This window comes from Liolophura sinensis, chromosome 6, assembly GCF_032854445.1.
Source record: "Liolophura sinensis isolate JHLJ2023 chromosome 6, CUHK_Ljap_v2, whole genome shotgun sequence".
NCBI lineage: Eukaryota > Metazoa > Mollusca > Polyplacophora > Chitonida > Chitonidae > Liolophura > Liolophura sinensis.
Window position 1 is genome coordinate 12,012,013 of NC_088300.1, and position 60,948 is coordinate 12,072,960.

The 60,948-nt window shown below is 37.9% G+C and overlaps 1 long non-coding RNA gene across 1 annotated transcript; it reads right to left on the reverse strand.

Annotated features, from left to right (window-relative positions):
- Positions 1-3,380: 3,380 nt before the first annotated feature.
- On the reverse strand, positions 3,381-56,566 carry LOC135468868 (uncharacterized). Its single transcript, XR_010444263.1, has 3 exons — positions 56,423-56,566; positions 55,216-55,685; positions 3,381-5,137 (listed from the first exon to the last, which is right to left on the reverse strand). It is a non-coding gene; the product is annotated as an uncharacterized LOC135468868 (long non-coding RNA).
- Between the last annotated feature and the right edge of the window lie 4,382 nt (positions 56,567-60,948).

Genomic DNA, 60,948 nt, shown 5'->3' on the forward strand with positions numbered 1-60,948 from the left:
CTGTTGCTGTTCGGTTCAAATAATTTTGGTTTTGATGTGTATGGAATGACTTAGGTCGATTCTTTCCTTGTCTTATCCCCTTCTATATGACGGTCAGCTTTTTTAGGTGTTTTAAAATCGTGGTGTAAGGCCAGATTTTACCGGTAACTTGTGACCATTTGCCATTTATCACACTTAAGTTGCTGCTCTGGTTTTACTCCCTGTGCTATACGTCTTTTATTATATTGAGTTTTCTAACGGTTTAATTCGTTTCGTTACTTCGGAATACATGCATCATTTTTGTATTGTCACGCTCTTTCCAGCAATCATACTCTTTGTGGAAATTCTGAGATATGCCAACACTCGATGCATTAAGATCATTTAGTTTTTATAACTGAGTGATGTCTTTCCAATATCACCGAAAAATTCATCCCAAAATCTAACCCCATCACAAAAGTGAGAATCCCTGAGTAAGAAAGGTGTGAACTGAAAACTTTTACACATTAGTCATGTAACTGATTCGGTGATGATTTTGCAATATTCCCCAATTTCTGCTGATGGATATGCTCTGCATCAGTCATTAGTTATATAGCATGGGTGACTTTATCTACCACAGATTTGTCAGCCGATGTATGTTAAGTATTGTCATATTGCAACTTTTTACGTATCTTCTGGGGGAAAACGTCATCTTTAGCTCAGCACCAGTAATTCTGGTTCACGTGGAAGTTTTTGAAACAGTCAAAACGGAACGTCAATTAACTGTAACTGATACTGTCCCCTTAGTAGAGTATATTGGGCCTACATTTCACTCTTTGCGCAATAATGTTTGAAAAAGCCCTTATTCAAATTGAACACTGCGTATTATGTATTGAATCATGGAGAATGTTAATTGAAATTTATATAACAAATTTATATATTAATTCAAGTAACACAAATCGCTTATTGTGTTAACGAACACCCTCAGTGAGCGATGGTGGAAGTTGAAGGCTTATTTCAGAACTTATCCATACACGCACTGTACAGATGGACTAAAGTGCTCAATTTAAAACAACAGAATAACTGCTTGTAACGTATGATGTAGGCCTACAAGTTCAGTGCTGTCTTAGTGGAATACCATGCTGACGGCACCAGACACGAAACCAGACAAACTACCAGACACGACACCGAACGGACCAGCACTTGTTCGATTCTATGATCTTATGTAGGTCCTACAATTCAGGTCAAAACTTACAACGTACGACCATTTCTCAAAATTATGGTACATGGAACTATGCTGTATTATGTATCAGATTGTAAAGCTTACAACTGGAGACATACGACTTAAATCATGTTTATGATATGAAACGATGCCCTGACATGCCCTGACATGCTCAGAGTACTGTTGCAGTAACTGTGCCAGCGCATTTCGGAGGGGTTCACTGGATAAAAAATGAGTCTTATTTCGAAAAAACCTGTCATGTAATTTGATTTCCTGAGCTGTGTGATTTACAACTTTGAAACTGTGCCCCTGAGAGCTGTTATAACCCTATTTTCCCTTAAAAGAATAATGGCCCATTTTGCATCGTCAACAATTTCCTATGTTGTGTTCCTTTTTTAAATATTTCCAAAATTTCGCACGTTCATCCTTTTTCTCACGACATTTATATTCTCTTATGTATTCGGAATATTGGCGATTTTGACGATCATAACAACTGGTAAAGTCAAACCCTGGAATCGGTAGATTGGAAATTAACTGATTAACTGTCGCTATTTTAAAGCTTTGTGATCATTAATTGTCTGTACAATCAAGGGCTAGACTATGTTGTTGTCAAAATACCCTTTCATATCTTTTATGACAAGTATGACAGGCGCCTGTAAAGTTTACTGTCATGAAGCATTTTTGCGCCGTGTTTTGTTTCATTAAAGTCAAATATATTATCAACCACCAAAACATGTCTTCTGAAGCATACAACTTTGGCAGAAATTATGATCAAAAATCATAAAGGGAATTTACAAGAGTATAAACAAAATGCCTTGGCAGTTCTAATCTGAGCTCACAGACTGTGGAGTACTGCACTTATATTTTTCTTAAATTCAAAACTCTGAGTACATGTAACCAGTTGATGTGTCCATGATTAAAAGTTTCTGCAATTATATCTTATAGCGTAGATCGGAATTATCCATATATATACAGCGCTGTGGTATATTAAAGTATATGAATACACTAAATTATTCATTCCTCTGTGAATAGGTAATTAACAAAATCAAAAGTGTTGATATCCCTCTCGTCATGTAATGTGGTATATTTTCATCAACATTAAATGTTCACATAAAATGCTCCATCTAGGGATGCCATCAATTTTATCTTTTGATTTTACAATTTTGTGCAGCATCTATGTAAACTATGGGGGCTGTCCAGGAACGGCCATAGTGTGCAACATCTGTATAAATTTTGGTGACTGTCCAGGAACTTTATGTAGTTCACTGTATGTAATTTCATAAGGCAATCTATATGATGGAATTTGCATTTGACTACAGAAGGCCTGTTATTAAGGTGTGTTACTGGCAATCATGTCTCTTTGACGTAATGCTCTTTCCAATTTCACACAAATGCGTGAGATTTCAAAAAGCGTAGCTGAAGTCATTCTAAAGCCAAGATTGACTCATATTCTGCGGGGATAAGGTGACGTTTGAAACATCAAAGCATTGGGCTTACAAAGGCTTTCAAAAAATTGTGAAGAGGACTAGTTGTAGAGTTAAGAAACAATGGACAGCTTAAACTCCTTAGTGAGTGACATGGGCATATGGTATGAATTCTAGAAGTTGCCATACATGAGTATTTTGGTATATTATTTTTTGTACACGTTTGTCGTCTGTCCCTCCCTCTCTTGCTGAAAATTATTAAAGAGATTTCAATGAGATCAGAGTTAATACTTCTTTAGGACCCATGTTTTGACATCTGGTCACACACAACCGGTGAGGTAGTAAAGGCAGTGTGATAAATGGTACATCTTCTCCGGTACACACAACTGGTGAAGTAGTAACAGCAGTGTGATAACTAGTACATCTGGTCACACACAACCGATGACATAACCTCATTGTGATAACTGATAAATCTGGTTACATAAACCGCTGTAAATAATAAAGAAAGTGTGATAATATCAATAAAGTGTATGTAAGTTAAGCAAAAGTAATCGTTACTTATAAAAGTTATGGTAGCAAAATTCTCTTCTGGGGAATAACAGTTGTTCCAGCAATTTGTGAGTGTTGGTGTGATTTTGTAATTTGTAACGTACAAATACAGCCACATTAGCACATGTTACTTGTACCTGAAGTTGCTTTCATCTTGTTTTTATGCATATTTATTACACTCTTTCTTACTTAAATCACTAATTTAATAACACATGATTCTATTTGCCTTAATAGAATATACATTCCATGCCACTTTTATACTGAAATCAGAACAATTTTTAACCTGAACCATTGTATATAAACATGTCAACTGTATTCAAAACAAACACTGAAATAAATAAATAAGGTGTAGATACAAAAACAGTTCATATAATAGAAGCATGGTATCGAATGTAAATCCACGTACACAAGGGTAATTGGAAATAAATAATGTGATGACATTGCCCTGAGAAAAGTACATTCTGTCTCTATGCTCAACACATTTTGTTTTCTTGTTTACCTGTCAGCACGTGCTTGAAGTAGTTACTCCATATTTTTCAGTATATAATTCAGTGTTAATTTCTATATGTTGTATACTTAATGGTGGGGAAGTACGCCAGTAACTCGCCAAATGTCGGTTGTTTGCCCCAAGCATTCCGTTTTCCTCCACACTTAATTCTTACCACCAATCGTATAAGTGGTAATTTTTGAATGTGGGTTTAAACAACAATCTAATTAAATCAAGTGAAAACTTTTAATGTGATTGCAGAACACACATATAAAATGTCTGGTAATTTTCTTATACCACCGATGTTACAAATGATTCACCATGGCTTCTGCAATTAATAACTATATATATATGTATATGCAATAAATATGTTCTGTACGGTGAAATTCTTTGAAAATATAACACAAACAACTAAATTTTGGAACAAGGTCTGCGTGGAAATCTATAATAATATGAAAGAGAAGCGTGTCGAAGGGAAATACAAAACCTGACGTGTCATTTGAAATTATGATATGCATTATAAAATTCATCCTGGCAATGTATACGGGCTTTATTATATTAAACGTTCAACACACAAGTCAAGGCTAATGTTTTGTTCTTCACAGAGCCAGGTCGAATTTTTCCAAACAACAGAGATATTGGTGTGACTGCGTACAGAGTGTGGCGCCATTTTGAATTGCCAAACCTTGTGGGAAAGGAAGCTATGGATCTGTGACTCTCGCTCTCAAAGAGAGGTGTAGAAAAGTTTAGCACTTCCTGAGTACGACGGCTAAAGTTGATTACCATTATCTAACATAATCGACTTGATTGGTTTCGAAACGTTGAACAATTTAATGTTATTTCCTGCGAAATCGATGAAGTTTGACCTAGTGGGACAGGCACGGACTACTTTCGGCACATAAATTATGTAAATGAGTACCCTGGCGCGTGCTAACACCCACGCACGCCAGCCCGGGCATATTGATCCGCCAGAAGCCCTTCCCGCCCATCATTCAGCGGCTCGCGCTAACATCAATGATGCTGCCCTCACAACGTGTAGCCATGACGACAGACCGCAGAAAACTAACCATTAATTGCTAACAGACACCTTTGGTTGCTGAAGCCTGTGCCCACCGGACGACATGTTAACCGCTGATACAGAAATTAGAGCCTTTCTCTTCAAAAGGACACTGCCCAAACTGCCACAGTATTTCGTTCAGTTCATTTTTAAACTGTTCCACTTTTGTCAGTTTTTAAACATCAGTTGTACAGTACAATGGTACCAGCACACTACTCGCAGACCGTGTGAAAAAAGGCTTTGATTTTCTTGGAAAGGCAGACTGACAATTAATTCCAGATCAATCGCGACGCCAGACGGAACATACGGATTCTACCTCTGCAAAGCTTCCCCAAGTTTGTTCCCGTACACGATAGGGATATTGTACACCCGAGAAAGCAGGTAGATCTCGCATTTCACCACAGGGGCACAAGTCTGGCCAAACCCATCACCGGATGTCACACCTGAAATATACAATAATCACTGTTTACAAAGGGAACAGAGAGAAAGCCACAGGAAACATGTTAACAAAATGTTAACTCACCTTAACAAAATGTGAGTGAATAATTCGCTATTACGTTAGATTTTCTTCCTGCCGCAAGTGTTAAGAAAATCACAATTCAATTTATACATATTTATGTATTCCTGACATTGGCTATCTCGGGATTTTGTAACTAAATCGAATGCAACGTACACGTTTTTAATTCCAAAAGTCCATTCAGTATATGGATTACAAGCAAAAATTACGTTCATTGACAAAAACAGGTATACTCCATTCACTTATAGTCAAGCAAAACCACCACACATATAAATGTACAAGTTTCTTTTCTATGAAAAGAGTACAAATTGTTCATATTTAACAAATATTTAATAATGATCTGTACAAACATGTTTGTACAAATATAGCACTTGAATAAGTCTAAATACGATTCATTTATTTATTTGATTGTTGTTTGACGCTATACTCGAGAATGTTTCACTTCCCGATGGCAGTTTTATGAGTGAAAGAAACCGCCGAGTGTTTGGGATAACCCTCCGAACTTCGGCAAGTTATTGACGAACCGTCTTCACATGTGCAGATTCTAAGGGTCTTTTCAAATCATACTTATCTTATAATTATCTGACATATGCAGCTTTTAGGGAGAATTCGAATTTTTTTCTAAATTTTAGCTCACATATACTCCCAAAAAGATCTATTAAATTTAAGTCTGAAAGTCTGATGTCTGAGTGAAGCCAGACTGTGTGTTCTGCTATTGCATCAGGTTATTCTGCTATTGCATCAGATTATTCTGTTATTGCATCAGATTATTCTGTTATTGCATCAGATTATTATGTTATTGCATCAGATTATTCTGTTATTGCTGCAGATTATTCTGTCGATGCATCATATTATTCCGTTAAATACATCTCACCTAAATTCTGTTAATTCAAAATGAAGGTTGTATTAGACTAACCAAATATTGTGTTGAATATGAATATTGTTATTACAACAGAAAACATTCTGGCATTTTCAAATTATCAGATTATTTTTCAGTGTATTAAACGGTAAAATTACTCGCAATTCTACCCATATTCGCTCCAGGTAGCATTTTATGACATTTCCGATGCGTTGTTTGCGAATATACAGCCACCCGTGTAAAACACAAATGCATCAAGAACCAAAAGTACGTCTGTGAGGTGGTAGGTGTTCAATACACGTGATACTAACTGAATTATGACGTGACCTGCAGCTCTTTGATACGCTCACAGAGAAACTATTACACTTCAACACGTTATCGGAATGTTATATACAATTTTATCGATTTTACTGTACTATAACAAATCATAAGATGATCTCATAACATAATACAAATAATCTGAATATTGCATATCATTTTGCTTTATGCTTTATCACATAATAATAATTTTTATCTCTCCCTTTGCGCGAGGGAGAAAAAAAAGTATTGTTATTAAACAAAATAATCAAGATAACATTGCAGTCGCGATCAACTGCATGGTTATATTATGAGAGGCGTTTCCAAATACTTTCCAGATTTTTTTTATTTCAAAAATAAAGTAAAGGCTTATATTATACAGAAAAAACTGTTCAGGAAGATAAGTCCATTTCATGTTTTAAGCATTTTATTCTGGTATACATACCGAGGAAAGAAAATACAAAACTTTTAATGATGATCACGATTTCTGGTGTGTTTGAAAATCTCAAAAGTCTGAAAGGTGAAATTTCAAATCAGGTTTATCCGTAAAAAAATTTTAAAGTCTCAATGCTTGTCCTTTTGTTTCTTAATCTCGAACTGTAATTAAAAAAATAAATGCTTGGTTTCAAGTGTATATGTTACAATTTTTACACTGCAAATACAACAATTCTGCGATAAAACACTAATACTGTTTCAAAAACATGGATGACTTGCCTGTATATATCCAGTATGAGACCTCTATCTTAAACACTTATAGAAATATTTGCTTTTTTGAAATGTATGTGCATTCAAAATTTCGTTTGTATTCATATATAACAATCTCGGTTGCGAAGTGACATATTGCTACCACCGTAACATTTAACAAAACCCATTTAATTGTTTTTTATATCTATACAGTAAGTACAAGGCATAACAGCAGGGGCATATATAGGAACAACTACATGTATACAGTAAGTACAAGGCATGCCAACAGATGCATATATAGGAACGACTACATGCATACACTAAGTACACCGGCATACCAGAAGGAGTATGTATAGGAACAAATACATATATACAGCAAGTACATCGGCATACCAGCAGGAGCATATATAGGAACAACTGTGTTTGTACCAAAAATAATAATCAGCCTTCTGAGTTCATAACATTAGCACACAAAAGTTAAGTGCAATCTGTCGTTCGCTCGTCATAGTACAAGATATTAAACAAAATAAAAATAAGGCATGCCAATTCTCAGGTGACAAAATAAAGACATAGCCGTTCTTAAACAGCATGGTAGCCAGAACAAACGAGAAAAATTCAGGTAAGAGTTTCGTATCGGGATTAAAATAGGATTTCATTCTTTTGCACGGATATCTGAAAGACACAAATAACTTTCACGAGGTAATTCGTATTTGTATGTATTGAATTTTTTGAATGATTTGTACCTATACTTTCCAATTCTTATGCAGTTTTTTTTATTCAAGACAATGTTTTTAAACGAAACATGCATTTCATCCGTGCGACGATTAATTCATTTAGAATGTACTGTAATATACGTAAATAACAAATTGAAACATCCCCTGTCGACTATGAAAGATGGGAATTCAAGGCCAAGGCAGCAAATACTCAGAGCTGGAGCGGTACTATCAAGCTATTCTTAAGCAGCCGTAACAAATACGAAAAAGAAAAAAAAAACGCATTCCATTTTCTCCTTGCAAATATAGTACACGGAAAATAACGGCCATTTTGAGCCGACATGCCATGATAAGACTTAATTTTAGAGATTTTTTTTAAATCCAGTGGCTTGCAAGCATAGAAAGAGACGGAAAAAGCAAGGGACTGTTATTTCTTTCTTGCACGGACCATGCGACTATTCACTGAGTGACACGTGATATGTTTGTCACAGTTTGACGTGTGTTTGTTGTGTTCAGTGAGCTTTAAGTGCATTATTTAACTTTCAGAAAATTCTCAGAATCTCAGAGAGTATTTTTAAAAAGTTCAGGAACATCTACCGATGTTCTCCATTTCCACTGATTACCTTCACAAAGTGGAGATAGGACAGGGGAAAGCGAGCTAACAGCATTGATACTATAGTCTGTTTCTTTTAGCGAGTCGACCGTATTCACCTGTCTGGAAAATAAGTCAAAACTACCAAAACTGCCTTTAGTCAGTGACACGTAACAACACAAGCCCTACACATGGATATGTTGAAAGTTCATATTCTTGCAAACAAAATGAATATAGAAGACTTTTTCTGATTCATAATGTTCAACTGTATTAACTCGGTTATTTTAAAAAACAAGGGCATGCTGGATACTGGGCGAAGCTCAGCCTGTTTTGACGGAGGGCGACACCAGTTACGTAAACTGCCATCGATTTTACTGTAAACCCTGTTTCTCACATTGCCATGTTGTTTGAAATTGTTTACACGTTTTAGTATAGCATAACCTTAATAAATAAAGTTTATTTAATCTCTTGTAGTATATGAACTCATGGTGGTATGGGTTTAGAGTTGGATGTTAAAAAGCTGGTATAAAAAGAACAATGCAGTCTACTGGCGGAGTGTAGGCTGTGTTACTGCAAAGAGTTTGTTCTAACCGCTTGTTGGTGCACCATTGTAAAACGAATCACTCTCCGCGCCATTGTCCAGCATGTCACTTGCTTTTGAATAACTGTGACGTCACCACAGGCAATGAATTCTTGCCGTCAAAACCAAGCTATTGTGAATTTTAAAAAAATCTAACTGCGTTTTCTTTTTCATAATACGGACATCCAACATGTCAGTGTGTTAAGCTTCCGGTGTTACGTGTCACTAAGGAAAGGCAAGTTGAGCAGAGAGTATGACCGATTTTGCATATAGCTGAGTATGGGCGACTGGTTAAAATAAACAGGCCATAACACTTTTGCGAGGACAACCCCCTGCTCGGATTGGAGTAGAATTAGTAGAGTACATCCAACGAATGACACGAGGCCACACATGATTCAATATTTTCTTTTTATTTACAAAGGAATTCTTGAAAATGCTTTAAATAAAGTTAAAACATTGAATTATGTATCGCCTTGCCCAATTTATTGGAGGTACTGTAGAAATTGTGCTCCAACCCGGGGATATCGTCATGAAAGTATTGATATCAATACGGTTAGCTCGTTTCGCCTGTACTTTCCCCGATACTCAACATTTTGTTATTACTCCCGAATCACTCAGCAGTAAAGTCCACTTAATTGGTTAGTTTATCGAAGATCTGTTGCAATGATGGCCCACAATCTGGTTTCTGAGAATTCACGCATCGTGGAGAATGCAAGTAGAAAAACGATTTTGATCCCTTTTGATTTTCAGGGGAAAATGAATTCCTAGGGCGTCCTTTGAAAGCTTGAGAGATTTTTCAAAGTTCATGATTTCATTTCATAAATCATCTCTCTCCACGATTATAGGCAGCTAGAGAAAAACAGTATTGAACAGAGGCCGAAACTCGCCTGAATCACTAGAGTGCGCCTTGTCGGTCGAAAATGCGCACGCGAAAGCTTGCGCACGAGGAGTCTTGCGCAAATGAAAGCCAAATTTCATTTGGTTACGTGAGTGTTGCTATCAGGGGTGATACAGCGATGATAATGAATGACACATAATGAACATAACTATGACGCCATGTGATCAGGTTGCCTCTAAAGCGAAGGCTTCAAAAGCTGTACTTCAAAACAGAGACAGGACAAGCCATCCACTGCACAGTTAATATCATTATCTCACAGTGTTCTGTCTGTTGCCACAGAGTATAAGGGAAGGGGCCAAGCATTGATCACCCTGGTGTCTGTATCTTGTAGCATTTAGGGTGTCATGTCTGGTGTCTACGGCCTGATGTTTCAATGAGGCCGTTCAGTTACAAGGAGACACCCTCAAGATATGAAGGAAAAAATGCTTGCGATGAGAAAAAAAGGTTAGGCTTGAATTATCCATAGGATTGAACGACGTCAATCAATCTAGACGTCAAAACAGATATTCGTATATAACAGACGTAAAGCAAAATGGACGATCCGGGTCAATAATCGCCAGTTTTCAAAACAATGTTCAACACAAACCACCGAAGAACCAAGAATGTACACCAAATAAGAAATTAAGAAGAATTCACGAAAAGACCAGTCAACATTTTTCAGCGATACGTACAGACACAAGGAAGACAAGTAGATCACACTACACCCTTAAGTTGTGTCATGAATTGTGTCACACTTTCTGTATCGCAAATCTTAGAGGTACTGCTGTAACACAACTGAGAACAATATACTCAGACAGTGAATTTGGGATATTCTGTGTTTATGGGTAAAAATTCCTATATTAGTATATGATTTTATATCGTATAAGACTTATATAAAGTGATGTCCAGATAGTACCAGGCTAATGATTGCCGTTTACATACAGTCACACAACATCGGATGAGAATTATTTCAAGTCATCATTAAGAAGCCAACTGAATTAGTATTAAACGTGTTTCGGATTTAATTACAGTATAAGAGGGTTGGAGACATGACTGAGTGCAAGATCATAACCATTCATCACGTGCATTAACATATTCCTTTAATTTGTTTTATCGGTGCTTAATGCCGTACACAAGGATATTACATTTATACGACGGCGGGATGTTTCACGTATATAACGGCGGGATGTCTCACTTAGACGACGGCGAGATGTTTCACTTATACGACGGCGGGATGTTTCACTTATACGACGGCGGGATGTTTCACTTATATAACGGCGGGATATTTCATTTATATAACGGTGAGATTTTTCACTTATACGACTGCGAGATGTTTCACTTATACGACGGCGGGATATTTCACTTATACGACGGCGAGATGTTTCACTTATACCACCGCGGGATATTTCACTTATATAACGGCGGGATATTTCATTTATATAACGGTGAGATTTTTCACTTATACGACTGCGAGATGTTTCACTTATACAACGACGGAATGTTTCACGACGGCGTGTTTTTATGACGGCGGGATATATCACTTATACGACGACGGAATGTTTCACTTATACGACGGCGTTACGTTTCACTTACACGACGGCGGGATCTCATGACTCCTCGTCGTCATATGACTGAAAAATTGTTTGGTACGACGTTAAGCCCCAAGCACACCCCAAGTTAAACCCAACACACACACACACACACACACACACACACACACACACACACACACACACACACACACACACACACACACACACACACACACACATATACACATACGGCGGGCATATTTTTGGGTACCTGACAAATGTCCTGACTGAAAGCCGCAGCCGGGACAGCGACAGCCCCAGAACGGTCTTCAACACCTGTTTCAACAATGTTATCATTAAGAAGACTGCCCTATCATCACCACGGCTATCACCTTAATCAAAGATCATCAGCTCCACCAGTCAATTTTTCATCATGACCACTTCTCAATATCAAAATTGCAACCACCTCAATGTATCTATAAAACCATCATCATGAAGAGGTTCCCATTATCAACGCTCCAATCATCTTCACGAGTGATCATAACTCCTGCCTTGTCTTGTAGTTAAAGCTGGTGGAGTAACTGTACAGTCTTGTAATAGAAAGTTGTGGCTAAATAGTCGTCTTGTAATTGAAAATGTTGACGTAATAGTCAAGTCTTATATTTGTAACTCTTGTCCATCGTTATATTTGATTTTTTTTTTATCTCACAGCGACCGCATTGGTGAGAGGCTTCTGGGTCACTACGCTGCGCTAACCAGCTAACCGACTGAGTCGTTATATTTGAAACAGATGGCGAAATAATTATGTCCTGTACTCAAACGGTGTAATAATCCAGCCTTATATTTCAAACCGGTGCTGTAATAATCCAGCCTTATATTTCAAACCGGTGCTGTAATAGTCCAGCCTTATATTTCAAACTGGTGCTGTGATAATCCAGCCTTATATTTCAAACCGGTGCTATAATAGTCCAGCTTTGTATTTGTAACTGGTGTTGTTATAGTTCAGCCTTGTATTTGAAACTGCCGCGTAAATGACCCAGTCGTTTATTTGATGCGTACATCATCAAATAAAAGGTCAATAATCTATGATATTTAACGAAGACAGAGAAGTGCAGTCTCTATTCATATATTGCGAAAAGCTCTATGCATATGGAACAGTAGGCGAATTATTTAAATCACAGTTCAGACCATCAAACCGGCAAACAATATCCAAATGTCGATATATTCAGGAGAATTTTATTGAGACATTACCAAACGTAGTATGCATGTAGAAGAAACTTGCGTAGTATATCTGTCCCATGGATGGCCAAATTTCAGAGGTACGATAAATGGGCAGACACAGAGAGCAGTACACGCTGAATAAACGCGCTAAATATTTATGGACAGGTCTAACCCTCTGTCCACTTTCCAATATCAAGGCGCCTCCAGCATCAAAACAAAAACCAACGGTCGAACTCAACAATGGCGGCCTTAAAAGCGACAGTAAAGTAGATTACATGAAAAAAGCGGACTCGACCGTGCAGGGAGTGGATGGAGGTTGTTAGTTTGGCTCTGGTCACATGTGAGATTTCTGTGAGAGTTCTCCCTAGAGAGGGAGCCCTCGCCTGTGGAGGTAAGGCAGTATGGATTCTGGGTGTCGTGGGCGGGAGAGAGGTCTTCTACTCACCTATACCCCGTGAATACATCTAAGGGTAGTACGTCGCTATTCGGGGCTTATCTCTGCAGCTGGGTGGGTAATGGTGCGAGGGGAGACCTACAAAATATTCGTTCACTTAAGGCCATCCTCCTAACCTCTTTCCTTACCCCTACAACGTTGTGATAAATGCCCCCGCTCCCCTCACCTTTGGCCTTCTCGGCCGATGGATGAAGTATACTTTGAGTCAGAAAATTCACTGACCAGCAACTGAAAGAGCACGAAGCGGGGGAAGACATAATTTTACACAACACACAACCAGCGCTCAACACAAGAACCTTCTAGAACGCCCCAAAATTAGCCGCGTGCGTGGCTATAAAAAGGATAACACTTTTTTTGTTGTCTTTCATGATAGTGGTTCTGCCAAATTCCTGTCGATTTATTGTCCACAGATCATCGCCCACGCTTAGGGAATGCAGTTTTAATAAATCGACTCGCAATGGCGTATACGGCCAACCCAAATATTGCTGTATAATGTAGAATAACTTATTCCTGAGCCTTACCCAAACATTTATATACCAGGATCGACAGCTCCAAAGGCACGGAATATCTGGAACCACAATTCAAGGAGGTGTACGTAATGTCCATACACATTAAAGGTACATGGTAAATCCTTAAATCTGTACATCTTTACGTCACTTACTCCAAAACGCCTTTGTATTCTTTCAGCTTTTGCCACTTTGAGGGTTAATATTTTTGGCTGGGAAAGTACCAATTTTATAGGCACTTAGTATCAACGCAGATTCTACTGGTCAATGTGCTCACGACATCAATTAAACTTTGCGTCGAAGTTTGATGACTTAGAGAAATACAAGTCCAACAGACCCTCATAGTGAGAAGGGTATTTACCATTTGGTACATGTGTACAATATCAACTAACTCTACATGAGGGCTCATGAATTTGAATTCATAGATTGTGGGATTAGAAAGTCGTTGCGGACAATATACCGTTTATCAATAGTTTGGCAGTGGCCTTATATAGATGATGGTTTGTCAGGTACTTTGTTTGTCAGGTACTTTGTTTGTCAGGTACTTTGTTTGTCAGGTACTTTGTTTGTCAGGTACTTTGTCAGTTATTCTGTTTGCCAGGAACTTTGTTTGTCAGGTACTTTGCTTGTCAGGTGTTTTGTTTGTCAGGTGTTTTGTTTGTCTGGTGCTTTGCTTGTCAGGTTCTTTGCCAGGTACTTTGTCAGGTACTTTGTCAGGTACTTTGTTTGTCAGGTGCTTTGTTTGTCAGGTACTTTGTTTGCCAGGTACTTTGCCACGTACTTTGTCAGGTACTTTGTCAGGTACTTTGTTTGTCAGGTACTTTGTTTGTCAGGTACTTTGTTTGCCAGGTATTTTATATGTCAAGTATTTTGTTTGTCAGGTACTTTGTTTGTCAGGTACCTTGTTTGTCAGGTACTTTGTTTGTCGGGTACTTTGTTTGTCAGGTACTTTATTTGTCAGGTATTTTGATTGCCAGATATTTTGTTTGTGAGTTATTTTGTTTGTCAGGTATTTTCTATGTCAGTTACTTTCTTTGCCAGGTACTTTGTTTGTTCAGGTACTTTGTCAGGTATTTTGTTTGTCAGGTTCTTTATTTGTCAAGTATTTTGTTTGTCAGGTACTTTGTTTGTGAGGTACTTTGTCAGGTACTTTGTTTGTCGGGTACCTTGTTCGTCAGGTACTTTTTTGTCAGGTATTTTGTTTGTCATTTACTTTATTTGTCAGGTATTTTGTTTCTCAGGTACTTTGTTTGTGAGTTATTTTGTTTGCCAGGTATTTTGTTTGCCAGGTACTTTGTTTGTCAGGTACTTTGCTTGTCAGGTATTTTGTTTGTTAGGTAATTTGCTTGTCATGTACTTAATTTATCAGGTACTTTGTTTGTCAGGTGCATTACTTGTCAGGTACTTTGTCAGGTACTTTGTCAGGTACTTGTCAAGTACTTTGTTTGCCATTTACTTTGTTTGTCAGGTACTTTATTTATCAAGTATTTTGTTGGTCAGGTATTTTGTTTGTTAGTTATTTTGTTTGTCAAGTATTTTGTTTGTCAGGTACTTTGTTTGTGAGGTACTTTGTCATGTACTTTGTTTGTCGGGTACCTTGTTCGTCAGGTACTTTTTTTGTCAGGTATTTTGTTTGTCATTTACGTTATTTGTCAGGTATTTTGTTTGCCAGGTACTTTGTTTGTTAGGTACTTTGTTTGTCAGTTATTTTGTTTGTCAGGTATTTTGTTTGTGAGGTACTTTGCTTGTCGGGAACTTTGTTTGTCAGGTACTTTGTCAGGTACTTTGTTTGCCAGGTACTTTGCTTGTCAGGTACTTTGTTTGTCAGTTATTTTGTTAGTCAGGTATTTTGTTTGTCAGGTACTTTGCTTGTCGGGGATTTTGTTTGTCAGGTACTTTGTCAGGTGCTTTGTTTGTCAGCTACCTTGTTTGTCAGTTATTTTGTTGGTCAGGTACTTTGTTTGCCAGGTACTTTGTTTGCCAGGTACATTGTCAGTTATTTTGTTGGTCAAGTACTTTGTTTGCCAGGTGCTTTGTTTATCAGGTACTTTGTCAGGTACTTTGCTTGTCACGTACTTTGTTTGTCAGGTACTTTGTTTGTCAGGTACTTTGTCATTTATTTTCTTTGTCAGGTACTTTGTTTGTCACTTACTTTGTCAGCCGGGAGCTGACATCGTGGAGTTAATATGTGAAACCCTTGTGTATATATTTTATGGTTAAGGTATGGAATTTTATTACAGAGGAAAAAAGCAAAATGTACAGTTCGGGGTGAGTGGCAATTTGACTTAACAATATCTTCACAAATATAAGGCGTAATGCAAAAGCGTGGTGTTGGCACACATACATTAGCAAAAAGCTTAAGTCTACGACATTTAAATGGATTAAATTGTATGTAGTAAGATCATTGCGACTATACTTTTGAGGGATGTAGCAAACAGTACCAACTGTTTACCGGGTCAGGCTATACGTGTAACGGGAGCTATACCTTTTTGAAGGAGGTCACTCAATTAAAACAGAAAAAGCTGCTGGACCCTGTTTAACAAAACCGTTTTGCTAATCCCCTAGGACACGGTGGCATCCCGAAGGCTTTTTCATTATAGACATTACTAACAAATAAATGCTGCTTTAAAAAGCTCCGTGGGGCCACCGTGGCAGTTGGTTAGCGCGCTAGCGCAGCGTAATGACCCAGAGGCCTCTCACTAATGCGGTCGCTGTGAGTTCAAGTCCAGCTCATGCTGGCTTCCTCTCCGGCCGTACGTGGGAAGGTCTGCCACAACCTGCGGAGGGTCGTGGGTTCTCTCCGGGCACTGCCCGGTTTCCTCCCACCAAAATGCCGGCCGCTGTCGAATAAGTGAATATTCTTGAGTACGGCTTAAAACACCAATCAAATAAATAAATAAATAAATAAATAAATAAAGAGCTACTTATTCCACAAGAGGAGTTAGATGTAGATGAACTCCATTAATGACTTAAAGCATAGACTTTCGTGTTATCATATATTACGAAATGCTGTCTACAAATGATTTGTAGAATGTTTGTCAGCATGTTGCTTTATGTCCGTGGCACTGACAATCACTGAATTTGTCAAAAATTCTTGAGAATGGATTTGAACAGCAACAAAGGTGGCGCTTTTTTACAAAACTCGTAAAAAAGGTAAAAGAAACACATGCACCCATGTTGTATCTGTCAATGCTGCAGAATCGTTTAAAAGGTTTTCCTTTGGGAAATTTTCGCCTCTACTACGCATCACCGCTATCATCTAATGGCCCAAACTTCCATCCATATCGGCGAATAACTATTTCAGTAAAGTTGCTGAAAGACACACGAAGAAACGCTGACAAAAATGTGACCTAGTCGGCGACGGTAATATATACATACAAATGGCCGCTAAAATCAACTGAACAAAACAGGGTATGAATTATTTATAAAAAATAAATAAATGAATTATTTCTCTGACTGATGATTCACCTGATATAGACGGATATAAAAGTCATATCCAGTATACTACAATTACTTCCCCTATACCCCAACATAGAAAACAACATTGTTTTTTGTTAGAGTAGTAGGCTAACCACTTAACCTCTGCGTGTCTGTATTAATATGTTGTAGCATATGGCGTGGGCAGATTGGCCACTCTCTCATACCAAGATTGATCTAAGAATAGATACATCCCCTGACACCGTGGGAAAAATTCCACCCTTGATTCACAATACATGAGTGGAAAGATAATTCGAGAAAGTGCGTGTAGGGGGAGGGGATAGTGGGTTAAAGTAGAAGATGGAAATACGGAGAAAGCGCCAGTAGGGGGAGGGGATAGTTGGTTAAAGTAGAAGATGGAAATATGTTCACAAATGAAACGTATGCTGTGATGTCAAAATATGGCGTCGTCTGCAATATGAGCTCATCAGTGGCATAGATATGATGTATATAAGTCACCAGTATATCTGATGATTAAACATAGAAGCATAAAAATTAAAAATGTATATGTATAATGATGATTTATCCATGTACACTTCTGTAAAGGGCACAGTTCATTTGAAACAGCGGGGAAAAAAGCCAAATTCTACATTGTATTAACTACAATTGAACATATTTTTGATGTTGCTGATTAAGTCAACTGCGTCAAACTGCAAAGGAAAATAAATAAATAAATAAATAATTTAAGCTTTCATAAGCTACACATAAGTTAAACCGGAACATATGATCGAAATGATGTAAACACTGCAGACAGCGAAACAGCACCTTAATGCTTCTGAAAAGCTTAAGATCCAAATAGTTGGCAAGAAAATTGTCAGAAACGTTTTATTAGGAAAAGATCAGTCACCTCTGTTACTCGTAAAAGTTAAATGCGAAGGATAGCACAATATTATTGACAAATATAAGATGTCACAAGCTGGGCTATATAGCGAAAAGAAATAGCACTACCTATCCTGATTAATACAACACATAACAGTTTACCATTCTATATCAACCCGATGGTTTTCGGTGAAACTAAACGATGCCTTATTCGAAAGAGAACTGCAAACTATATTCAAACTTTTATTTTCATTATTTATGATCTTCTTTTGACTGAATAAAATTTAGTGAAACGTTTGATTTCTAGAATGTGGGACCTAGGATCACTTGGTTCCACGACTACTTTCATCCGATACGCGGTATTTAATGTAAAAACAATATGTCTACGCGTACATCAGTACATCATGCAGTAAACTTCAACAGAATTTCTTTCAAAGGTGTAAAATAGAAGTAGAAATCTCGATGGTTCCGATACAGTTTTCAGTAGTCTATCGAATGAGGAAGCATTTTTTCTTTGTTTTTTCTTTGGGGTTTACATTAAATTGTATCAACGAGAGATGTCTTTTTCAACATGCCTTGTGTGACAAAATATAAGTTTAAACCATAATAACAATGCCACACGAGAATGGAACAACAGCTTTTGAATCAATAACTCCTATCCTACCATAAAGTCTTAAATATAAATTTCAAACATTTTTCATTTTTTTTATACATGTACACAGCACCTGCATGTGAGTTTAGCATCATTGACTACGCTTGCAACGCATTTGAGAATAAATTACGAGAAGTTAATTTCAGAAAATAAAATGACTGTAGTCAAGATAGCAGGATATTTTTCCATCAGCATATATGTCCTTTAAATTAATTCAAATTTTCCTTACAGCACCTTTACCATGATCATAATTAAACTCCTCTTTGACATTTCGACTATTTATTTGATAGTTTTTGAAGAATTGTTCTTTCAAATAATTTAACTGAGTAGTCAAACTATCATGAAACTATTTGAAAAGAAGATTTTTTAATTTAATTGCTTTTATCGTGTGAAAGAAAACCACATTGACTCAGGTGCTGTGGTGAAATGTAAGTGATGGAAAGCAAAAGGTAGACGACATTATGCAGAGATGTTCTATTCCAACGCGATATAGTTCACGATTTCATTGTTACCTACAAAGAAAAAAAAATAGTACAACCGCCACGTCGGCGTTTACCTTGATAATGTGAAGGTGGCTGGTATTGTCGTGGAAATAGGCCCTTCAGTTGGAAGCAAGCAATACATGGAAGAATAAAGATATTAACAATGAGGAATCATATACATGTATGGCGAAGGTGTGGAGTGACTCTACACTAAACGTTAATATAGGTTATATGTTTTCAAATCAGGGCCCAAGGGAAAACGGTTTTAAGACTGATCAGGTTAATCGGTACAACTACGTACTAAGTGAAACACACGCAAACACAGAATTCTCTCGAACCCTAGAACTACTGCAAATACACGAAATCTTACTCCGCCATGAGCATGGAAATGAGATCAGTTGTTCAAGAACAAAACAATGTCGCACCTGATAAAAAAGTCAAGCAGGTAACGTATGTCTTTATACAATGGAGAGAATATGTGCAAATGAATAAAGATGAAGAACGCAATCCTAACTTTCTAAATTACCATAGAAAATCAAGAAATCAAGAAAACCAACCGTTACTATATCCATTCTAACAACTGAATATATCCACAAATATGTGGTGATGTGTTCACTAAGTTTGTAAAATACATCTGACAAGTATGATTTCCAGAGTCAACAAGGTCGTTTTTAACAAGTTAATGAGTCTAAATTTATAGTTCAAAGTGAGAGGAGTTCTAGGCTACAATTTTTCAACCAATCCTACCTATAAGCGACAAGAAAACGTTGATTCTCAGCGATATCAACAAATCGTTAACGAAATACAAGACTATACAGATTGGACCCAGGTTACTTTTGGCGCAAGAGGTTCCCCATTTGTTGTTGAAAACCAGTGATCTCATTACTTATCTACGTGTTACTTCGCTAATAAGGTCTTGGAAGTATAACGCAGGCAACAAGACCTCGTCTTCGAAACGAATTTTCACACAAAAATCAGCCAGTGCATGCAAAACTCATTCCAACTCTTAGCCAGCCCGGGATCACATTTATCACGTGGTCTCATGCATAAAGTAATAATCGACCATTTGTTGATCATTGTATGTTAAATCAGATCAAATAAGTTCTCATAGAGCAACAGCCGGGTCAGTCCGATTCTCAATCAGTCAGTCATTATACTGAAAATTTGTGCACACTAGTCCTTGCATATATAGTTTGTTGTTTGAAACATTCCGTCTCTCGCCTCAGGCTGTCCAAGAGAGTATTTACAAGGGCGATCACTTCCGGTGCAACCTGTGATAAATGTCCGTCTAGCAAGGTGCTGTGTGATTGGGGTACGGGGACTAGCTGGTACTTATAGAAATCAGGTAGTCCTTAAGTCAAAACCTGCTCTCGTCGACATTACAGATAGACCTATAATGCTGTAAATCTAGGTCAGCATTTGGAAATAAATGTGGCAAATAAGGGAATGTTGAAGTGCCATCGCTCTTGTGTATATCTTCTGGAAATGTGGATCTATAAAATCGTGTTTGCTGTAAACAAAGATAGGTTTCTTATGTGGTATTTCTGTCCCAACTCTTACTACCCTGGACTGGGTAGGGACTTTGAAGACGCCGTCTGCGATAAGCTGTATACGACACTTCACTCACCGCTCCTGGGTTCAGAATGTAATTGGCCCAAGTGGACAGGTTCTGTTTCACTGGGTCACTCGCTTCTCGTCTAGCTACCTGCAATTAGAACCATCTAACATAACTGGACTGGCTTAACGTCTCGTCTTTGATCTGGCATTCTCTTGTAATGCTTCATTTTTATTGCGTCTATTTTCATGTATCCCGATTACCCGATTTTTCACTCGAAATTTCACGATTCACTATTCCATCAATTTGCCAAAGAAGAAGTGTATGCAGCCAGCAGTTCAAGTTGAATACAAATCTCTTATTTAAACAAGAGTTTTGCATGTATGGTGTTTGACTTAGCACATATGACCCTGCATGAAACGCATCAAATGTACTATTTAATTTCACAGAAAAACGTATTTATTGATAATAAATTAACAAAGATAAAACAACCCAAAGAGGGACTTGTTAAGCCGTGGAGATTATCTCAGTTTTCAAGAATCTGAAAATTTTGATCGATTTAAGATTTCAACCATGATAAGGTAGATTGCTTTTATTGTGATATTCTTTAGCGTCATCTAGCGGCGGAAAATGATATAACTGCTCATGACAAATTGGAATACGAAAGTAAGATATTTTGAGTGGTAAAACTTGACAGATAATTCCGGTCAAATATACCTTTCATGTACCAAATATACCTCTACTCTGTTTGAACTGTTTTTTTTTCCTCCAAATTAAAGCAGTATAGATACAGATTATTTCAAGACTTTGGTACAGATACAGATTTTATATCGGTCTGGTATTTCTTTGCAACTGACTCAGACGCTCACAAATGTATTAACTTTCATGAGAAACACAATGTGATATAAATGATCTGTAAAATTTTCTCTATCGAATGTGCATGTCCCTTCATTTTTAAATTCAAAAACAATCCTCGAATCAAGCAACGTGAAACTTTCCTCGTGAATACAGAAACACACCTCCCCCAAACTTCGAGGAAGGAGAAATGTTGGAAGTGAAAATCTCAAATAATCATCATCGAAAAACAAAGAACGAATCTAACGTTGTGATTTTTGCTGGGAGAGGTTGATTCCAAAATGACATCATGAACTTCTCAGTTGGAAAAGGTGTACAGAAGAATTCATTTTTAGATGAAATGGCATTCAAGAAAACTTTCACCATGACTTTCTGTGTCTATTTTAGGATCTATAGTTGGATGTCTAAAATCAGTTCAAACACTAAATTTTGCCCATTTTCGCCCGAAGTCGCCACTGTTCACACTAAGGGAGACATCGCGTACTGTGCAGTATACACTTTCGGTCATTTACGAGTGGTATCAATTAAGCAATCAGCATCAGGGTAATGAGAGACAACACAGGCGTCATATATTTACAAAGATAAATCTCCTGACGAAGTTTTGTGACAGGTGGAGTTCCACAAGGAATGACGTCAGTCAGAGCAAGAACGTCCCTGAGGTGAAGTCAGGCAAATTCACCAGAAATGACATTGCAGGGTGTAAAGAAACGCCCCTGAGGTGAAGTCAGGCAAATTCACCAGAAATGACAGGGCAGTGTTTAAAAGAACGCCCCTAAGATGAAGTCAGGCAAATTCACAAGAAATAACATCAAAGAGATTGAAAGACTTCCCCCCCCCCCCCCACCTTCCTGAGGTGAAGAAGAGGTGGAATTTGAAAGAAATTGAAAGAACTTAGTCACGCAGCACTTAGACGTTGTTGATAGATGACGTAGTGTGCTGTCATATGATGTGTAAGAACAAGGCAAAAATAGGAAAAATGACAACCAATTTCTTTCCGCACGACCATCCCATACTCTAAAAACAGTTTTGGTACACTATGTGCCTGATCCTAAGTTTAGGAAACAAGAAATTTTTTTCAAAATTACCTCTGAAGCCTTTCCGAGACCGGATATGGTGGATTTAGTCAAATACCACAATTGTCAAACCAGAAAAATAGAAATCATAAGATTCTGTATGGACATTTTCGCTCGTGACGTCACAGGGTGTGAAAGAAACTACTGCCTGACGCCCCTGAGGTGAAGTCATGCTATCGCACCATAAGCATGACTTCACTGACGAGAAAATTCTTCTTAAGACGGCCAGTCTATGAGAATGATCCGTTGTCATGAAAACCAGCTTAGACAGCATGGAGATAATCTAGAGAAGAAAGTCCAAGGTTATTATGTAGGAACTGTTATGAGACAGATGTCAATGGTCGAGGCCTAACTAACAATGAACTTGTGCCTTCTTTTTAAGGCGGCCAAAACAAATGTTACAAGATGGAACACATACAGAAACAGACAAGGCATGACAGTTTCAAAAATTACACAACAAGATCAGAACAGAAAAGGTAAATACGCCTTTCAACAATAAAACTCATAGTTTTCCTCATGAACTAATAATCAATGTGAAATTGTCCACATTTTTCATAAATACCGAGAAGAGTTTATCTTTTCCTTTTAAAACAGCACTTGATTTCTTCCGATTCAGAAGTAATCACAATCCTAAAAGTGGCAAAATTCCTTGTGAATCATTTTTATGATTTTTTAAATAATATTATACGATAATAAAATGAATATGGACTGTAAGTAGGGGCCAGATCAACCATCAACCATCACTTTGCGTTCTTGAATGTATCACCACTACGGCAAATAAAGAAAATATGAATCTGTGGATCATTTTATATTAAATGTTCAACTTCTAAATGTTTTACCGATACAACACAAAATGCCAGCATTAATTATACAGGAGCCGATCAACCATAAAATATTCGTTCGTGACGGATTTATCAACACGTCAAGTGATGCAAATACGACCTACAGAGGAGCGGAGCAACCATCAAATCTTCGTTCGTGAAGGATTTACTAGTACAGGAAATAATACAAATATGAATTGTTCAGTCCCCCCAAAAATAAAACATTTCTGTCCATGGGTGGTTTTCCAGTGTACGCGGCATGCATAATAAATCAAATATAAATTTAACAGAGACGGACCAACCGTCTACTAGTGTATTCGTGGCTGTCCATATTTGTAGAAGATCCTGAGACGGCGTAAAGGTTCCAAACAGACAAACATTCCAAACAGAGCAAACGTCCCAAACAGAGCAAACGTCCCAAACTAAGCAAACGTCCCAAACAGAGCAAACGTCCTAAACTTAGCAAACGTCCCAAACTAAGCAAACGTCCCAAACACAACTAACGTCCCAAACTGAGCAAACGTCCCAAACACAGCCGTCTACTTCATACTTCCACAAAAGAGCTGATAGTGGTTTATGTGTCAAGAACCTAAATGTCCAACGAACATCGTGGAGCATTTGGTGTAGAATTTTACTTCTAGCACGAGGCTAATATATTCTTATTAAACATTTTGTAAACTCTACATGCACAGCTACTTAAAATTTACACTGGAATGAATGGTCGTTGTTCTATACGTCGTCAACACAAGTGTTCAAGCTGACTAACAATATCATGAGATATTAGCACAATATTCTACCAACAGCTGTTGGATGGATTTCAATGTCGTTTGACCACTCCTCATCAGCTTGTTTGGGAACTGGGCATAAAACATTAATCAAACATATAAATAAAAAAAAATTGACGTGTTTTGAAAATTTTCTGTGAGCGTATGCCAGAGACGAGTTTCTCTCATTTTTGAGTTTAAATTTCAATCATGTTCAGCGAAGGTAATTCTTATGTTCGGAAAGCGTTGGCAGACACAATCACATTTTCGCAGTTCCAAGCAAGTTTGGCAGGAAATCATTCTTTCAGATAAAAAGGCAAACCGTTATTATTTCAAAATATGCCTAAAGAAATACTGTCGCATGGATGCCATGTTTGTAGATAATAATCCATAGCCACATGAACAGATACAGATGATCACTGTCGGGCAATAAAACACGGGATAACACCATTTAGAAAAACATACAAGATAATCCTAGCATGAGAATAATTGCTTTTTGTGTTGCTTTTTGGTAAAAAACAAAGAAAGATGTGCGTACAACAGCGTGTTGTTAGTTGTTCAAAAAGTACCCCATACACCTTTAAGAAAAGTATGAGATAAAAGGCAATTTCATCATCAACATTTCTACTGTGAGTAAATGCAGAGAGAATATTTAGCTCGCACATGTATATGCATGGTGAACTTTTTGGATAATATTCAACAAACTGAAGCACAGTGACGTCCCAGATTTCCTGCAATCTTTTAAGAGATTATTCTTTGTCTTCAAACATCTTTAAGAGTCTTATTTTCACATTGCATACAGATATAAATATAGAATTACATGTATATTTATGTTGAATAGACAGAAATATAGCTATAAAAGCAATGTGGGCATATAAAAAATCATCTGTGCTCCTGATTGTTCAATAGGGTCCAAAAAGTCCATCATGGAAAATCAATCTTTGTTCGCATTTTATTTACTAAAAACTATTTTTAAAAAAGAAACTGTGAAAAACACATTGCAATTCACAACAGGATAGCATTTTATGCCGTGGGTACTTAACCTGCCTTTTTAAATTAACAGTTTCCTTCAAATGAGACTTGAGCCCTTTTTTTCTGCTTCAAGACTTTGAAAAAGAAAAGCCTGTCTGAATAAGTTGGGGAAATGAAATTTAACACACACACTGTCGATAGTAGATCCTGAAACAGTGGTTGACGTGTATATTTTATGTAAAGTAGAGCCTATAAGAAAATTAAAATTGAAAGAATAGTTATGTAGATAGCGGTAAACATTCATACAGTAATTCCCCGGCGTGTTAAAATACTGTCAGGTGAACAACCTCAAGACATACTCGATATACATACATAATAACATTAGTACACATCTGAGCAACTTTTTATCAAAATAAGGTTGCCCACAGCTATAAACAAATGGCTCAGTATTAATTGTTTTCCACCCCCACATTAAACTCATTGAGAAAGTAAACAGAGCTTTAACATATTTTGCTATCAAGCATTATTTTTGTATTCATGTACCTCATTTCTTTTTCGTGTGACAAAGTGCAAGAAAATGAGACCTTTATGCAAATACATTTGAATTTGAGGCTGAAAAGAATAATCAAATAACATCAAAAGTATTTATGTGGATGTAAATAAGTATTAAAACATAAAATGTCAAATCGGTTACAAAATTTTAACACTATGTGGTAACCAAGACACATACAGGAAGAAAAAAATCATTTTGGAAAATATGAACTCTAAATGTACCCACTGTAGTACCCGTACATATGAGTTGCCTGTAAAACAGTTAATGAACATTAACGCGTCAGTCGTGCTTTAAAAGTGGCATCTGTTCAAGAAATGTGGTAAGTATTCAATACTAATTGTTTATGATTAACGTGGAAAGGCATTCATGCATATAATTTCCATTCATCAAACCTTTAGCAATAAACTGATATACAATATTATTACTGCAAAAAGTAAGTAAAGTACGTATTTTGCAAATAAGAGGATAACGAATCAAGTTGTTCAAAAGCACAGTCGTTTTTCATGTCCCAGAGGATAAGACGCAAGAAAATCAAAATCATCCCTTCAAAAACAATGTTCGGACAATGATATCTTGATTACTGCACAAGCTTAATCAACATTTTACAATAGACCAATATAATATAACACAGATACACAGTTCCATTTTGGTACAAATACAGTTGTCAGTATAACACGTGACTAGTTGTGCATAACGGTTGAATCACAACAGCTAGACAATCCTGCACGTTAGTGAATGTATTGATCAAATAAATACTGGAGGTCAAGGCCTGGGACACGAGGTTAGGCCTACATATAGAAAATTAAGAAAGAAGGTGGACTATGGCTAAAGAACATAACTGAATGACTGGGAACATTCTAGTTGGTTTACACGGCTCTTCCTGTATAATACTAACAGGATGGCGTAGAAGTCACAGGCAGTAGTCTCCACAGAGCTGCTTTATTTATGACTTAGTCGACTGGTAGGAGTTTCCAGCCTGCCGCAGCGAGACAGCCCATTCCTATACCAACCCGGAATACATCGCCTCACACGGTCAGATGCAAAGCTTTCAAACAGCTAGGCTCAATCGATCCATTGATAGCAGGAAAGTTGTTCATAACACTGATTCAAGGAACAAAATATGTTACAGTAAAATAAGAGTTGGGAAATGTTGTCCCGGGCCGCAGGTAAAATAACCCAAGGATTTGAGGACATGACGATAGCCACCGGTCTCAACTGACAACGTGAATCGACCCTTTTTTAAAGTGATGGCGTGAAACATTCATGATTGTGATAAGTGGGAATAAATCTTGTACATGGCTAAAAGTGGAACGAAGGAACGGTTACACAAACAGTCGTTTGGGTCACAAAGCTTAACAGAGAAATGCAAAAGGACGAAACAAGTTTTTTTTCTTCGCGTCTTTCTCTAGCGCCATTCTGTTCGCCACTACTTTTAGCGCGCAGCACAGCTTGAGTCACATGACAGAGCTGCACCAATGAGAGCAGAGATAATGAAGCCATCTGGGCGAGTGTCACAGTGAGGTAGGGCTAGTCGTGTTTACGCCGGTAATTTTCTATACAAAATAATTCCAATGACAGAGTGTCTGGTTCCAGCGACCGCTCAGTCTACCGCTGTCCCTGTAGCCACGGTCCATCCAGTCGGCGACTCAAGAGGCCAGTTTCAAGTCGCCATGGCTCGGTTTGTATGCACTGTTTCCAAACCTCCCAGCTTCTTCTATATCCGTTCTTCTCTCTCTCACGCTTTACCATACCCCGCTCCCAAGAACCGACGTCTAAATTTTATATTCCAGCAATGGGTTATTTTAGGGTTTTTACAAAACTTCCGACCTCGTCACGCTTACAATACCTCCTCTAGTTGCCCGTTGTCTAGTCGGTGAGATGCGTTCAACTGGAAAAGACAGGTCGGTTTGCACATGTATTTTCTATACCATTCACAGGTAATATACTCGCCTTCGATAAGGTACGCTTACTCTTCAAATGCTCCCCCGCCCCTCCATTTCAGTATGACCAAGCATGGTGAAATCACTGACGCAATTCTTTGCATATGCTGAGTATATGGGCAATTTTTGACCGTCAAAATGCAATAGGGCAATGACAGAACCAATGCAGGTGGTTTTACGGAACTCACCTACGTTGCCTTAGTGCCGCACCACAGGGTTTAGTTGCCCTCAAGAACAAGTCGTGTGTGTGTGTCCGGTACCTTGACAGATCTTATTAACCGGTACATCAATACAATGAAAAAGCAGGTTATTAAAAGTATTTAATGTAAGTACAGTTCCACGACCATGTAGGATTAGCCAACGAAATGATATTGAACTTTTTATGAAGGTTTCATTTGTCTGTTTTATGTCCGAAGTTTCGAGGAATATGGTGTGAGTAAGTCACATTCAAAACCTTATACACCATTTGTCACCTATGAGTTGATCGTTTTTTTTCTCGAGTGTTTAATATGTGCTATTGTATATTCCTGGTTGTGTAAGGCCTATATTGAAAATGCAAGCAAATCTTGATTCTACGTTTGTGGTGTTTTCGGGCTAGCTCCTTTCCCGTTAGTATTCACTGATCGCTCAGTCATACCTTTCACAAAATATTACAGTGATTGTAATAAACCTGAAATGTTTTTGTCACCACGCTCATTCTAAGTTCACTGCGGCAAAAACAAAATGTGCTTCTTTTTCGAGGAGATCTATTTGCTTATAGTAGAAGATCTTCAGACGTTTGTTCAGCTTTGTACTGGGTCTGTGTTCATTGTGCTATACATGATCTTTCTTCAGTGATTGGTCAGTCTTCATGTTATATAATGCAATGCTTGACTGCCAAATGTAATAAAACCCTACAGTTTGGGTTGCGTACTGTTGTGACTTTCTATGTATTTCCACATGGTCTCTTCAAGTGCATATTTATACGTACTTAGACATAGACATTTTCTTAGCTTTGCACTATCATGGAGAGATTTTAGTTTTCATTCGCCCGAGTAATTTTTATTTAGAGAGCACAGTGATGCTGAACAACGAGACATTATCACGAAGGTAAAAATTTCAAATTTTACCTTCTGCGTTTCATGAATTGTAAGAGTGATTATTTAACAAGGTTTACGGGTTTATCTGTAGTATGATTTTCTGTTTCTAAGCGAAGGAGTGCTGTACCCTAACAACAAGTACCACTGATTGGATTTGATTTGATTTTGATTGGTGTTTTACGCCGTACTCAAGAATATTTCACTTATACGACGGCGGCCAGCATTATGGTAGGTGGAAACCGGGCACAGCCTGGGGGAAAATTCACGACCATCCGTAGGTTGCTGACAGGCCTTCCCACGTACGACCGGAGAGGCCACTGATTGGACAATACCGTAATAAGGTATTCCACAGATATATATCCATGAGTTCAATACAGTAAAATTAATCAAGGACGCGCACGTCACAGCATCATGCAATAATATTGCCATATACAATTTAATACAGGATAGCGTGTCTAGCACACAGCATAGCTGAAAGAAGTTACATTGTATTTCCTCAAATTGCCTCAGCAATGTGTGTAATTGTGACAATATACAAGAATACCATGATGTTAATAATACAATATCAACATATTCGGTAAAGCTCTCCTGGATTATACAGTTCACATCGTTATATTCGCACACGGTTAAAATTTTCTGAATGACATTGACGGTATGTATATATTATATGCATACAGACTATAAATAAACACACAATGCTAACAGAATATGATGTTGGAAATGGTTTAGATTTTAGACTACAGAAAAGGTAAAATTAAGCAACTGATGCTGTGAATTTGACGGACAGCATACATTTACAATAAGATATATATTACTACACTGTCTTTGTTGTTTTCTTTTAACTTATTTTAAATTCCTTTTGTGGCACACGTATCTATACATCGAAAGGGAATTTTTGGAGTGTATATCACATGTGACTATAATACATACTACAGTAGCAATATAACCTGACACAATCACATACACCTACTTTGCATGTGTACATTTTATATGCAAACATGAAACCATGAGGTTTCTGAAGACAGCTTAATACATGTTGGAGTGAGGTGTACTAGAAAAAGCAAAGCGAATATGAAGAAAACGGGATATTTTTCTGCTCTATGGCTGTATAACAATTGATGAGACACAACAGGATGTGACCATTTCCGTTGTGTTAGATCCAGTGAAATGGTTTTAAATGCGTTTGACTAACCCTGAGACATTATCAAATATCATAGCACAAAAATATGTATATCTCATCAAAGGTACTATATTATTGCCAAGCACCGGTGTCTCATTCAATAGACATTCTCAGTGTAAGTGTATGAACATGCAAACCTTACTAAAATTAGAAACAGGTAACGTAGTTCCAACCTAATTTCATTCATACATCAAAACATCAGCTCCCAATACTTTGAATGGCACCTGTCCTGTGATTGAGCAAAAAATGACACTTGGCATAACACAATCGTAGTGCATTTATACCGGAAGATTGTTACATAGCGTTTATATTAAGACAGTGACTGTACATTTATATAGTAAGACAGATACAATCACATAGGAAATTATACATTCATACAAAAAACGTACATAGATAGATATACGCATGTTATTTATATGCTCACATTCAAATGCATGTGTTCTTCATCACAATAACATGTTTACGAGCATCTGTAAATCTGGTAGACGAAAATGCGCTAATTAAGGCAGCTTGTGTAAATTAAACCGCATGGAAACCCCAGTATGAGCTGTAAGGAATTAACTTTTTCAAACCTTCTTAAGTATACGTGCACTGTAATTCGTGAAAGGACTGGTTATTGTAATTAACGGACAACATAAATGTAAGTAAAATAATAACGAACAACCTTTTAGCTTTTTCACAGAGATTATCAAAGCACGCACGCTGCATATCTTAAAATCCAAGCTACAGGGAGATGGTTTGAGCATTAGGTCACGCTATGCATGATTCACATAATTATAAATCTTTGTAGAAAATGAAAACGACTGAGGGAGAAAGAATCGGCAGTATATGTAATCTCATGAGACTTCGTTGATATATATATATATATATATATATATATATATATATATATATATATATATATATATATATATATATATATACGAGAACTCATCACCTGTATATATATATATATATATACATATATATATATACACAACATGTATATGTACACCATGTATATGTACACCATGTAATTGGCAAAACCTCATATATCCATACATAAACTGTACGTCTTCGTCTTCGTGTTCCGAAAGTTTGTATAGTGTATATTTGATTGCATTCCTGTAGCATTGAACTGTGTTCAGCACATGCAGCAGTAGTATAATTTTTGTGACGCAGGTAAAATTCTTTAAATAAGATATCTTGATGCAGAGGAATAGTGATGTCATCGCCATAATCCGCCCGTGTTTGTTTGTCATTTAAGTCAACTTATTCTGGTAATTAAAACATAATAAGAAGGTCATAAATTTCGGCATTAGCAAAAATACCTCCATAGCGAACGGTTTTTCTTTGCTCACCAGGTGATGAATCCTCTTAAATGATAGATTGGCGATATTTTATTGTCGCCTTTTTTACACATAGGTTAACATTTTAGAACTTTGTAGCTCCACACAATATTTTTAAAATTGCATTCGTGACCACGCCACACTTGCAAAAATAGTAATCCGTGAAATTTCCGGTTATGCGCAAACGTGCTACCGGAAGCTTATATTTTACGAAGAACATCGCCATATTTGTCGAAGTATACCATTTGCCGCCAATTAAACTGCGAATTTTAGTTGTTGAAGTATACCATTTTCTGTTCAAAAATACTTGTCTACAGAAATATGATATCTGGAATGAATTACTGTAATATGCCCTGTCGCATTGTCAACGGCGAAATGTATATAGTGTTAAAATACCGCTCTCCGCACCCTGAACGGGCCAAAACAATAATTTTGAAACGTCATTAAAATGTAAAATAGCATTGTTTGCTGAATTTCTTGTTCGTTATCACCATGCAAGCTGACGTGACATTGAGAAATGTGCGTTGTCACTGTAAAATGTCGACTTCCGCTTCCCAGTGTGAAGGTCGTCGAACGATTGTGTGAAGATTGTGGAAGTGAAAAAAAACGATAAGGTGATGGCGCCATACACATGTGTACATTGTCTCCTGTACTGAGGCCTACTATAGACATATAAATCAGGTACCATTAATCGCATATATTCCATATTCATGGAGCATTTTATGCTTTTCTGGATCTGTTCAATTTTTCAAACAATGTAGCATGGTAGTTGGCAAGATTAATTAGTTTTCATTTTTATTTTATTCGCGACTGTGTTAAAATGTATCCGAAAGTATATAATAGTTATAATTCGGAGTGAATCAAGAAAACTACCAACAGTAGCCTACCAACGTACAAAATGGTAATTTAAGCCCTTGACATTTACCGACACTGACATTTACGTTTTCACAAACGACCGCAGACTATATAGGTAGTATTTATTTATTTTTCACAACTGCAATAGATATAAAGTTATCACAGTTATATATCGTCGTCTTACTCATTAATTCTACGATGGCCATGTTTATTGGTACATCATCTGGGAAAAACTGCTGATCTCAGCGGTATTAGTCTTATACATATCCGCTGAGTCAAGAACTCATAAAACCATTAAAAATTTTCATTCTCACATCACTATGGAAAGTATTTCTCTGACTCCCGTTGGATTATACCAGTCAAAAAATATATCATCAATGTCCTTGTGCCAGCTCCAGACTGAGGACAAAAAGAACAATATTTGTCGGCCCTAATCATATCCAGAATTTATCTCGACATTGCTTGAAATCAATGATTTGGAAACAGAGTAAACAGGGCTCGAAAAGTAAATCGCGGAAAGATATGTCATACAAACTAATAAGTACTTTGGGAATTCTGGTAAAGGCCAACTCCTTCATCTTCATTTTCACGAACATTTATTGGTCATAAAACGGCAATGCGTAATAATTGCATATACATTTGTCAGTTAAGTATTATTTAGAATTTAAATATGATACTTATTTTCACCGGAATATATACACTCGAAAACAGTGATGATTTTATACACAATTTATAGAACTATTTTCGTTTTTTATGCAATAAAAAGAGCGATTATCACTTTTAATATATACCATCTAACTAAAAGTTATTTTCTTAATCTTTATCTATGTTATCTTAAATTCTTACGATAAGGTAAATTCTTAGAAAATAAATTAATGCTATTTTGAAAAAATAGAATGTTCCTTTACATTTTGATAAATGACGTATAAATTATACCACATGTACTCCATACATACAACAAAGCGATGTCTAAGAAAACATTATCTTGCCGTCTTAATTTTATCCTTTGTTTCACAAGAGCCACATTTACCCTCTCTTCCTATTGCCTCTAAGAAAAGTTTAATCTTTAACTGAAAACTTTACAGTATATCTACAAGATTTTTTTCGTGGTGAAAATTAAATAGCATTTTCCCCGAAAAGTGATATACTTTCCAACATGTTTACGATTCGATGTTTTACCTCATCTTCCTATTGGGCTGTAATATTCTGTCAGGTATAACATGATTTTCAAGTTATATACACTTAAATCTGCAGCTTCAACTGTTGTCACTTTTCCTATAAATGAAAAGAGTTATTCCCAGTTCCTGAAACTGATTTGGGTGAAATATACATAACGAATCTAAATATATCTAATATAATTTTATATATACGCTCTTAAAACTAAAATTCTGCCCCAGGTTCTGCCCGGTTTCCTCCCACCATAATGGTGGCCGCCATTGTATAAGTGAAATATTCTTGAGTGCGGCGTAAAACAAAAATCAAAATGAGTAAATAAAACGAAAATGTTATATGTAACTTTAATAAGGTTAAATCCAACATCTTGGAGGTAATGGTCAGGGAAAGGCGTTTATTTTGTTAGCTTAACACTTTTTAAAGTGTTAGAAATTTAAGACTTAACAAATGTTTAAAAAAAATTTTTTTTTTTAAATACCGTGTTCTGTCAACTTACTTTAGGTGTTGTGTTTCGCATTATTTTTCGGGATATAAATGTTAATAATCTTGTAATCTAAGATTATATTATAACCTACAACCAATCATAAAGCGGCGTAGCATTTAAACAACCTCATCTTGCGCTGAATTAACACAAGGTATTATTTGTGTACTTTGTAACACAAGCATGTGTACTTCACATTTATCTAACAAATGTTTGTGTTGGGGTAAGACATTTCTGTGTTGGGGTAACACATGTTTGTGTTGGGGTAAGACATTTCTGTGTTGGGGTAACAAATGTTTGTGTTGGGGTTACACATTTCTGTGTTGAATGAAACAACATCGGTTAATGTGTCAGATTTTAACACAAGTGTTTTTGTGTGTGGCATGGATATGTTATCGCATTTAACATGTCGTATCATTCTAACACTTAAGGCAATGCTGAGAGTTTAATATCTTCGTTTTAAATATTCACTCATAAAACTTTGTGGGAATAATTTTCTGCGTAAGTTGACGCTATCTGTTTTGCAACAACATAATGCGACATTATTTAGAAAAGAAAACCGCTTTGCAAAGTATGGTGTAATTTGCCACAGGGGACTAATTGCCATTATAAAGCTTTTGTTTGCCGATATTTCCTTTTCCTCAATGTTGACTTAGCATTCTGTAATTGTTTAGATATAGACAGTAACCGTAGATGTAGGACTCTAGTCAATTTTAATGGTTAAATTGAAAAGAAAAACAGAAATTAAGTGGTGAGACACTACAAACTACACACAAGAGGGGAAATATCAACCAAGCAGTTTTATATTTTTATTTCCTACTTGTTTAACGCTATACAGTTCAAAATGTTTAACTTAAAGCGTGGCGGTCAGTTTTGTGAATGGAGAATATCCGAGTTTTCGGGGTAAAACACACCTTGACAAGTTCTATACCGACGATTTTTTCCACATGGGACGTACAAATATGCTCTTAAAACTGAAATGTTATGTATAACTCTAACAGTTTTAAATCTGGTATTTTGGCAGTGGTGGAGGCAGTGGTATTATGAAAGTGAAAGCTTTCATAATATTAGTCTTAGGCTTTCTATTTCTAAAGTGTTAGAAATGTAACACTTTTCCAAAGTCTAAAATTTATTTTAGTGTCAAATTAACACTATTAGATACTCTAATCCTTTATGAGCTGTTTCACAATATATAATTTCTAAAAAGGATTTTACAATCTACGGTTACCTCTTTTACGCGACGCAACATTTTAAGATGTTGGCACTCATATATTTAGCAACTTTTAACGTGTTGTATCAATTCGGCACGTAGAAAATGTTGACATTTTAACTTTTTAATTGTTTGCTTTTTAAGAGTTCGTGTACATGATTTTGTGGAATACAAGCTGTCATGAAGCAACGTTAGGCTGTGCAAAAGACCAAATGAGCATCCCCGACCCCTTATTGTCAGCATGATATCACGCACCGTAACAGATACCCTTTACTCGTCCACCTCATCGTCGGGAGTCATGCACCTTACTGACCCACGTCGCAATCCCTAAGTTTTAATTAGACTTATCGGCACACTGGGGAGGGGGGGGGGGTTAGGGGAATGGGGGTGGGGAGGGGGTATAAATGAATATTGGCAACAATGATATCACAAAGTTATTTCAACATTGCATACTGGACGTGGTATATTTTTTTACAAAAAGTTAGAATTTTCCCTCACTTTAATAGACGTGTGTCTCTTTAAAATTTATAGCATTTTAGACACTTTGTAAGCACTTCCACATACTTTTTTTTAAATAAACACTTCCGGTATCATGAGTTTCTGATATTTCCTTTGTCATTAAATCACACAGGTGTGTTAATTGTGGGGTTTCTGTCTTCGACAGGTGTTACCGTATTTTTGATGACTAAATACCTCTGGTGTTTTTTTTTTTCTGAGGTTGACACATATACTGAAATTGTCGCTCACAACTCTTGTCAAGAAAGAACTTCTGCCTCAAATTTGTGAAGATGTGCACATAGACAAGTTGTCGCCAACCTGTGGGCAAGTCAGTTGCTGATACCAGCGAAACATATATTGGCGCCTTCGTATAGGAAGTTATAGTCATTTTGCCTCCTAAATTATGTTGAAAAGTGATGATTATCAGAAAAAGGAAACAGGGGATGACATCAGTTGTTGAAGTTTATCTCTCACCTTCGAACATGACTCAGCCATGTTCATTCACCTTACGCTCACAATCTCTATCCGACCGACATATACTTGTAAAGCGATAATCTGAAATTTTTGCTGTCCATATTTATGATTTTCGTGGTGGAGAAGAAATACTCGTATTAAACTCAACCAAGACAAACTAGAATCCCAAACTCACGTGCTGCAGGTTTCTGCAAAAATTGCGCACTGATCCCTCAATGATGATTTTCATACTTTAAGCTTATCAGCCCAAACACTATTTAAGTGTTATGAACTATGAAGACATTCCCATTTGTATTCTTAGATTTCACAGGGCGAAAAGTCTCAAAGTTTTTCACTGTCAGCCAAAAAACACTGAGAAGTAAAATAGCCATTTGAGGTAGAATTATATGTTAAGTATCCTTTTTAACCTTTACACAAGCAATCCAGCACGTGATCAGAACATCATTATGTGTACTAATTGTTTTATATGATCGTCAAAATATAGCATACCTGTGTCATTAAATTATTTTATAGACTTCACTCGTGATCTCCAACTGTACTACGTATAGCCTTAAACTGTCAGCATACGCTCAGATGAAGAGAGACGTAACGACGCGTCAGTAATGAGGGCAATATGCAGGCCCCGCTTGATTAGCTATATAGCCAGCCGAGTTTAAGTACGGCGTTATAAGGATACCAAGATATTGGTATTAGATCGACAATGACTAGACTGACAACACTGCAGTACTACTCTACAAATAATTTCTCGAATAACGCCCCCCACCCCCCCGGTTTGTGTCCATGAACTTTTTGGCCCTTTTGTGACATTGTTTAGTAACGTGTGCCACAAATCCAGTTCATTTGATCTTAACGCAAATTTAAATTGAATAGTTTTGGTTCCTTATCTGACATGCGGGCATTTGATGTGCACGTCTCTGGCTTGTACTCATTTGATGTGCGCGCAACTGACGTGCATGTCTAAGCCTTGCTTTCATTTGATGTCAACGCGATTGCCGTGCATGTCTCTGGCTTTCGTTCATTTGATGTGCGCGCGATTGACGCGCATGTCTCTGACTTGCGTTCGTTTGATGAGTTCGCGATTGACGTACATGTCTCTGACTTGCGTTTATTTGATGTGTGCGCGATTGACGTGCATGTCTCTGATTAGCATTCATTTGATGTGCGCGCGATTGACGTGCGTGTCTCTGGCTTTGGTTCATTTGATGTGCGCGCGATTAACGTGCATATCTCTGAGTTGCGTTCGTTTGTTGTCTTCGGGATTGACGTACATGTCTCTAACTTGCATTCATTTGATGTGCACGCGATTGACGTGCATGTCTCTGGCTTTCATTCATTTGATGCATGCGCGATTAACGTGCATGTCTCTGACTTGCGTTTGTTGGATGTGTTCGCGATTGACGTGCATGTCTCTGACTTGCGTTTATTTGATGTGTGCGCGATAGACGTACATGTCTCTAACTTGCATTCATTTGATGTGCGCGCGATTGACGTGCATGTCTCTGGCTTTCATTTATTTGATGCACGCGCGATTAACGTGCATGTCTCTGACTTGCGTTCGTTTGATGTGTTCATAATTGTTGGATGTGTTCACGATTGACGTGCATGTCCGAGACTTGCGTTTATTTGATGTGCGCGATTGACATGCATGTCTCTGACTTGCGTTCGTTTGATGTGTTCATAATTTACGTGCATGTCTCTGGCTTGCGCTCATTTTATGTGCGCGTGAATGACGCGCATGTCTCTGACTTGCGTTTGTTTGATGAGGTCGCGATTGACGCACATGTCCCTGATTAGCGTTCATTTGATGTGGGCGCAGTTGACATGTATGTCTCTGACTTGCGTTCATTTAGGTGCGTGCGATTGACGTGCGTGTCTCTTACTTGCGTTCATTTGATGTACGTGCGATTGACGTGCATGTGTCTGGCTTGCATTCATTTGATGTGCACGCGATTTAGGTGCATGTCCCTGACTTGCGTTCATTTGATGTGCGCGGGATTGACATGCATGTCTTTGACTTGCGTTCATTTTATGTGTGCGTGATTGACGTGCATGTTTCTGACTCGCGTTCATTTGATGTGCATGCGTAAATATAAGCGTGCGTTTCCAAACCGTTTATTGGTGTATGTGTACTAACAGTCTATAGGAGTATGTGTACCAACAGTTTGTAAGAGTATGTGTACGAACAGTCTACAGGAGTATGTGTTCAAAACAGTCTGTAGTGGTATGTGTACCAACAATTTACAGGAGTATGTGTACCACACAGTCTGCAGGAGTATTTGTACCAACAGTTTGTAGGAGTATGTTGTACCAAGCAGTCTGTAGGAGCATGTGTACGAACAGTCTACAGGAGTATGTGTACTAACAGTGGGTAGGAGTATGTGCACCAAACCGTCAGTAGGAGCATGTGCCACCATTAGTTGGCAGGAGTAAGTGAACCAACAGTTGGTAGGAGTATGTGTGCCAACAGTTGGTAGGAGTATAAGTACTAACAGTCTATAGGAGCACGGGTATTCCTGATCAGTAATTTCAAATACATTTTCACTGTGAGCTATCCTTTAAACTGAAATCTCCCAATAAAATGAGGTAAGATACACACAAATTTAACGGCACCGATCAGACATAAAATTTTTTTTCACACCAATGCTTCTTTGTGTTTGCAAATCTGCTTCGACAACTTTTCAATCAATTTATTTTGTTTTATTGCAATTGCAGGAAAATGCTAGTGAATGTTCCCAGACAAAAATTTTTTAGTAAGAGAGGAATTAAAGGAGAAGAAAATTTAGATATCAAACAAATACCCTTGAAAAGAGTATGCACTTCCTCGCAGATGCATGCCATAAAAAATTCTAATATGTACCTCTAGTTGATAAATTATAAATAAAGTCAGCGCCAAAATCCGCTGTGGGCGACTCCATTTTGCCAAAGAACTACTCCTGAAGTCTTCCGTGTTAGGAGGAGAATTTTCCGTCGGAAACCGCCGAAGTCCAGTTCGTACATTTCCTGTAAAACTATTCTTCCAGAAGGTAGCGAACAGTACAGTTCGTTTTTCCGCTTGACGATCGGGAAACTGGAATGTTGGACGTAGGTTCGATTTTACACGAACAAGCCGGCAGTTTTAACGACTCTCACTGGCTGAGAGGCAACACATCCCTAGCACAAATTACAGGGTATTAAAGATGGAGGACGCGATGAACTCAGCGATTTATGCCAGCTTTGGCGTATTCAGACTTTACCTGTATGGCGAGGAAAAATCGCAACAAATTATGCAGCAGGCACGACCAGATAGCAAAAAAATGTGCTGTTTTCAGCCCCATAGTGTCGATGTTTTAAATTTTCTTCTCCTTTAAAGGATATAAAATTTATAATGTAGCCTGTAGAAATGTCAGATACTTGGGTATCACATTTTCCTTGCATGGTACTTTTTAACAGCTGTATAAAACAGTTAGCATTATGGTTTTGAAGTGATTTCCAAGTTTCAAGATTGGAATCGAATTTGATTCAGCGCCCCGTATCACGCATGTTACTTTTCTTGCTGACGACATGCCGTAAAAACAGATGCTACATTTTATAGCCCTCTAAATCTCAAGTGTTTTTACTTTAAAATAGTTTTGGGATTTGTGAATTCGAACGTTTTTTTTCTTTGCCTTGCAGTTAACAGATTAACGCGGAATGTCAGGTTGGCCACTTAGATCCAGTTTTACTCATGTCAAGCAATCTTGCAGGGACAAACAAATGTGTAATGGATGCATAACATGTTGTTTTGGTTTTGATCACTTATCATATCAGAATTTTTATTCAGTTTATTTATTTACTTAATTATTCATTGGATTGTTTGTGTAACGCCATCGACGAATAAATGAATGAACACAGCTTTCTGAGCTGAACAGAAATGTAGAGTATCGCAATGTGCCAGCTAAACGTAAAGAGACAAACAATGTTCATTGCAATTTTGATGGCAGTTGTCCCAGCTAAGTTTTTAACTGTCTGGAGATCTAATACTATACAGCAAGTTGACAAAATGTCAGTTTGTGGCGTAAGATTCGCTATGTGCATGTATTTGACCCGATTCCTAGAAGTCGACCGTTATACGCCCACAAAGTTGTGATCACGCTATTCAGTTTATGCGACGCGAGACTTCACACTTAACGCATCACACAGTTAACTTGTTAAAGAAGCCATATGTACAATTACGTCCGGAAAGTTGGCTGCATATTAACGCTCATTGCACACAATGTTCATACAACCAATCTTTATTATCATTCTCGGGAATAAAGACGTCCAACATCTTGCTTTCTTAAGTTGACAGGTCATTTCAAGCGTTCACTACATTGGTTTCAGTGCTTTAAATACATTCCGTACGTAAAACTCCGTGGTAAGTTGTTCAAAACAAATAAATAAATTTTCACAGGGCTGTTTAAAATTTGTAGTGCTGGAAATATGTTCATTTATTTATTTATTTGATTGGTGTTATACGCCATGACAAACCCACAAGTTGCTGACAGACCTTCCCAAGTACGGCCCGAGAAGAAGCCACCATGAGCTGGACTTGATTTATTTATTTATTTATTTGATAGGTGTTTTACGCTGAACTCAATAATATTTCACTTATACGACCGAGGTCAGCATTATAGTGGGAGGAAACCGGGCAAAGCTCGGGGATAACTACGACCATCCGCAGGTTGCTGGCAGACCTTCCCACGTACGGCCGGAGAGGAAGCCAGCATGAGCTGGACTTGAACTCACAGCGACCGCATTGGTGAGAGGCTTCTGGGTTATTGCGCCGCGGTGGCGTTCTAATCCTGAACATATGCTAGAAGACTCTATATGTAGTGTTGTCCGAAACTTCCCCTCTTAGGAGGTGGCCATCTGTCCCATTCTGACAAACAAGTAAGATAGATCTATTAAGTATATAAACGTATTTTTGTGGACCATCACATTCATTAGCTTAAATAACGGTAAAAGATGTGTGTGCAGTGTGTTTTTTTTAGAGAAGCATTTCAGCGTTTCAGTTGTACGCGACTTAATAAGAAGCTGATATTAAGATATAACTCACTCAGTATCATAAGAAAAACCCTGAATTTGATGCGTGGGTCAAGCATACGTAAAAAGATGACAACGCATTTTAAACGTGACGATCAGTCAGATTTTTCTGACACAGGCAACGTCACAGTGAGATTCTATATAAAAAAATATCATTTCTGATGTTTGATTCGTAGAATGATTTTGAGCCCACTGTTGATGCTTTTCTGTATAACTATTTTCTTGCCTGTTGGATTACCTTACCATAGGACTTTATCTATAACTGAATACACTGGATTACCTCACTGTTGGACAATATCATAACTGAATAAACTGGATTACCTTACTCTTGGACTATATCCATAGCTGAACAAATTGGATTACCTCACTGTTGGACTGTACACATAACTGACTAAACTGGATTAGCTTACTATTAGACAATATCCATAGCTGAATACACTGGATTACCTTATTGTTGGACAATATCCATAGCTGAATAAAATGGATTACCTTATTGTTGGACAATATCCATAGCTGAATAAACTGGATTACCTTACGGTTGGACAATATCCATAGCTGAATAAATTGGATTACCTCACTGTTGGACTGTACACATAAATGAATAAACTGGATTACCTTAATGTTGGACAATATCCATAGCTGAATAAACTGGATTACCTTACTGTTGGACAATATCCATAGCTAAATAAAATGAATTACCTTACTATTGGACTGTACACATAAATGCATAAACTGGATTACCTTACTGTTGGACAATATCCATAGCTGAATAAACTGGTTTTAGCTTACTGTTGGAAAATATCCATAGCTGAATAAACTGGTTTTAGCTTACTGTTGGACAATATCCATAGCTGAATAAACTGGATTACCTTACTGTTGGACAATATCCATAGCTGAATAAACTGGATTACCTTATTGTTGGACAATATCCATAGCTGAATAAAATGAATTACCTTACTGTTGGACAATATCCATAGCTGAATAAACTGGATTACCTTACTGTTGGACAATATCCATAGCTGAATACACTGGATTACCTTACTGTTGGACAATATCCATAGCTGAATACACTGGATTACCTTACTGTTGGACAATATCCATAGCTGAATACACTGGATTACCTTACTGTTGGACAATATCCATAGCTGAATAAAATGGATTACCTTACTGTTGGACTGTTACCGATTTCAGTTCGAACAAGCATCAGAATGATCACAAATGCAGCTGTAGGAAATTTCTCAGCAAGTTTTTGAATGGTGTAACATTCGTTGGTACCAATCTGTTTGTAATCTTTGACGTTGACACTTTTCCCACCATGTAAAAGGAATGTCCTGTTTTATTCGAAAGAATATTATTTATATTTATAAACATGACCTCCAAAAATAGCTCTTAAATTTCTATAAAGCTCATCCTCGTAGCTGTGTACGTGACCCAGCGAAGGCAAGTTTTTTTTACACCATCAGGTTAACTAAACACAATGGCAATAAAGGTGAGCAACGTTAAGACAGTGAAAGAAATAACTGCAAGTGAAAAGAACTTACTCGAGGAACTTGACTTGAGACTTGTCGAAAAGATGCGGTTGAAAACGATTACCGGTAACAACAACAACGCCTTTATTAATGGAAGCCATGTCCGATTGTAAAGTTTGTGGATTCTAACAGTAGCAATGAAAAGTTTATCACATTCTTGACAGGAATGTTACTGGTATGAAGAATTGCTACCTGACTAGAAATGTTAAAAAACCGTGTGCTAAAAACTTGTTTAAAAAAAACAGATTTAGCTGATTCATTTAGTGAACCCTACAACTAGAGGAAATTATTTCTAGGCTAACCGTGGGCTAACCGTTAACCGTTTGTTAATGTTTCCATCATAATTGGAATGATTATTATCATTATTTGACAAATCAGTGCCAGAAACATTAACAAATACCTCAAAAGCACTTATCACTTAAAAGCAGTTTGTTGATGAACCAGCTCTGAAACATGCCAATGATTAAATATTGCAATGGTGTGTGCATGATCTGCATAATTTTTGCACTGTGTCAGGGAAATTGACCACTTCACCACTGTTTTCTTTTTGGGCAAACAATTCACGTGATACCCCGTTCACACGACCAAAGTTAAGCTGGTTTAAATCAGAAAGTCGCTTTGAGACAGTTTTACGTCGCTCGTGTGAATCCGATTTATTTGCCCCTGCTAGCGACGTGGCTTTAAGCCATTTTCAGGTCTTGAGCCGGTTTATCTGTGTCTTGCGAACGGTAACTGGATTAAATGCCCCGGATATGTGGAGGTCAGGATGACCTTGCAATTACTAAACCGGCTTAAATGTGACCGTGTGAACGGACAAATTCCTGAACTGGCTTAAAATCGGCTTAGCCACATGGTCCTGTGAACGCACGTATTTTCACAACTGGCTTCCATTTAAACCACCTCAGATTTGATCCGGATTAAATTCTGCCCGTATGAACGAGATATTTGACTTCAAAAGTGATACAGTGTTTCAATCTCAAGAATGGACAATACAACCAACTGCAGGTTGTTAGATTTTTAGCGTGAACTTATATTATTAAAATTATGAAATTATTCACCCTTTAAAACTAATTAAATTGTAAAGTTAATGAATTAATCGGATTATTACCTTGTTCAGTTTTACATACATCTACATGTATGAATATCCACGCAGCAGATAAATATTTTATTCTAAAAAATACTTTAAGCTTATTATTAGTACAATCAAGATAACATATCTTTATTGAAAATTTAAAGTTGATATAATGTAAACACCTGAATTATAATTAGGATAATGGATATCATTTTGTGTCAAGAAAAACAGCAGTGATTGTAAATTTGTATTTTTACTCTGTCTGACATGTTTTTGTCAAGCACATATAGGCCTCCGTCGCCATGGTAATAACGTACAAGACATGTTGTATGTATTCAGCTATTATATTTTTATTTTAAACAATATAAATAATTTTAAAAGCATAGGTTTGTTTTGGAGAATACTGAATGAGGTTAAGATTTTCTTTGTGAAAACTGCTTAATTGGATGAATATATGACATATTTTTTCCCGTAAAATTTGCTGAGACATTTATTACTGTGTTAATCTTAGTTATCTTTTAATTGCTTTTATCTGTGTAATGTTGGTAAATGTGTGATAAACACTAGTGTTTTGAATCATTTGATCACATTTGACTTCACACAGGCTGACAGTTCTAGAGATTTACACTTACAACACATAGGTTATATCTAAAGGAGCATCAATACCAATACTGACTTAATGCATTTTTATGAAAAGAACTGTTCCCACTTCAAAAGGTTTCCCTGTGTGTTTTATTTTTTAAGACTTCTTTTTCGGTTGAAAATGGTTTTACCAGTAGATTTAGAAATGTGCTGATTATAATTCAGCAGACAAAGGGTGTGAACAATTTCTTGCTCTGACATGCTGGCTGTCAGAAAGCGTTGATGGTGCTTTGTTCCCATGATTATCGCTCATCTTTTTTTCACCATAACCACCTATTGTCTTCATGATGCTTTGAATTTTCTTTCTAAAATTCACAATTTCAGATAAAGTAGTGTTTTCAGTCCTCGAAATCATTGGAGAAACATGAGACAAACAATGTGTTACGACACAGCGTTGCGCTCGTTGTCCTATAAGGAATATTACTCCGCCACTTTGAATACTTTCATTTGATTGGCTACTTGAAGCCAAAAACCACAATTTCACTAGGTGAACATCACAACAATAGCGTATGGCTCATGAGTGGAAATATTGGGGTTGTTGTGTAAGAAACAAGTTTAACCGTTCAGCATCGCCATGACGTTACAATGGCTTTCGTCGAGGAATGAATGAAAAGCACATAACGTTGTCATGACAAATTGTATTACTATTGATTTTTGTCAACTTTTTGGTCGTCTTCTTTATACGAATTACCAAAACGGTCGAGGGTTATAGAATAGTCAACATGGGACAAACCTGAAGCTGCAGTGGGCCGTATGGACTAGGAGAACTAAAAATGGGCCTCTGGGCGGAACATGGACGAGCAATAGACCCAAGGGATTAAAAAGAAAAGGACAACGGGCATCTTTTACTTCATGAATAGTACAAGAATAAAGAATATCATATCCTGCAGATCAAACAAGGACCATCAGTGGACAATATGGTGGGAAACTAGGAACTAACAATAGACGTTATGGACGGAACAGAACACATCAAGGGAACGTATTTAACTGTGCAACAAGGAATAATGTCGTATATACTGGTGCAGGATGAAAACATATATACCTCTAGGTTCGAAGAGGAAGCAATAACAAAACTCAAGAACCAAACAGAAGGTGAAGGACACAACTCTGAACAGACGAACAAGAACTGACAATAGGCTTCATGGAATGGACAAGAACAGACAACAGACCTGAAAGAACGAACGAGATCGGACAATAAACATCATCAAATGAGCAAGAATGAACAAGAGATCTCACGGTACAAACACGAATGGACAAGATACCTAATGAAACGACGAAAACAGATAGGCAACAAACTCCACAGAACGACCAAGCATGAACAACAAACATCGTGGAACGAAACAGAACTGACAATATACCTAATGGAACGAACATGAATGGACAACAGAGCTATTTGAATGATGAGAACAGACAGAAAATAAATTCCATAGAACCACCAAGCATGAACAACATTCAAGAAACCAATAAGAACGGACAATGGGTCTTTTTAAACGAATAAAAACTGACAATAGACCTCATGGAACGAACAAGAACGGACGATGGACCTAATGGAAGGAACAAGAACGGACGATAGACCTCATGGAAGGAACAAGAACGGACAACAGACATCATGGAACGAACAAGAGCGGATACTACAGTTTATGGAACGAAAAAGAGCGGACAGTAGGTCTCATGGAACGAACAAGTACGGAATCATACCTCATAAAGCGAACGAGCATGGAAAGTAGACCTGTCGAAACATCATGGAACGAACCAGAGTGAACGAGCGAACAAGAACGTAATCAGACCTCATAGAACGAACAGGAACGAACAGGAATGGCAAATATACCTAATGGGACGAACAAGAACAGAACCAGGCCTCACAGAACGAACGTGAATGGACAACAGATCTCATAGAACGAACAAGAACGGACAATAGACCTAATGGAACAAACAAGAACGGAATGAGGCCTCATAAAGCGGACGTGAACGGACAATTGATGGATCCACCACATCCAATGTCCCACTACCTCATATGGTGACAGCGTTACTTTTCATTCCATTCCCACTGAAAACGATTGTGATGTCATCACGATGAGTGGGGCATCAGGTTGAGCTGTTTGCAACAATACTGCTTATGCTTATGTTCTTCACTGACAGTTCGGAAAGGTCTATAGATCTCATGGAACGAACAACAATAGACCTCGTGAAATGAATGGACAACATGGAATAAACACGAATAAACAACATAGGGTCGTGTACAAGACATCTCTTAAACTGTGTTTCCGTGCACCTACGTAAGTTTTTCACGTGAGTAAAGTTTAATCATGTCGAGACCAGCTCTAGCACTTACGTAATCTGATGCCACATTGGGAAGCTCCAGACACAAAAGACATATTCTATGGTCATAAGTTAAAGAAAATGATAGATTCGCACAATGAAAGGTAAACAACAGCTTTTATGTTTGATTCAGCCAATCATGTGAAGGAACGAGTGATTCGAACTCAGATGTATATAGATTTTCTGACGTCATCCTTTAAAAATAGGGTATGTTTAGGAGAAAATGTCTTCGTGAATTGTGAAGATGTCTTTGTGAATTGTTAGTGTTGCTGGTCACAGTAAGCTCAGTGTTATTAGGGGGAAGTCGGGGGCGTGGCTCGCTTGCTAATATGCCATGAGAGTCGGTCTCGCTTCAAACGAGCTGTACTTGGCCAATCCAGTTTCATCTGGTTTAGTAGTGGCTACATTGTTTGATGTTTGATCAAGCTTGTGCTCCGAACGCCAGTGTCCAGCTAATGAGAACGACTATACATATATTTATTTCTCCCCTATCTGACAGTTATTGCAGGCTCACTGGAAGACCCCAGTATATCACGCCCACTTCTCTCTGCCTCACATTCTACAAGGAGGCGGTAACGATGAGTGACTCCTACACTGATATAAGCATGTATCTAACTCAGATTGCAGTCTGTACCTCCCCCAATCGAACTGACGTTCTGTAGAGCAGTTTTACAGCACAAAACTAACAGAGACAAAATACCAACAATACCTGAAGCATTTATGACGGTTAAAATGCTGGCCTCCTGTGATTGTTAGGCCCTTGACCATTGAAGTCGCCCTGTGAAATAATGCTGCGGTTTATCTCACCAAGGGTGCAGGTTTACTTCGCTTTCCTCCACACATAAATATTAAGACAGTCATATAAGCAAATGAGTAGGGCGTTAGGCCTACGTAACAATCAAAAATAAATATCAGCGAAAAGAAATCTTTATTTATTAATTTATGTATTTATTCATTTATATATAGTGTTTCACGGCGCACATATTTTCAGGGGGCGGGCTTTAACGTTGATTTGGTTTCATGACAGATAGGTTTTAACATTGGTCTGGTTTCACGACGGACAGGTTTTGACGTTGGTCTGGTTTCATGACAAACAAGTTTTGACGTTGGTCTTCTTTCACGAGGTCCGGTTTCATGACAGGCTGATTTTCCCGAGGTCTGATTTCACGACGGACAGGTTTTGGCGTTGGTCTGGTTTCACGACGGGCAGGTCTTGACGTTGGTTTGGTTTCATGGCAGACAGGCTGTAACATTGGACTGATTTCATAATGGACGGTTTTAGCATTGCTCTGATTTCGCGACGGATATGTTTAACATTGGTCTGGTTTCACGACGGACAGGTTTTGACTATGGTTTGGTTTCAAGGGGGACAGGTTTTAATCTTGGTCTGGTTTCATGACGGACAGGTTTTAACAGTGGTCTTTTTTGACGTTGGTCCGGTTTCATGACAGACAGGTTTGGGGGCTAGTCTGACTTCACGACGAACAGGTTTTAACATTGGTCTGGTTTCGCAAACAACCTGTCTATAGATTGCTGTTTATTAACTAACAACCTTTGCCCTTCTGGGCAATCTCTAGCCCGAAATACAAGCAGAAAAATATGTTACTATCAACTGTATGTCGTTGCACACGATCGTATATTTCAAGACAGTCTATACTGGTTTCTCGACTCAAAGAAAACACTAAAATGCACAGCTGTGACCCAAATTTAAATGGATTCCTCATTACTTGTTTTATCGGATGTACTTCTCAAACGTGGAAGTTTTAAGAAGGTAAGCTGAGCGAGAGCCATCCTGGCTGTCAGATTGCTTTTTAACCTGTGTAAGTCAGGTTTGAAGAATTGTGACCTTATTTCTATATAAGGGCCAAATCACCTAATTACCATGCGCAAAATGCTCCGCCCGACGAAAAGCTACGACCTGATGTGGATTAACAGAGTTCAGTGTTGTATCACGAGCACACCGCACGCTGACAAGGTTAAGTTGATTCAGACGAGCCGAATAACCGTAACTTTTCTCAAGGGCACACAAAAAACACTTGTGTTGAACTTTAGCACAACAACTTGTGATGTTTTCATTCAACACAGAAATGTTTTACCCCAATACAAATATATATTACATTAATGTGAAGTTTACATGTTTGCATTTTAAAATAATAAAACACAAATTTGTGCTGAAACAGAATGAGGTAATTTATTCATATCATGCGCAGTTTACCTAACTTGTGCCAGTACAAGTATATTGTGTATCACATCCAACACATCTTGAGTTCAATACTTTCAGCACAAGACCTTCTGTTAATTCAAGATAGAGTTGTTCAAATATGACACAAGACTGATGTTGGAAAGAAGTTTTTGTTCATTCAATACAAGTGTGTTTTCGATGGGTTGCGTCTTATTACGACCTCCTGTTTATGCCACAAGGTCTTATATCGCCACTCCCGAGATCCATTATTACGCGTATCACTCGACAGGTGACAATTTCTCAGTAACAAACTACGCGAGAAGCAGGGAGAAGAAGGCGTAGAGCAAGCGCCCGGTGAAGAATGCGGCACTTTTCGAGACTAGAGTAAATCAAAGTTAGCCTCAGAAGTGCCGTATTCTTCAAATGGCGTCCGTCTTGTTTCCCAGAAGTGCCGTACACGTCAGCTGGCGTCGTCTTCTTCCCCACAAGTGCCGTACTCGTCAACTGGCGTCCGTCTTGTTCTCCAGAAGTGTCGTACTCGTCAACTGGCGTCCGTCTTGTTCCCCAGAAGTGTCGTACTCGTCAACTGGCGTCTGACCTGTTCCCCAGAAGTGCCGTACTCGTCAACTGGCGTCCGTCTTGTTGAAATGACGTCCGCCTTGTGCCTCAAAAGTGCCGTATTCTTCACTTGGCATCAACAGCTGTATACAAACTCGATGGACATACATATAGGGTTTGCTCCCCTTATAGTTGCATGTTGGTGTATATCAATAACGTTAATTTTGAATAAGTTGCATATCTACTGGTTTTATGCCCTGTCTTGTATTTGATTAGGATTTAGCATTTGCTTGGTGTTCAGTAGCTGTAATATTCCGACATTTTGTTTTGAATTATCATTATTTCGCTGTAGTTTTCATTTAATACTTTCATACTCGCGACATGGATAATTCGGTTTTACCAGAAAGCAATATGGCTGATTTTCTAGGCACAGAAACCTGGTCAAACGTCAGACTTGTAACCCAGAATTAAAATCTGCAGTGTATTTTCGAACTGATAAAGCTAGACTGCATTTATACAATGAGGAAAGTTGACAAGAGGCCGTATTTCACCGGTTACGTGTGACCATTGGCCAACTATCAAATTGTCATCGCTGTTTTACTCTCTGTGCTGTTGTCTTCTATATTAAACCGATACATCTCGATACCTGGGACAGCGTATCATTTCTTGTTGGTCAGGCGCCCACAGTTACATAGCTAGAAAGAGTTATCTCCCTTCCCTTTGCCAAGCATTATCAGTGACGGTATTGCTGCGATTTTCATACATCATCCTTTTGGTGAAAGATATTTTCTTTATTTCTGACCCTATTGACTGGATCAATTGGCAGCAGACTAGAGTGGTTAGAGTACATTTTCCGCTCAGTTTATACTAGACACGTCAAGAACAACGTGAATATTTATGCTTTACATATCTATTGTAAGCGTCAGTTTGATACAATGATCGTATAATCCCCCCCCCCCTCCAGAGATGGCCTGTTCCTATACAAATATATTAGGGTTGGGTCTTCGTGAAATCTAACACAACAATTTGTGTTGTTTTCATTCAACACAGAAATGTGTAACACACAAATATGTGTCAAATAAATGTGAAGTGCACATGTCTGTATCACAAAATAATGAAACACAAAATGTTGAACCATACTGAAGTAATTTATGCATTACAACAAAAACTTATTGTGTAGTATTGTGTATAACATCCAATACATCTTGTGTTCACTTAAAACTATCAAACATGGCTATTTCCTTTCCGACCTGTCTCTTAATACAAATTTAATTTGATTTGATTAAGAATACAAATTTGACCAATCATTCTGTTGCATGCAAATAAGTCCACCGGATGTTCAAACCTGAGGTTGCGTACATGTAGATCTGGAAGTTAAGTAATGGCGTCACAGTTATTCTCATCGAGAGTTGTATATGTAACAATCTAAGTACCGAAAAATGAAGTCTGTTAAATGATCAATGTAGTGTGCTTCCCAGTGAATGGTTTGAAATACATGTAATAGACAGTATCCACAACTCAGAGAAACTACACACAGTCAATTTCAAATACACCGAAAAAGAGAACAACCTATAAGAGTTGCGACTTTCGTCTACCATATGTTGCATGTACAGCTTCGGCTAAATTCAAAAACGATATCATGTTTTGAAGTTAAAATCCCATGTTTATAGAATCGCAGTTATAATGGTAAGAACGATAGCAATGGCATATCAGGCAACAACCGCAAATTCGCACCAGCTGCAAATCCGATGCAGTCTTGCACACAGGCCACTCTTTATCTGAATCAACCACACTAAACGAAAGAATGTTAAAAATTTTACCAAAAGGCCAGTATGTAAAAATTTTACCTAACGACCCACAATCTTACTTGTGATATGAAATACCGCAAAAAGTCGATATCTTCTTGCACTAAGGCCCTGTGTTAAGTGAATAGGCCATCTTAAGATAGTACATTTGCTTAAACTCTGAACGACCGACCGACCGACCGACCGACAGGCAGACAGACAAAACGACTCACTAAGCTGCTTACTATACTGAATATTTAATCGCATTCAACACAAATATACCAGAAGTGTCTAACAAACATGGCCAAAAATCCATTTATTAATGCGCTGCAAGCGCAAATTTGCTATCATAGCTGCAGCATTCTGCAAAAAAACCTTTGTCGTCTTGTTTAGTAAACGCCCCATGTTAAAGCTTGACTAACCTATCGACCAATCGAGAGAAAAAGCCAGTTATATAAAGATGCCTGTCACAGGAATAAACTCACTTTTAATAACTGTAAATGTCACGTCAAAACTGGCCAGTAGAAAGAGATTTGTTGATGAAAGATCATAAACGTATCATGAGTTACTTCTACTTTCTTTCGATGGCTGATGAAAATAGGGAATGCTCAGAAAAAAACGTATTTCTCAATAAAATGTATTCACATATATTTTTGATATTTTGCACATCTTGAAATACCTTGTAAAACAGGTAATCTGTCAGATAGCTGAGAACATTTTAGTAATTTACATCAACCAGCTCAGCCATACGCTGCTTGTTTGCGCGTAACACGTAGATACAACTTGTAAATGTGAAAACAGAACAAAAAAGCACAGGAAATTTTCTCGGAAATTTACGAAGTGGCAACTCGATCTTTGATCTTTTGTAAGTTTCCTAGAATCCAAAGTGCACATATAAGTGTTCCTTGACAATGCTGTTTTTTTTCTCTCGTTATGGAAATAGGACAGAACAATGGAAGTTGCTCTTGTGTATTAAGTATCCACAAGGTGTATTACGATATCCAGTGTGTATTTTAACTGTATTTAATTCTATTTTAAGTATCCACAGATGGTATTAAGTTCCCAGAAGGCCCACATAGTGAATTAAGAACTAACAATTTGCATGTACATGTATTATGCACCTGCAAGGTGTATTAAATATCCACATGTCATATTGAGGTGATCTGAATATCCACTAGGTGTATCAAATACCCACAAGGTGTATGAAGTATCCTTGCACTGTAGGTGTATGAAGTCGCACTAGATGTTTTACAAAGCCCATTGTAGAATATGACAAGTATATAGTGGTCTCGGGTGATCCAGCATCCGTACGCATGCTCACAACGGGTAACATGTATGTAATAAGCCAGTTTCTAGTGATCCAGCATCCGCACGCATGCTCACAACAGGTGACATGTATGTAATAGTTCAGATAGTCTATTGATCCAAAATCGGCACGTATGCTCAGAACGGGTAACATGTATGTAATAAGCCAGATAACGGTTTCTAGTGATCCAGCATCGGCACGCAAACCCAGAATGGGTAACATTTATATAATAAGCCAGATAATGGTTTCTAGTGATCCAGCATCCGCACGCAGAACAGGTAACCTATGTAATAAACCAGATACCGGTTTCTAGTGATCCAACATCCGTACACATGCTCAGATGGGTAACATGTATGTAATAAGCCAGACAGCGGTCTCTACTGATTGAGCATCAGTGCGCATGCACAGAACGGGTAACTCGGGGTGGACAGCCAAAGCTCGCGGCGAAGTATGCCGATGTTACAACATGGCCGTCTGGCGACCAGAATTCACATACACTTCTGTATTTAGATGTGTACTTTTCAAGATTTCCACTTGAAACAATGCCACAGTCGAGGTAAAGTAACAAAGATTCACGTGAAATGCACCAAATTCGCTTAATCTCTAGCTAAAGAACTGTGGTATATAGTACTTGTTACTGGTAATATACCAAAGCACTTCAGCACTAAACCTGTGGCACTTTTAAAATATAGTAACATATAGTAACAGAGATCGAATGATGTTTAAATGTTCAAATGTTGAAATTTATAGTAGTGACGATCAAAATGCAGCATAAACGGGAGCCATGACGGTCTTGTAAATCCGGAGCCATAAGTGTGGCTGCAAAAACTTGAGCCATATCTGTGTAAAGGGCTGCCACTGCACGGTTGAGTTGCCTTAAAAACCTGGACATCATTTTAAATTAGGTCGAAAACACAAAATGTGTGTCCCTCTCTGACAGTTTCACAAATGATGGAATATGTGACGCACATGTTTTTGGTGAAAACCAGCGAAACCATTTTGAGCTGTCTCCGTAAGCTTAATTATCCGGAAATTATCGACTATTCGATTGTTACTGTTGCTACTGTTGGACCAATGAATGCTACATTGACACCATCGGTTGTTAGCCCCACTATTTATGAAGTAAATGTTTAAATTTCATCTAAGAATGTATGTATCACTAATATCACCAAAGAACAGTGTGCCATTATGCCAGAACATGTCTAGCTTGTACTGCCATATTGACCTATTCCTGCTGGAAATGAAGTCGCAGCATTTTGTTACCATGGTAGCGTGAAAGGGGAGGGTAGTACGTCTTGTCAAAGAGTACTCATTTCTTTATTCTTTCAAAACAGACGTAAGTGTCAAGCATTAACCGAAACCGAAAACTATTTTAATGTTGTGTGACATTTTCTGCCTCATTATCTATGTTCGACGTTCTTTAAGACTTCGGTCCAAAATTGCCAGATAGAAGTGCACACCTACATGGGCTACATCCATGTCTGATACAGTACAACGGTAACATTAGAGCAGCGTGCTGTAATCTGTATCCAGCCGTGGTATGGTAATCCTATGGCCTAAATAGTTGGAATGTAACCTACTTATGAGATTGTTGTGTTTCTATAGAAAGCGATGAAGAATTGCAAACGATGCTGCGAACTGAAGCCTAGTGTGTGTTTGAAATCTGGAAACCCAATATTACGTAGGTAATCTTGGCATAGAAAACAACCTATTCATTTCGGATGACTGTCTTGTATACATGTTTTGATGACATGCAAGGAATGCGCATGGGGATGTGATGATAGCAACATGGCTTGCATTTCGTCCATTATACTAGTATACTATGACGCCTGCTTTATTCCGGCGTAAGTCAGTAAGACACCCGCTGTCCGCTCGGGATCACGTTGTGACCCTGGCACAGATAGCGAGATTTTGCGAGATGAAAGGCAACAGTAACTCTTAATAGAGGATACGGTGTCTCTCATCCTGTCTACCAAAGAAAAAACAAGACATTCCGTATACCCTCAAGCCAAAGCGAGGATCTGGATACAGAAACGGTGTTATATGTCATGATGCCTAAGCCATCTATGATCTGTCAGGTTGCAGCACTCGTTTCATATATAAGAAACAAATATAGCGTGAAAGAGTGGTGTTGTAGTATTTAGACTGAACACGATAACTAGAAGGTACTCCAAGAGCTCAAGACTCCACCCTATGCAACTAAATGTTCAAATTCCAGCATTGCAGACAAAGGGACAATATTCTGATTTCTGTCTTATTTGTCAGTGGTAAATAAATGTTTACAGAATTCATCTTTCCGATCACCACCAAAATCCGTGCATAACCTATTTTCGTAAATGTGTGAACAGACAGACTAGTACACACCGATGACCAAAGAGGTAATTAATTACACACTAAACTAGGTGACCAATAACGAAGTGATATCCTGAGGCAATGCTAACTTAATAATAAATTTAATTAACATTATGCTGTCATGTAAGGATGAAAATAATGTTTGCATTGTTTCTTGGCTTTGGCAGGTTTTTACTATCCTTTTTAAAGAAACATTTTACTTTAAAGCAATAAGTTTTGATGTTATTGTATAATAAAATAGAATAATGCTCGTCCTCTACATTGCAGACATGCACTTTGAAAACGACTTACTACAGGCTAATGAATGTACACTGATTTTCCTATTCGTCAGAATGATTCAAATTACACTGTTCTAACATAAAGGTAAGGCGCAATATATTTTAGAGCCAACTAAAACATAATTATATATTTCAACAGATGTATTAACCAGAACCTGAAATACATGTAAAATAATAAAAGCAGTACAACGATAACGTAACCAGATGCTTAAAAGTAGTATGATAATAATTGCAGAACGGGTCGGTAATATAACATGTGTTTCAGCTAGATGAAGTGTGAAAGTCAATAAATAAAGGCAATGTTATAACATGAATTCTCTATAACTGAGCATTCTGAACAGTAGTGCTATATATGCGATATAATGATACAATTGCAATTTTCTTACCTCTTTTCGTCCTCAGTATTCTTGTTTTGATCTACTCACAAGAAGGTAATCATTAAACTTCCCCTCAGTGCATGACCTGTAGCCGCATCGAGCGTCGGCCAGTGAAATGCGCGTATTCCACACCGGCTACACTTGTACCTTTTGGTATACGCGGTGACGTCCGTGCGGCCAACGTTACCCTTGGAAGAAGCATGGCTTCTTGACTGGCTATGCAAGCATGCCATGGCCGGCCGCTGCTCGTCATACAGCGCTTTCATCTATCACCAGACTCCCGTAAACATCTCCTGTGAATTTCAGGGGTATCGAAACGCGCAATGACGTCAGAGGATCGCACAACCTGTAGGAACTTATTCAACACAGTTAGGATTGATGATATAGGCCCGGGGAGTCCAATCAGTGGTGGCGAAAAGCTACTCCACGCGGCTAAGACGTCGATCTTTCCGATTACTTCGGACGTCTCCGGCAAATACCTGTGAACATAAAAATGTCACGATGTCATATTGTAATACTTAGTGACCATGGGAATGTAGGCCTATATGTCTATCTCTTATCATCGGTATAGTTCATGTGCTCTAAGGCATAGGGAATTTGAACAAGCTTAAAAAAATATAGAATTGTGATCAACGCCTTACTCTGTATTAGGTTTGGGTAGAGCAATGGTTAGTAACGGCTCAATTATCAATAGATAGAAATCATCACCAGCCGGGCCAAGTTCGAATTAGCCTCTTCACCGAAAAGTCAGCTCATGCTTTTATACACCAGAACAAAAAACGCCGACATCACAAAATTTCATGATAATGGCCATTTCATCATGTAACTGCCCATCCATTCCACTCTCCTTTGGACATATATGTCCAAGGAAAAACTAAGAATATATTTGGAAAAAAGAAATGCCTTAAAACTTTCTGAAAGCGTTGATTTCTGTATAAATAATGACGAAGCTAGGCCTTTGGGGGAACATAAGTGCAGATACAATACCAGCTTCAACGCTTACGAAAATATTGTGAATGAACGACTGTCATTCAGTGTAACAGAACGTGATTAGATATAGTCATGTGAAGCATTGGCGTATTGAAGGGAAATTAAAGAAAACCACAACCAAAGTCAACACTCGCCAAAATGAAATACAAGCATGAGTTTAAGCAGTTTATGGCATCTGATGATTTTCGAAAACTGGGCAGAACTGTCCATCAGTAAGTTTGGTTACCGTGCTAAATACAAGCGTCATATCCGACATTCGTATACCATTCAAAGTACGTAAAGGGCGTTCCAAGTCGATAATCGAAAGATTATCGTTCATAAAGGGCGTTCCAAGTCGATAATCGCAAGCCTCTTTCCTTTCTTGACCACTTCGCCCAAAACTCTTGAAGCTGATCGCAGTACAATGATGGAGGGTGGTGATTCACTACCTATATATACCTTCGTAGCCCCTTTGAACCTTATGATAGCAAGCTAAGGTAAATCGGTCAACGACTCAGAGGCGAAACACTAAACCGTGTGGCTTTACTGCGCAGCGAAACACTTGGCTTTCAGAGGTCAGGCTGAACAGCCTTGGTAATTTTGTTCATCTGTGCTGCAGAAACTTTAGACGTTACTGCGCAATAAATCAAATAGCAGGGGACATTATATGGGTGACCCTTCCAGAAGGCGCAGGGCCTGGCTGTGGCGATCGGTGCAGTCAGGTACTGATTGCGTCACCTTTAATAATCTGACTTTCACCCTGCTTTTTACACTCTACTGTAATATTGTGGATTTCTTCGAGTCTTCAAACGTCTCACCTACCTGTACTGTCACCAGGCGGTAAAAAGCAAGTTGATAGAGAATCTCAGACTCAGATCATATCTTAATGCTATAATAAGCCACGGGCGAGTAACCGGCCACCAGAAATGGGCCAAGGCTGATCAAGGTTTCAAATTACGGCTAACACTGGATTGATTACTAAAAAACTGTCCATGTCGCTTTTAATCAGCTAGTGGTTTTCATAGCACATGCCACTTGAACGTCAAGAAACCTACGGAACAGGAAGTTTGATCAGAACTGCGCGGCAGTGATCACGAAAAGACTTAAACGGCCCATACACCAAACCGAAATAACAGCTTGTATCAGTCTTCACATGAGAGGTCTTTGCACACTATGTATTTGACTGGTAGGTCGGGTGTCGTCTCGTCACGAAGTCCTCAGGCTAACGTATGAATTTCTCCTAGACAGTGTAGTCACCACGTTTTCTTCTAACGGCCATGCATTAGTTTTTACAAGGGTCTTCAGTATCCCTGCATAAACCAAGATTCTGCTGGTTGACTAATCCTCCCCAAAGATTCTACTGGTTGACTAATCCTCCCCAAGGATTCTGCTGGTTGCCTAATCCTCCCCGAGGATTCTGCTGGTTGACTAATCCTCCTCACCACAAAAGAACTAAGAAAGTATATAAAGTACGAAAATAGAACAGCATCATACAAAAAGAAGCACTCAACAATTTTCAGTGATGTTGGAAATGTGCAGTGTATGCTCTTGGCGAATTGGTGAAATCAGTATTCAAACCGTGTACCATACTAGTATAAGTTGTAGATAATAAAATATGTATCTCAACTGCGTTTTGACTGCAAACTGTTTATATATCCAATGTGGAGATCTAATTCAACACGACGAGTATACAGCCCTTAGCCCCGGGCTAAGCGCATTTAGACATAGACAAAGGCGTTTGATGGAATAAGCTTGGCATACTAGCTTTTGCAGTAATAACTGGCGACGTTGATTGAAATCGTCACACAACACACAGGATCTAACAAAAGCTACGAGGCGAGGTGTCTACACACCATACGCAGGACCCTTCGGCATATTGCTGTCCAAGTAAGGGTAATTTACAATGTCAAAATTGAAACTATCCCTCTTGTCGCCATGTCTGCGAGAGAGGAAACACTTTTTTGTCTTTGCCCAAATATAGGTCTTACAGTGTCAAAATTAATACTATTCCTGTTGTAAAGTCTGCGAGAGAGGAAAACGTTACTGAGCTGGCTACGCAGTTGTCAGTTTTACCGCTGTAGGCTTTCACGTGCAATCCAATGCTCCCCTTCCAGCAGTGTTTTGACAAATTAGTTTTACCAAATAAATAAATAAAATAAAAAAAACTAAAAAAAAAAATCTAACTGAGTGAAGTCATTTAAAGCCTGTCACAAGAAATTGATCAGCGCCTGTAAGGGAGTTCTGGATATTACACTTACTGTTTCGTCAGTGACAATTGGGAATCGTCATGCAGTTGCTTCCGATATCAACGCAGTATTTCCCTCGGTACAGGAACTAGGGAAGTATTTATCTGGTGCAAAGAGGAAGATCCTGGTATCATTCCGTTTTCAGTGACATCAATATACCCCGACCCGCTGATTAATGGGAAGATTAAAATCTCCCACGCACGCGACTATGACGTCATCTGTTAATTACTCAAAGACGAAGACTGAGCTATAAAGTAATGGGTGACGCATTTCGGCGTCAAACGCGCTGGCCGGTAGCAGATAAGCTGGGCATTCACTTCTCTAATACGATTGTCAGTTCCCACAGTTCAGGTGACCGTGGTGAACGGTCAGGCCCGTCCCAAAACAAGGACGTTTGAATGATTCGGCGAAAGTACATACATTTGACGTCACAAATATTCCGAAAAGGAATCCTTACGAAGTTTGTTTCCGAGAAGGTCCCATGGCCCATTACTTCTCTACTGTTTCTATGTCATAGATTTCTGTACAGCCGCAACAGGTGACCAATAGCTAACCACCAGGTCTGGCCACCTGTGCCCTTTGTTCATATATTTCTTTGACATTTATTCTACCAGAGTGGTCTGGGAAATCGTTGTTGTCTTCTCGGAAATGTTGCGTTGGTTGACCTTTAAAACCACGGGAATTCCACAGCTGAATAGAGCTTTTACATTCAAGGAAGTAATAACAGAGTGCCAACCATTGGTCGAATATTTATTACAGAAAAAAAACGATGTAGTACGCGCAACTGTCCTATTTAACAGGATAACGTGAAAACACAAAAAATTAGATCGTCTGGTGATGAATACCTATATCAACATGGGGCCAAACATTTCCAGTCCTACCAAATCACTGTATGACGTTAATTTTCAGCTGTGCAATAGTGACAGCTAGGCCTAAATGCAGATAGAATTCCGCATGAGGATTTAAAAAGCTTTTAGTGATGTTCTCGCATTGCGTATAATGCCATGGATGAAAAGATGATGGCTAACTTATATTAATGACGCTGTGTTATCACTAGTTTGAAGATACTGTATGAATGTATGAATTACACAGTGATTATTGTTTATCGATGTCATAATTAGAGACGTGCTATATGAATGACGCTATTATCACGCATATAAAACACTGTAGGCTGTAATATCATAGATATATCCATGCAGTAAGAGTGGCGCTAAGTTGTTATCACTGAAACAACGGCACTTTAGGAATTGTACCTTGTATATAATGCAGTGTTATTACCACGGACATTATAATACTATATGAATGATGCAGTGCTATTACCACGGACATTATAATACTATATGAATGATGCAGTGCTATTACCACGGACATTTATAATACTATATGAATGATGCAGTGCTATTACCACGGGCATTATAATACTATATGAATGATGCAGTGCTATTACCACTGACATTATAATACTGTATGAATGATGCAGTGCCATTACCACGGACATTTATAATACTATATGAATGATGCAGTGCTATTACCACGGACATTATAATACTATATGAATGATGCAGTGCTATTACCACTGGCATTATAATACTGTATGAATGATGCAGTGCTATTACCATTGACATTATAATACTATATGAATGATGCAGTGCTATTACCACTGACATTATAATACTGTATGAATGATGCAGTGCTATTACCACTGACATTATAATACTGTATGAATGATACAGTGCTATTACCACGGACATTTATAATACTATATGAATGATGCAGTGCTATTACCACTGACATTATAATACTGTATGAATGATGCAGTGCTATTACCACGGACATTATAATACTGTATGAATGATGCAGTGCTATTACCACGGACATTTATAATACTGTATGAATGATGCAGTGCTATTACCACGGACATTTATAATACTATATGAATGATGCCGTGCTATTACCACGGACATTATAATACTATATGAATTATGCAGTGCTATTACCACTGACATTATAATACTATATGAATGATGCAGTGCTATTACCACTGACATTATAATACTATATGAATGATGCAGTTCTATTACCACTGACATTATAATACTGTATGAATGATGCAGTGCTATTACCACGGACATTTATAATACTATATGAATGATGCAGTGCTATTACCACGGACATTTATAATACTATATGAATGATGCAGTGCTATTACCACGGACATTATAATACTATATGAATGATGCAGTGCTATTACCACTGACATTATAATACTATATGAATGATGCAGTGTTATTACCACTGACATTATACTATTGTGTGAATCATGCAGCGTAATTATCACCGACACTATACTACTGTGTGAATGATGTTCCTGCTTCGTGTAGGAAAATGGAATTCAAATATCGAATTCGAATTTGCAGAGTGTCAACAGTAGACAGTGGGGGTTATGGTAGTGGAGGTCAAAATGATACTGGGTTAGCATTATGAGGATCTTAAAGATTTCATCATTCCCTTAATATCCATTGCCAAA